General features: G+C 37.2%; 2 protein-coding genes across 2 annotated transcripts; both read right to left on the minus strand.

The window, feature by feature from the left end:
• Positions 1 to 4,188: 4,188 nt before the first annotated feature.
• On the minus strand, positions 4,189 to 4,887 carry LOC147400255 (uncharacterized). Its single transcript, XM_086444547.1, has one exon. The coding sequence runs from the start codon at positions 4,885 to 4,887 to the stop codon at positions 4,189 to 4,191; it is 699 nt and encodes a 232-aa protein (XP_086300673.1).
• Positions 4,888 to 13,278: 8,391 nt separating this feature from the next.
• On the minus strand, positions 13,279 to 28,759 carry LOC147400256 (indole-3-acetaldehyde oxidase-like). The gene is made up of 10 exons (XM_086445877.1): positions 28,541 to 28,759; positions 23,036 to 24,727; positions 22,348 to 22,607; positions 22,008 to 22,217; positions 21,484 to 21,702; positions 19,743 to 20,708; positions 19,386 to 19,481; positions 16,288 to 16,386; positions 15,245 to 15,434; positions 13,279 to 13,783 (listed from the first exon to the last, which is right to left on the minus strand). The coding sequence occupies exons 1-10, from the start codon at positions 28,683 to 28,685 to the stop codon at positions 13,545 to 13,547; spliced, it is 4,116 nt and encodes a 1,371-aa protein (XP_086302003.1). The 5' UTR covers positions 28,686 to 28,759; the 3' UTR covers positions 13,279 to 13,544.
• Between the last annotated feature and the right edge of the window lie 43,330 nt (positions 28,760 to 72,089).

Genomic DNA, 72,089 nt, shown 5'->3' on the forward strand with positions numbered 1-72,089 from the left:
GAGCTAAGCTCCCTTAGGGTTGGTATTGAGTCAGCTAGAACAGCTCAGGCCAAAGAAGATGAAGTTGAGACCAGGAGACTGCTGGGGCAACTGCAGACAAATACTCTCGGTTGGTAGAGGAAGTTTCAACTAAGGCCTATCACAAAGGCTTTGAGGTTGCACGGCTTTAGTATGAGAAGGAAGAAGACAAAGAGGATGAAGGTCCTACTGGTCCTACTATCAAAGAGATTTTTAGCTAGTCTAGAGACTATGGGTGAAGCCCACCCTTCCAGCTACATAAGGAGGAGAACCTCGTTGCTATCCTGGACCAAGTCCCTGGTGAACTTATGGAGGCTGAGCATACCATAGATTTGGACCAAGCCAAACCAACTAGTCCACCTGCTCAAGCCAGTGACCTACCTCCTAACCTGCCTCCTATCCCAATTATCGACGTCAATCAAGATGAGGTGGTCGAACCTTCGAATCCTACAGCTTAGACCAACCCTCCAAATCCTATTATTAAGCTTGACCCTTCAAGTCTTTTTGCTGAGATTGACCTTCCAAATCCTGTTGCTAAAATTTCATCTTCTGCCAACAAATGAAGACATGCTCTTTGATTTCAACTTGTACTCTATTTTTGCTATTATATTTTGTATTATCCTGTTCTTAGGATTTCTCTTGTATGTCTTTCTTGCTATTAATGAGCAAATTTTATTTTTACATCAACTATTGTTCTGTCTTCAATATGAACTTTACTTCTTCGTACTACTTACGCTACATATGTAATCTGCTAATCTGCTCTTTAAACTTATCTTGAATTTTAAGAACTCTTTACTTACGCTTATGTGCTACGTGTTCAACTGTTGTTCTGGAACTTTATGTTTTACTTGCACTTCTATGCTACGTGCTCAACTATTGTTCTTGAACTTTATGTTTTATTTGTGTTTCTGTGCTACTTATGCTTTATGTCTTGCTACCTCTTCCCCAGGTTCTACCTTAAGTAATTTTTACTTAGGTAGAACCTTTTCGAACCTTATGTACTTGGGGAGGTACTCTTAAGTTACTGTCCTTTAAGAAGGCTCTAACTCAGTGTTGTATAGCTTAATACGTGCAAGGCATAGTTGCATAATGCTCGTTTTCATCCCTAGAAAGGATATTCTAAGGTAAATTGCAGTCGTTCAGCACTTTTCTCTTTAAAAGATGGCTTCAAGGATCTACTTTTTACCTTAACATATCTCTGTGCTCTACTACTTAGGACAGAGTATGGCCATCCAACTCTTCAGTCTACTTGTTAAAGTAGAGGAGAGCTACGAGGACCGGACTCTTGGAAAAACCCAACTCAGTGTTATATTACTTGTACCAAAGTAGGGCCTCGACCAATTTCTTTCTCTACCAATTAAGGTAGAGAAGACCCACGTAGGCCTGGACCCAGTTAGGGTCCATCTTTAGTGCTATTGTACTTATGGTAAAATAGGATCCCAACCAGCTTCTTACTCTGCCAATTAAGGCAGAGAAGACCCACGTAGGCTCGGATCTAGGCGAGATCCGTCTTCAATACTCTTGGACTTGTAAAAGAGTAAGACCCTGACCAACTTCTTACCCTGCCAATTAAGGTAGAAAAGACCCATATAGGTCCGGACCCAAATGGGATTCACTTTTAGTGTTATGTTACTCGTGTCAGAGTTGAACCCCAACCAGCTTCTTACTCTGTTAATTAAGGCAGAGAAGACCCACGTAGGCCCAGATCTAGGTGGGATCCATCTTTAGTACTAAATTATTCTCGTCAGAGTAGGGCCTCGACCAACTTACCATGACAATTAAGGCAGGGAAGATCCACATAAGCCCGGATCCAAGTGGGATCCATCTTTAGTGCTAAGTTTGCCCGCTAGGTACTAGCGATCACGAAAGATTTATTTATTCATAGTATCTTTTCAGGTTACATGTATTCCACGATCTAGGTAACTCTTGACCGGTTATTGTAATCAAGTAATAGACTCCCTTCTGGCCTACTCTTGTTACCCTATATGGCCCTTCCCAGTTAGAACTCAACTTTCCACTATTTTGTTCTTCTATATTCTGGAATACTCTTCGGAGCATTAGGTCTCCTTCTTTGAACTGCATGCGGTGGACTCTCTTATTGAAGTAGTTTTGCAACCTCTTATAATAGCTCTCTAGCCTTATCAGCACTGCTTCTCACTTCTCTTATAGCAAATCTAATTCTATGATTATCTACTGGTTGTTCTGGTCGGTCTACACTACTCTTGATCTTATTATGGGGATGCTATTTTTTGTTGGTATCACTACCTCCATACCATACGCCATAGCGAATAGAGACATCCCTATGGAAGTTCTAGCAGTTGTCCTGTAGGACCATAGCACGCCATGTAAGACTGCTGTCCATTTTTCCTTTGCTTCTACTAGCCTCTTCTTTAATGTGTCTATCAAAACTTTGTTGGTAGCTTCAACCTATCCGTTGCGCTACGGATATTGAGGTGTGAAAAATAACTAAGTTATCCCATGCCCTCTATAAAAATCTTTGATCAGCTCTCCTGCAAATTGTCTCCCATTATCTAAGACTATTGTGCACGACAAACCAAATCGACAAATTATGTTTTCCCATAAGAACTTCTAAACTTCCTACTAACATATTTTGGCTAGAGGATGTATTTCCACCCACTTGGTAAAGTAATCTGTTGCTACCAACAAAAAAATTAGATTACTTGGAGCCTTAGGTAGCAAGCCTACTGGATCAATTCTCCATTGTGCAAACAACCAAGGGCTAATAAGGGTTTTGAGCTGCATTGCTAGCTATCGAATTATCCTCCCATGCCTTTCGTAAATGTCACAATACTTGACGAGCAGAGTTGCATATTTTTGCAAATGTGACCAGAAATACCCTTAGGAGAATACTTTATGGGCCAAAGACCTTACCCCTGAATGATTCCCATAATACCCTTCGTGAATCTATCTCAATACGTCATTTGCCTCTTCTAACGTTAGGCAACTAGGAGTAGCCCACCTATTGACTTCCTGTACAGTTTCTCATCCAAGATATTGTATCTCTCTACCCTACTCATTACGCATCTTACCTTCTTTGGATCGTCAGGCAACTCTCCTAGAAGGCGAACATCGGGTTTATCCACCCTTGATGTCCTACTACAACTATTATACTAACCAATTCCGGCTCATATACCGCAAGTCTTTCCTGGTATCCTAATGGAAGTTCTCTCATGTCTTATCCTGCCAATATTAAGGCTATGAAAGCTAAAGCGTCTGCATGCCTATTGTTTGTCAGTGGTATATGCTCTACTCTGACTTTCCCAACTCAAAGTATGGTAGACCTGATTTTTTCCAGGTAGAGTTGCATCTTGGGATCTTGTGCTTCAAACGAGCCATTGACATGGGTAACTACTAGTTGCGAATCACTGTTGATTGTTGCCTTAGTTACCCCCAGCCTGCCAATGAATTGAAGTCGAGCAGTATTGCTTCATATTCTGCTTCGTTATTCGATACTCTAAAGCCTAGTTTGACCGTCTTCTCTATCCTGGAATCATCAAGAGCGATCAGCACCATTCATATTCCTGATCCTTCTAGGTTTGAAGATCCATCCATGTATACTTTCCACTCTGGATGATTGTTCATTTCTTGCCTTTCTTCAATATGTTCCAGCTTTTCTACCAACAGATCTGCTTTTTCTTCTAATAGAAAATCTGCCACTGCTTGGCCTTTTAGTAAAATTTTGGGCTTATATTCAAGTCCAAATTCAACTAACTGTACAGTCCACTTTTCCATTCTTCCTGATCCCTCTATCTTTCCCAAGACATATTTCAAGGAGTACCCTGTAATGACTTGCACTCGATGCGCATGGAAGTACAGTGTTAGGAGCAACGCGGTGTAAACTAGAGCTAATCCCATCTTCTCAAATCTAGAATAACATGTCTCGGCATCGGTAAAGGTCTTGCTCAGGAAGTAGATAGGCTACTCTGAGCGTGCACCTAGAAATCGTTAAGTACAGTCCCAATTTCTCTCGAACTTCTGGTTTGGAGAGTATAAATCATCTGTCCAGATATTTCTTCAGCTCTGTAAAGGCTTGCTCACACTTCTCTATTCATTCGAACTTGGTGTTCTTCTGCTTTATTGTGTCCCCTCCCTCATTCGCTCTTTATCCTACTCGAACGATCACTTTCTGCTCTATTGTTGTAGTTGATGCTACTTGCTGGGCTTCATTACAATGTGTATTACTTTACTCTTCCAGATAGAATTTCGGGGATCATCTTCCAAGCGAATATATTTTTCTGCTCTTTCGAACAGCTCAATTAATGTTTCTAGTCTCTTCTTCACAAAAAACTTATACAACCTTGAGCCAGATGGCAAAAAAATTTTGAATACTACTACTGTCGTGCTCTCATCGTAGCTTTCTAGGGACATCACTTCTTTCCTAAATCTCCTTGTAAACTCTCTAAGGCTTTCCCCAGACTGTATCTTCATGTTAAGTAGAGTGTATACATCTTCGCCACCCTTTATGTTGCCAATGTACCGTGTTACAAAGGCAATACAAAGCTCCTCAAAAGAAGTTATTGACCCACATGCCAACTTGTGATACCATATTATTGCGTTCCCCTGCAGACTAGAAAGGAACAGCCTGCACATCAATCCTTCATTTCCTTCCCACAAAGCAAGCATCTGCTGGAAGTGAAATAGATGTTCCACTAGGTTTTTCGTCCTTGAGTAAAGGGTGAAGTATGGTGGCATAAACTTTTTCAAAATTTCTTCCGCCGAGATTTTAACTGTAAAGGTAGCCTTCTGAATTCTCCTAACAGCTTGCACTGCCGTTGTACCAATATCTACACTCATTGTTTCCTTTTCCTTCTGGATCATCTCTTTAATGTCCTCTCGAGTCAGACCCATTGGGGATTCTACTCGAGTAATTGCAATAGCAACTTCTGTCTTTCATTCTCTTGTTGAGATCAATGGTTGAACACTTCCTTCTTTATTCGAAGCGCAATCATCTCCAACAGAAGGCTAAAGATCTCTCAGTGGGATATCTTGTCTTACTAGCTGCTAGTTATCTAGACGCTAACTCAAGTTCTGATTATATTCGGCTAAGTCATCCATCTTCTTTGGTATCTCTTCTTACTGCTTCCTTATGGTTTATAATATTATTAAGAGTTGAGCATCAGTGACTGGTGCCATAGGTGAGGGTGCATTGACTTCGGTGGTTCTTGTGGATCTCACCATTATTTCGATTGAAATCAATATGTATTGGTTTCCCACATACGGCACCAGTTTTGTGTGGTCAAAATCCGATGAATGGTGCTGATGGACTCTACCTCATAGATCCGAAGTTGCTCCTATCACCTCCCTTTTTGCGCCAGTGTGGTACCTACCAAAATTACTCCAACGCTCAAGTTAGAGAAGTAAAGGAATAGTCTAAAGAACTGGTTCGACCTCTAATCCGCCCAAAGATCATTTATTTTGTGCTAATCGTGTTATTTATGGATCCTTGCTGCAAATCAGGGTTTCCTCCTCTCTCAGAGGATAATCCTAAGGATTCTACTGATTCTTTGGATCCATAAATGGAATGGGGATCTGCAGGATTGGATATACTATAATAGGGAGATCTCTTCCAAGATCTCAGAGCTTGATGTGAGCGTATTAGGATTATGGGTATTTTTTTACCAGGTCTACCCTGCTTGGCAGATCAAGTCTTATTCAATGTTGTGGTGACCTTCTAGCCAGGCTAGGAAGATTTTTGCTTTGACCTGCCCTGCTGCTAAGTAACGCCCATATGCTAATCTGCACATGGTACCATTTAATTGGCCTAGACATGTGTACGGCTTAGATAATTGCGCAATTATTTCCCTCTACAAATAGTATGTATATATGGGGAATGTTAATGTCCAAGACCTCATTGGGATGTTAGCATTCTCCACTATATTCACTATCTTATAATAATTATACCCATTTTGTCATTTTTAGTGAAAAAGACTAGAATATATTGATCTTTTACATAATAAATACTTGTTTTTTACATAATAAATGCTAAGGATATTTTATCTTTAAATTTATAAATGTTTTGACAATCAATGCCAACATAATAAATATATTTATTAACGGCATAATAAATTCACTTATGATGTAAAAGACTAACATCAGTCACTCAAGTAGAAGTTGGTGGCAAGGGGGATCATCCAATCCTTTAGGTGTTGCTTTTACAGTGATTCATTAGAAAATGAAGAGCATATCTTTCTTGAATGCGATTTCTCCTTCGGCATGTGGCAAAGCATTCTAAGGAGATCCAACATCAATCACTCGAATACAAGTTGATCTGTTGAAATGGAATGGATTTGCAATAACTTTAGGGGGAAGTCCCTAGGATCTTTAGTTAAAAAGTTGGCCTTTAATGCCTTCATTCATCACATGTGGGCTGAAAGATGTAGAAAGTTGTTCCAAAATAGCTACAAACCTCTAGACCTTCTGGAGGCTTTTATTGTTAGAGATGTTCAGCTAAGAATCTAGAGTCTCAAAGCCTACTCAGAAGACAACACTTCGACGAGGGAGTACATGGCTTCATGGAACCTCGATCCTAAGTTCAAAATTAGGCTCCCTCTGAGATGCATTTGGATCAAGCCCCTAGAGAATTTCCATGTTCTGAATTTTGATGGATCCCTCCGTGGCAACATTGGAGATGAGGGTACCAAAATCAGGGATAGTAGAGGGAGTATTATAAGGGCTTCGTAGAAATGCTCAAGGCAAATCTGTGTTTTTCCATGAGTTGCAAGTTATGCTGAAGGGGATGAAAATGGTTATCGATCTGAATACTCTTAAAGGCTAGAGTTGATTCAAAGGTGGCAATCGGCAATTGATTGTATCAATAGGGTGGTCAAAGTGCCTAGGAGAGAGGAGAGACTAATCAAGTCTATCAGGTATAGAGTTAGCCAATTCCACCAGGTAGTTTTCAGTTTTTGTTATAGAGAATGTAATCATGCTACTGAATTTTTAGCCTCCTACCTTTCTAGCTGAAGGAATATTGTCTTGGGGCCTTTGGACCTTCCAAGTAACCTGAGAAATATTGTTTGTAAGGATGCCTTTAGACACATATATACGAGAGATTGTAATGTCTTTTCTTCTGGTTGGGGGTCTACCAAACCCACCCAACCCCCCCCCCCCCCCCCTAATCTTCAAAAAGAAAAAAAAAAAAAAAAAACAAATACCTTTGAGTTAAAAAGGTATCCATAATCTAAGTTTAAAAAAATTAATCGATAATTACGCATCTGTGTGTGTGTTTTGGGTACAATTAAAAAGAGGTCTAAAAAACCTTTGGACAGCACGATGAAAGAAGGTAGAAACAATGCAATTAAGAGAAAATAGGAGATAGAATTGGTAGAAAGAAATGGAGTGACATTGGGCTAATGTAAGAGAGGGGCTGCTTTTGAGAAGGAGGGTGTATTAAGAGTCAAAATCTTAAATTTTTGTGTGTTAGAAGATAGTTCTCAAAATGTATCACTCTTAATTCAAAATCTTACGCATCTAACCCTTACGAGAAAATCTAGAGGTAACTCAGATTGTAACCCTAAGGAGCACCCAACTAGAATGAAATCTGGATCATGAGACCATATATCTCCTACACTCTTCCTAGGTCAAGAAACCATCCTGAAAGACCATGTAACTCAACCAAGCTTTGATCATTCTACCCATGAAGGTAGAGGGCTTAATTGGAACCCGTTACAAGTCTAAACGATTTACATAAATAATTCAGTTGGACATATCTTCGTGAGATACCTCAAATGAATACATAATAATAGTCGAACGGACTTCCAAATCAAAAGTTATGGCCCATCCAAGTACTCTACCCCTGTCTATGGTGTTTAAGGACTCGGTCAAACCATTAGAGTACTATTACACCTAGAGGTAAAAAAGGCTCGGTGAGGCTATCGGGTTGACTAAATATTTGCAAGCTACCCCAAATGCATATATAAGTCTAACGAACTCCTACATGAAAAGTTACACCTTATTTAAATTCAAGGTTACTTTGACATCCAAGCATATTGGCAAAACTTCTGCAAGCTGAGCTAATAGGCCCGGGGGCATGTATTATAACCCAACAAAACTAACTCCCCCCCACTGTTGGCTCCTCAATGGCAAGCAAACCTAGGAGTTCTCTACTACTTCATCTGAAAAATGGACTTTCCACACTCTCAAAACACTTTGAAAGAATTCACCACAAAATTTCCCTCTTATTTTGAGATATAAATCTCAAGGAATATGACTCTTACAAAACTTTATTAGGAATTCATATGCCCATGATTTGACATACAAAAAAAGGACATTGTGGGGGACACAAAACTCTACTCATCTTCCTCGGGATTCATCCCCCAAACCTAGCTCGTGATTCATCACTCATGGAGCCAAGCCCTCCACTTATGGTGGTGGACTCGGGGAAGCAAATTAAGTCCCCTATCCTTTACACATAAGCAAAGAGCTCCATTCCCTAGGACTCCCTACCATGCTATCAAGGGGGTCTCAATCAACCAATCCTTTCCCTCATAAACAGAGAGCTCCACCTTATGACTTCCTACTATGCCCAATTCAACCTTCTATCCAAATTAACTAAGACCACTACCATGGGAATCCCACAATATTGAGAGATCCAGCCCAAGAACTTTACGACCTTGCCAACATGGAACCAATCAAGCTCAATAATAGGAAAGCTATATGACGAGACATATGGACTCTACTGCACGGATCACTTAAGAAACTGAAAGTCGAAAGAGGTTTAAAATAAGTGTCAGGATCCAGAACGGTGTCCCATAATCATTCCTATAGAATAGGAATGGATTCTACGTGGCAAGATTTTGTTTGTGTTTAGAACACATTGGGCTCCTAAATAATCCATCCACACATCCCGATGTGTATTAAATCCAAACAAAACAAAACGTGCAACATAGATACCATTTGTTGTTATAGGAACAGGACATAATTTTGGATCTCACGACTCAAAAAATAAATGACAATAATAGTAAGTTACATGCCATCCCAAATGACAATGGGGTGTGGAGAATTTTTTAGGTTGCACACTCCTCGAGAACTGAGTCAGAATTAATGTCACCTTCCCCGGTGAACTATAGTAATTCCAGATGTCTTTTCTCGGGCCACTTAACCTGCACAGACATAGTATGATGCCAGCAAAAAATCCTTCGACGATGAAATTAGTAACTTGTAAGTTGCAAAGCAAAGAAAAGAAAGGATTGAAGAAAGTTCTGTGTTAAGGCTCTCAGATTTTGAGTCTTGGTCCCCAAATGGAGAAGCTCTTTTGTTTTATAGAGCTAGATCAATTGCATTAAGTGATGAACATTAAGTTTTAAGTTCTCCTCCAACTAGTCCATGATGCCTTGGTTTAATGGTATTAATGATCCATTACTCTTGGTACTTGTAACAGATGGTTGGAGTGGTTCTGATTACATAACTATACAACATGAGAGTGACTCAATTTCCCGAGTTGACTCAATCGAGTTATACTCTTGCAGTGTCATTAGTCTAAGTTTATGTGATCATACCAGAACTAAAGTGAATTGAGATGAAATTCCTTTAACTACATTAAATGTTGCATTTCGATGATCATTAGTTTAATGTAGACTCTTATTTGAGTAAACTTGGCCGATGTAACTCTTTGTGTGACCATGGATCGATGTTCTATTGATGTACTTAATTATTTGTCGAGTAATACCATAGGAGAGTGTGGTCAAAGACAAAGAAAGTTTGTGAGGAGAAGAGAAATAACTAGGGCTGGCAACAGGTCGGATTTGGGAAGGGTGAGGCTTCTATCGACTCCACACCCGAATTGAAACACAAACCCATAACCGGTTTTTTACCCAAATTTTAGGGTAATACCAAATCTGTATTTTTACCCCAAGTTTTAGGTGGATAGCCATACCCGCTACATGGGTCAGCCAAATTTTTATCCTCTTCTTGCATGAATTTTTTTACTTTAATAACAAAAATTATATAATAAAAAATTGTACAATATCATGTAATCCAAACACATAATTGAATAATCTTATGTGAGATGGGAGAGATTTTAAGATTAGAGAGGAAAATCCTAATTATTTACTTATATTTATATGTAAAATATGAAATTATAATTTTGCCCACAAGTAAACAGGTAATTGGATTGGATGTGACGGATATTCACACCCGACCTTATAAAACATTTGGATAAACGGGTATCAAGTTATATTACCCAAATTCTTAATCGGATAGAAAAACCTTGCCCAAATCCAATTTATTCAAGCTAGATAAGTTGGGTGAATGGGTATTATCCGACCCATTGGCAGCCCTAGAAGCAATTAAGGGAGGAGAAAGAGTAGGGGCCGAAACAATAGAGGAGAGGAATGCGGGAAGAGAGAGTGAGGGACAAGCTCTAGAGGAAAGAGAATACGGGGTGAGATTGGAATGGGTTTCAAGGAATTTTTTTCCATCTCTAAAGTCATTTGTTAATCCCTAGGAATGATGAAATTTAGTTCCTACATGGGGTATAGTTATGATTCAAGACTTAATGGTTTGAATACGTAACGGCCCAAACTACATTGTAAAACGAGAAGCCCCCTTTTTGGAGGGACCAAATTTTAAACTCTAATCATTTTATGCTATGCAACTTTATCTCTAATTTACTGATCAAACACAGCTTTGAATCTACTTTAACTTGACAATCTGAGTCCCTTTGGCAAGCAACACACCAATGTCTTAAACGATGACAGCCCACCGGTGTCTTATATGTGAAGCATAGTGTTAAGGTATACAATGATACCTTTAGAGAGGTTTAGATATGGTAGATTAGTTAGAGATTTGGATTGACTATGATTATCTTCTCTGTTAGAGTTTGTTATCAATTTCTATATAAATCCTATTAGGGTCATATAATAATCATCAAGAATAAATCAAATTTCAGTATTTCACATGGTATCAGAGTTAACCCATTGTTCTTCTAGTCAATATCTAAGATCTTGGTGTGCTTCGACGAGAGGCGCCGCCTCTACCAATCCCTCGTTCATTTTTGTGTTTTGCTTCACCAAACCCTCTATCCAACCATCACCGAGTTCAGTACCACCACCTTCCATGTTGCTGTGGTTTCACGCTAATATATAAATTCCTTTTATAGGAATTTCATCATACATCCCATTTGCATAGATTGCATTAACCAGATATTTACCCTCTTCTACACTACCATCGTCTCCATCACCACCACTACAACCAATAGAATCATCCACCATGCTCATCATAAATCGGGTCTATTCTTACACAAAAAGAAGAAGTTGCCTCCTCATGACTCAACTAGACCCTGCAGATCATCAATGAAATTGAATTTTCTACATTGCCTAAAGAATCCATGCTGGCGAACTAGATTTGATAATGCTTTGCTTCGCTATTGTTCAACTACTTCTATATAAAGATGAAGACTGTCTTGTTGGATATTTTAAAATGTAAATAACACGAAGAAATTAGAAGAATTTATCAGTGACTGAGGCACGGAGAAGCCGTTGTCCTTCAAATCAATTTCATCACCTTAGGATTGAATCCTTAGTACAGTCAGTATCAGGTGTAACCGTGCACTTGAAAATAGCAAATTTATAACGAACTTGATTAAACTTTATAAAGTGTATTAGAGAGATGAAGAGAGATTAGAAAGTTCTGTGTATCAATTAAACAATAGGGGACGATCTATATTTATAAGTAGTAGGCCCAACGGTTCACATTGTATGTGCACACACGCACTAAAGTTTTCCGACGGGTCGACCTCAAATACAATGAGTTGCAGTCCCACAATTCTTTGGGCCCCCATGTCGGCATGAAGCCCAATCTCTTTCTCTCACACTCTAGTAACAATGAGAGAGGGATCATAAATAAGTTGAAAACTATTCTTGTATTTATCCGATGTGAAACTAAAAATTTAAAGAGTTATTTTTACTACTCTTATAACAAAAATGTAAAAAGAGAATCTTCGACTTTCAACTTAAATCAAAAAAGGTAAAAACTCTTTTCAATTTATGTTTCACCAAATAAGAAAATTTCTACTATTTGCAAAAAAAACACTCAAAAGGGCTTGAATTCAAACCTTATCCTCAAAATATTTATAATAAAAAAAAAAAAATTATTAATTTTACAATACTTCTTTGTACTTTTTACTCTTTGGATTCTAAAGTTTAAGAAGAAAAAGAAGCACCAGAAAGAATCTCATTTCTAAGTGGTTGAGACTGATTCGGTACATCTCGCATGCACCAATTTCAAAAGCCCAAACTTCATATAACACAATCAACAATTTAAGCAACCAATCCACAACAATGCCGACGCCCCAGGTTAAGCCCAAACCCAACCCAAACACGGGAGGCACATTTTTCATGTGATCAAGCCCATTATCCATTTGTCGCAAGTAAAAAAATAAACAAAATTGCTTGTGGATAGAACCCAAAGCTGAGCCTCTGAATTCATAGACATCAAGCATAGGGACCAATTTCCAATTTGAAGCCCAATAAAGGTCATTGCCATGACTGAGCTCATAGAATCTACATTGAGCACATTTTCCTAGTCTGTTAGAGGTCACATTTCTGATTAAAATCCGATAGGTTTTAGTATTTCAAATGAGTTTGGGCTTAAGCAACTCAAATGAGTTGTCATTTACTCCTCATTTTTCACAATACATTGGGATACATCCTTGTTCTTGGCAGACACACTACATTTAGCAAATTAAAGTGGATTTTAATGGATAACTTTTTTATCAACAAGCATTTAGCAAATTAAGTGATTTTCGATGACTAACTTCTTCATCAACAAGCACTTGTTTGTAGGCGACTCTTCACAGACAATTGCACTTTTGGAGGCTATAAATTTCAACAAACTCGCAATGATCTTTGATCACCGTGAGTTTAAAAAGGGGACATTAAGAGTATTATATGTGAAGCATTTTAATAAGGTGTATTATGATACACCAAATCAAATTTATGGAGATTTAAAGAGATTTAGATAGGGTAAATTAATTATAAATTTAAATTGATTGTGCTTACCTTATTTGTTAGAATTTGTTATTAATTTCTATACAAACCCTATTAGGGTCATGTAATCATCATCAAGAATAAATCAAATTTCAGTGTTTCACAAAAATTACAGTTTGTCGAAGAAGACAACCATAGATCTTCAATCTTGCTAGAGAAGAAGTCATGTATGTAAACGAGTATGCAACCCCAAAAATTTGTCCATAGATACCTACACTACATGAAAATCTGTTGGACTAAGATTAAAAAAATATTTTAAAAAAAATTATTGGAAAAATAAGAGTTCTTTCTTTTCTCCATTCTCCTTTAATCATACAAGTATATCTGTTTGAAAAATCAAGTCTCTTCCCCTCTAGCAATTTAGTGCTAATGTGTTCACTATTTGTCACATAGATTTTTGGACATCAAGATGTAACTGATACCATCTTTTCATGTTTACACCCCATAAGAATACTGGATATTTATATGCATTATCCGATACTAGCCATTGGTTACAGTCTATAAGGACTCATAGATGAGCTAAATAACAGTTTCATTAATAGAAGCAAGTTTGCTTTGCAAGTAAATCTCCACAATGTTCAGCCCACAAAGCTCCTTGACCACAGGCATTGTTGCAGGGACATCTAATTGGAATGTTGAACAAGAAGACCCATCTGATCTACCACTCCAAGAAAGAAGCTGTTTTCTTGCTTCTTTAATGGCGTCTCTCGTTGCACAGTGAACTGAGACTGCCAGAAGTAATGGTGGCTCCCCTGAAGCTGCAAATAAAAGACAATTCACCCCCATTAACGTAATCAAGTAAGAACGCGTGCAGGAAGAAAACCCAACAAGAACTCTGAAGTCTAATAGCAAAATGATTGGATGGGGCTTGGACCCATAGCTCAGTTGGTTGACATGTTGTAATTCAACTTTGAGGTCTTGGGTTCAAGTACAACTTACCCATCATCATCATCTTTCAGGTGGGCTAAATGAATCTTTTTCCTCCAATCCACTCTGTATAAAGGTCTTCTATTATTGAAAGTGTTTCCATATCAAAGCTTTCACTATCTTAATCCATGTTCTTTTGGGTCTTCCTCTCACTCTATTAAAACCTTTAACTTTAATATTTCTTTTAACTGGGACTGTAATAAACCTTCATTGAACATGTCCAAACCATTTTAGTTAACCTTATCTTAGTTTGTCATCTATTGGAGCTACTCCTAAATTTTTTCGAACCTGTTCGTTACTATTTTTATCTTTCCTGGTCTTACCAGGCATTCATATCAACATCCTCAACTATGTTACTCTCAATTTATTTGTTTTTTTTTTATTTTTATAAGTAGTCTTACTCTCAATTTATTAACATGAAGCTTCTTGAATACCCAACATTTAGCTCCATAAAGAATGGCTAATATTACTACTGTCTTATAAAATTTCTATTTAATTTGATTGGTACACATAGACTATAGAGCATTCTAGAAGCACAACTCCACTTCAATAATCTAGCCTTGATCTGATTGAAAAAATCCTCCTCAACCTCTCCATTATGCGTAATAGGACCATGACCGCTCCAAGGTACCATACGACCATCAAGTTTTTTAATTGCCATTCCTCTTCTTAGGAGTAGAAAAATCTAAACTTCACGTATTTGATCTTGGTTCTACTTAAACTAAAGACCTTGGACTCCAATTTAACCATCCAAAAACAAATTGATTGGATAGCCTTAACCATCTGCTATATTGATTTCTTATTATCTAAATTGTTCATCGTTTATTTACCAAACTTTCTTAAATGGCGTGACAAACTGCTGATTGGAATATCAGATTAGGTCAATGTTTAGCCTAATCTCTAACATAGTAAGAGAACCATGAATCAGTGTAGTCAAATGCATAATTCATTTTTATTTTGAAGCATAGCATAACTGAAAACACTTGATGCTTTCTAAGCTTGCCAAAATGACTGCTTTTGTACTACCAACCATGGTTTAAAGCTCTGTACCATCTCAGAATTTCAAGATTGTTTCAGATTCTCTCAAATTATTTTGGAATGTCTTGGAATGCTCTGTCAAGACACTCAATTGATTTTTTTTCTAGATCAAGGCAAAGGAAAAGCACTTACCCATGTGAACCATAGGCATATATATGACCAACAAACATGTGGAGCACAAATCGTCCTTGTGCTCTACCTGACAGCTACTTTAGATTTCCCCTACAAATAAAAGAGGTGAATTGAGATGGAACCTTTGGAGGAGAGAACACGTTTTTGGTGATGACCACTGTTCAGTATCTCAACATTGAACTGCTTGGGGATGGTGTCGATGGTTGGGATCTTGTAAGTCCATGTTCCTTCTGTTATCATCAATCCATCTGAGTTTGATAGGTACTCTTCCAGCATGAAAAATCCGACTCCTTGAATAAAAGCACCTTCTATCTGTAAAGAAGAAACATTTATTTTAATAGGTATTCTTGGCATATTTCAAACGATGCAAAAAATCACAATCATCATAATGTAGGTAAAGTTCTGCCTAAGAAAAATAGGTGTCTAATCATGGAACTGTGTCGGAGTTACGACCTATCCTTCAAGGGATCCTACTTTCAAAATCTGCATTGAACAAAATAAGCCCAACTACAGGATCATAACGACTCTACAATTTTCTTCGGATTATTCTTTAAATTCTGATTATCAGTGTTAAATTCTGATTATCAGTGTTACCTTGACACATGGCACGTGTTTTAACAGTCAAGATTTCCAATACAGAAACCCTTTGAAAATTCCAATATTGTAGCAAGGCTTTACAAATATTAACTTCTGGTACAACAGATACTCGAAGTGGTGTTTTAGTGATTTGAGACAAGGAGGAAATTCAAATTGGATAAGTAACCAGGATACTAGAGTACATGAGACACACTCTTAATGCTAACTCAATTTGGAAAAAAAAATTGGCGGAAATGGTTCTACAAAATATGTATGCAGGTGCTCAGGCATGTCACGCTGTGCTGTGAAGTGTTGTGATGGTAGGCATGCAAAAAAATAGATAATGGAAAAGAATTAGATAGATTGAATGGCTAAATCATCCAATTGGATCAAATAAATTTTCTAGTGGGACCCATCGAATGATTGGTCTGACCCATTGTCACATATTGTCATCCTCTTTGAATTATGCACTACACAAACACAATCACGGGACAATTTCATATACGAGGCTTAAGAATGCTAACAAATAAAGAATTATAAAAACTTAAACCGGTAATGGAGTTGTAAATGAGATGGTAGTCGAGCCAACCTGTCCCAAATCCACAGCAGGGTTCAAGCTTTGTCCACAGTCATAGATAATATCTGTTTGCAAGATTGTGGTTGCACCAGTAAGAAGATCAATCTCCACCTATGGATGTTCAACATTAGGTTAGTATTTTCTGTAACTTAACACAATCATCATTTTTGGATGTCTTCAATGTTAATTCCATATTTTTTCAATCCCAAGACTAATGTTGAGTGTCGGATCGGTTTGCATTTGACGACGTATAAAGACTCCGGTAAAGCCGCTCAACCTCATGCACCTTGACAAAAAGTCCTAATGTATGTGCACAAAGCCTAAAAGGTAATGAGACCACATAAACCATTCCCTAACACTTAGATGATTGTTAGGCCAACCCATATTGTTTTGGTAAACCTTTCACTCATCGGATCTTTCGGGAACAAAAAATGGTCAAAAATGGGACATTAAAAATTTGACCACCCTAAGACTATCCTCCGCCCTTGGTGATTGTTTGGGGACCTTATATAGGCAAGATCTATTGCACCTCCAAACTGTTTTATCACCAGACTTCCCAATAACTCATTTTGGCCCGAAATGGCAAAAAGGGTATTTTGGTAATTTTACACCCTTAGGCCATGGCCCGTCCCTTGATGACAGTTTGGGGACCTTCTACTAAGTAAGATCTACAAGATCCCCAAACAGTTTGTCAATCGGAGCTTCCAAGAGAGTTATGGCCGAGAGTGGCATTTTGGTAATTTTCACGATGTCACGGGTGGAACTCCAGGTGGCTCCCGGCACTGCCGGCAGCAAGTACCCAACAGTCATATTTTCGACTGTTGAGCCTCCAGTGCTGCCGGTAATGACCGCCACCAATAGGTCCCGAAAAACCCTTAAATGCCTTTAAAACTCAACTCTTAAGTTCATTTGTGGGTTGGATCATTGGCTAGAGAAAATTGACTCTCCCTTCTCCCTTCTTAGAGAGCATTCTCTGCACCATTGGAGAATTATGTCTTAGTTGAATGCACTCTCAACCCAAGCAACCTCCATAAGAGTTCATCATTAGGTGAGCCTACCCTCAACCTATGTAGATCTCTCACTTGATCCCACTCCCACCATTAAATCATTTCCTTGCACACAGATTGGTACATTCATGGAGCAAGGAGCAAAGGAAGAAGAAGGAATGAGTGATCACAAGGATTCGACAAACTCGAAAGCTTAATTGGAAGATTCAACCGTCGAGACACACTTGTGAGCTCAAGGACACGAAGAACTCAAGATCGCCATTGGCAAACATTAAGAATTGAATGAATCCCTATTATTTTGATTTTTCATTTCCAAGTCTATGTATGAGGTTACTTGGTTCAGCCCTTAAAAATCAAGTTCTTCTTAGAATCGAGGATTCTTGACAAAAGTAGAGGTTCATGAGTTTCCAATGAACAAAACTCACAATTTCGAGAGGATGCATTCTCTCGATCTTAAGGTTTTAGAATTTAGCCTAGGTATAAAAATTCTATGTACAAGGTTCGAGGTGAACCATAAACCTCTTTAATAGTGAACACCAAATTCCTAAGTAGGAACCTTAGGAGTGGATGCAGGCACGTTGTCAAATCACTATAAAATGCTTGTCTCATATTTGTGAAAATGCCTCTATCAATTTATACTTAGATAAATGCATGTCATGAATGATTATTATGCTATATATGACATGCTATGAATGTTTAGACTCTAAGTAAATCTCAATTGCATTATAAACTAAAGATAAGTCGTGAGAATAGATGTAGGCATATTGCCGATCCATTAGATGTCTTATGTCTCGTGCATGTTTTCATAATTTCGCAATTTACACTTGAATGCTTTGAATGTCATAAGATGCCATGAATGCCAAATAGGTATATCTTATATGAATGGACCATTGAATAACAAGACGAAATGAACATTTAAATTCCAAGTGTATTTTCATTAAATGCAAATTAGAAACATAAGTGCAAAATCGAGCTAGGTGAATGACTTAGAACATAGTCAAATTAATCAATCTAAGTTAAAATTGGATAAATCGAAAGAAATTTTAATTATCCTATTCACCCCTCCTCTAGGACTAGACATGGTACGAAGCCCGAAATTTTCATCCAACACTTGAAATGTCTCTAGAAAATTAATTGATGAAAACATAATAAGCATAATATTAGAAATTAGCCTCAACTGTGAGGTACGGTTTCTAAACTCGGTTTCACATCTCGTCTCGTTCAGCCTTGATATTGAGTTAACTCGAACGATACGTCTCATCTCGTTCGGCATTGAGACAATGGTTTTCAACTATTTAAAAAATCTGAAAAATTCTAAAAAAATTTAGAAATGATTCCTATTAAAAAAAATGAAGTCAAAAAAATATATAATTAAAAAAAATCATAATATACCTATCAAAATAAATTAATTAAATATTTACATTGTTACATATGTTTCATTTTCATTGTTACATATGTTTCATCTTCTTCATCCAATTTCGTCTTGAATCGGATGAAGAAGATGAAGTTTTCACTCAAAACCTTTTTTTTTTTTGTTCACTTGGTTGAGAAGATGAAAACAAATCGATTTTGGTGAAAGAATATAGGGTTGAGAATGTTTAACTCATTTGTCTCGTTTAACTCGGATGAGATTTTGAAAATCTCGCCTGATACATATCGTTTGTCTCGCGATTTATTCATTGTTGTTAGGTATCGTTTGTCTCAGACGAGATTTTGACAAACGAGATTTTGCAAAATCTCGTCCGAGACAACTCGCTTATCTCACAATGAATGAACATCTCAAATAGGTTTGTGAGTTGGTCTCGTTCAGCCCTGATACCGAGTTAACTCGGGTGATACGTCTCGGTCTCAGACAAGTTTTAAAACCATGCTGTGAGGTCTTCCTTGGGTTTAGTCCCAACTTATCTTATTACTGGAAAAAAACAAAAAACAAAAAAAGATAAAATATTACTTCATATGATTTAGTATATCACTGAGCGTGTAAGCTGGTGATGATGCCAGCTTACCTACCAAAAAAACATGCATGTTACTTCATTATGTGTGTAACATTAAATACCAATAAATGTTGTTAAATTTCTTGAAAAATGTCGTCAAGAAACTCACTTCACTCACTGCAGCACCATAGTTTAGATACTTCATTGAAGTCAAGTCTGGAACATACACTGTACTAGCTGATAAGTTCAAAGCTTGAATATTTGCCTGAAAATAAAATGAGAGAACAGAATAAGCGAGTCATGGTTCCTCAATCCGGTTTTGTATAATCCATAATACCACAAGAAGCTGTAAAGCAACCAATAGATAGTGGATTTGATCTTAGTTTGTCCATCAACATTAAAAAAAATTTAAGAAGTAAAAATGTTTTAGCTCCACCAAATAAGATTAAAGTACCTTGGGACAAAAATCTCAATTGAAGCTAACCAATAAGTTGGGTACAAAATTACAATAAGTTCAACTAGTCACCTGGAGGATTAAACTATCCCACGAAACTGTACCCATCTGTCCATGTAACCTTTCTTTGAGTGGGATTAGTCTTTCAACCAAGGAATTACAGCAAAGCCGAACTGCTTCACAACTTGACTCTGAGGTGGTGCTCCCAGAAGTAAACCCACCTTGCACTAAGCTCAAGGTATCTGCCTGAATGACTCGTACCCTCTCCAAGAGATCTCCACTACTATCATTCTGTAAAGGTCTGAGAGCAAATGCTACCATTTGTTTCACCTTTGTCCAAAGCCCCTGACCCAACTCAATCCCTCCAACTTCAACCACAACTGATCCGTCATAGAGAATGCTCACTTTACCTGGGGTAGGTCTCACTATCACTTCATGTACGATGGGTACACGAGAAATTCCTCTTTTTGTCCATTTATTGCAACTATTAAACATTTTTATTACTTCAATTCTTTGGTGGAAGCTTGAAGACTTCGCCAACTTATCCAAAACAAGAGGTAGAGTATACTCAAGAGGCTCCCCAGAGCTACCTTCATAAAACAATTTCAGGCTCTCATACGTGTGAATATTCTTGTTCCTAATAGAATCAACTTCCATAGAAAGAAAAGATGCTACATGTTCAATCACAGCCTCAGAGATAAACGATGCTTGTACCTCTCCAGGCCCTCGCATGGCTGTCTTACTTGAATGGTTTGTCTTGCAGACCTTTATATCGAAAGACAAAGCTCCCCAATTGTACTTCTTTAGTGCTCCCAACATGTTGTGTGGCATGATTGGGCTTATATCTTCAGATATCCCTGCGTTGATTAATATTTCAAGGCGTAGGGCAGTGATCTTCCCATCAGATTTGAAACCCACACTGTAATTTATTTTCATTGGATGTCTTCCACCAGCCATTATCATATCAGTCTTGCGGTTGAGGTAAATTCGGACTGGACGGCGTAATTTGTATGCTGCCAGTGCACATGCTGTTGCAACCTAAAACCATACATTTATAAGTATTTTTATTGGGCAATTCATAATTTAAAAGGCATATATGGAGAATTGGTAATATTATAAATTACTAGAACTATTCATTGATTATTTGTTAGGTATTTATAATAGTTTCAGATCATAATATCCATTTTTTGATGTCCCATCATCATATTCTAGAATAGTTTACTTCATCCTGCATCACAATATTATTTCGGTTGCCTGCTATACCTTTTCTATCCAGCAAGTCGACACTCATATCCAACATGGATTACATGGCAATCTAATTTGAGAAAGTGTGAAATTGTGTTATATAGGCTTATACAAGGAAAAAAGAAAAAGGTATTCCCTCACATTATCTATAAAAATTCTGTTCTCTCATTCACTAATAGTAAAAGGAACTTCCTGCATAGGGAAGTTTGTTAGAACCCTGACAATGCCATTCCATGGTTAGAGGGATTCCAAGAACAAGGGTTTACCAAGCAATTTTCCTACCCTGACATCCATATTTCTTCATCGCTTATTTATGGAAAATTAGGGTCTACATCGATGGTTTCTGAGAATTTGGTTAACTATGAAAAATCACAGAACTCCTTTATCATCCGGAAAGCTCAAAATGGATGTCCTACCAATGATAGAACCTTCTTCGTTTTTTGAAGTGTAAATGCGTGTCCATACCCTGATCGTGCTTCTACCATACATGTGTACCATAAGGGACTCCCACAAAAAGGGAGAAGCTTTTGACATCGAAAGCTTATTACAAAAACAAATGGATACTCACAGGCAAAGATTTTAATGCTTTTCCACCGAACCCTCCTCCAACCCTTCTTGTAATCACACGGACATTATGATTGGGAACACCAAGGCATCTTGCTATAACGATCTGTGCATTCTCAGGGCACTGTGTTGAGCTATAAACAACCATGCAGTTACCTTCATCTGGTACAGCAAGAGCAGTTTGTGTCTCCATATAGAAAAAGTATTGAGACCCAAGTTTGATCTGGAAATTGTCATTACAAAAGAGTTTAATTGTACAAGTAAAGAACATGTGTTGACATTGGAAAACAAGATTGATTTGGAAACTTGACCACGAACTCTAGAAATTTGCCAATACAATACAACTTGATCTATGCTCATATCTTAAGGGGTGACTTTTTTACATTTTGTATATAATTAAAGAAACAGAAAAAAAAAAAAAAAGGAAGTTCTCAGTTAACTTGGATACAGTCCTCCATGAGGTCCAATCAAGTTTATATCTCTTATTGCTAGAAAAGGAAAACCAAAAGAAAATCATACGATAAGCACCTCTGCTGAGAAAATCTTGTGATGAGCTTCTTCCATTCCTTTCGAGAAATCTCCAACCTGTTTTGGACAAAAGAAGGGAGGAACCTCAAAGAAGCTGGATCTCTCAACAGCATCTTCCACTGATAAAATGGGTGGTTCAAGATTTTCAGTGTCATAATCAATCACTGCACAATTAGCTGCCATGTCTGCATGTTTTTGTGTATCTGCAACCTACAGCAACCGTTTCAGTAACTACAATAGCCTCCCATGGAGAACACATTCGAGATATAGCATAATAAAAGGGAAAAAAAAACGTATTTTGCAGAAATGTTCTTAAATTAGGATAAGAAATATGAATTACCACAAACCCAAGAGGCTGGCCGGCAAACCGAGTAAGATGATCAGCAAATAAAGGTTCAGAATCAAAGATAGTCTTACATCCTACATTCTCCCCACCTTCAGGGATGTCTTTAAATGAAATAACTTTAATAACTCCAAGTGGTAGTGATGGAGACATGAATCCAATATTCTTCACCCGTGCCAAGGGTCTTGTGCTACATATGAATGCTCCATAAAGGCAGTACTTTGGAGAAGGAATGTCATCCACAAAAACAGCCTCACCTATGTAATTTGGTGGAGTCAGATGTTGGGGGAATTATATACAATTTCTTTTGAAGAATACAAAATATATAAGTTAAATGAATATATAAAGCTAAAACTAAACAGAATGAGCAAACCAACAGAAATCTGACAAATAATTACTCCTGACCAATATTAATTAACAATAAATTTGAACCACAAAGTATGTAAAAGCCTTTCTGATGAAACAAAAAACTAATCAAGGATACATGTTAAAGAGTTCTGCAGTTTAAGATGTCAAGGTAAGTGCATCATACAAGAGTGTCTTTCCATGTAAGTATTTGTTGAGAATTCACAATTATCAGAAAGGTGGAAAAAACCCACAAGCAGAATGTCCACTTAACACTAAAAAGAGAAAGCAAAACAACACATTGCAGATAAAACAAAATACCAAATTCAATACAACGAACCAGAAGCTTGGATCTCGGCTCCAGATTTTTTAGTTGGCTCACCAACTGGAAGGTACTGCCTGCTAACTTCAACTACTTGCTTTGCAGATAAGAGCAAACCCAACTTTTTAGATTGATCAAACAAATTATAGTTATTGTGGGGTTTGGAACCCTTAATCTCCAAAGTATTAATATGTACAGTCAAGCCATCAGTGGGAACCAAATTATCAGCTTCAACCAGAGGACGAAGAAAATCAAAAAGGAAATCGACAGCCAAGCTTGATCTATAAGCAGGACTTGAAGTGCCCTCTTCTGGTATAACAGTTGCTCTAAGTAATTTAATAGCCTCAAATAGAACACCAATGCTAAGAGATTTTCCAGTTAAAAATTCCTCAACCTTTGTAGCCCTCATTGCATGTTTTGTCCCATAGGCACCGAAAACCAATTTAATATGTTCCACGACAGTAGCATATGAAGTTTTAAATGTAGAGAACTGTGCCAAAAAAGCAGCATTAAGGTAGGCCAAGGCATTCCCAAGGGGTCGTGGTGCCGCTCTATAGGTCTCAAAAATCAATCCCGGTTCATTCTTAGAGGATAAGAATTTTATTGTGTCCCAACATGGGATTATAATAGTTAGAAGTACAGTTTTCGCATCACATGGAGGCATCTCCAAGAAATCCTCCAATGTAAGCTGTTGTCTTTTGAGACCTGTCTGTATAACTATTGATGAACCTGCAGCAAGTAGGATAGTAGCAATATCTGAGGGAAACTGATTCCTTTGGGCCATTACCAAATTACCACCCAAACTTGCAGTATTCCGAATGAACTCTGATGCAACCTTATCCATATGATCTCCAATTTTCCTGAACACTACTGCAGATTCCAACCCGTCTTTTCTTTCCTTCAAAACTTGGATTGCTTTAGAGATAGTCACGGCTGCTCCAATTTCGATCCCTGTGTTATCCCTTTTGATCATTGAGAGATCTGGGATGTGTCTTAGATCAATGTACTTGTTATAGTGGTCAACCTCCTTATAATAGCCCGTACCCGTGTTACCAACTACTAATTTCACCCTCGCCCCATTTTCCGCTTCTATCGATTCCAATAGACTCTGAAGTTCTTCAACACTAACAGGGCTATACCAACAACACTCTTTGGAATCCATTATGGTTTTGGATTTAATTTCCCTTTTCAAAAAATCAGGAAATGTACAAATATCATTGCGAGGGTTATAAAAGGGTAGTTTACTTACTTCGACATCTTCACTCTCCTCCTTCTTCCAAAAGAAATTAAGACCTAGATCCTCCATATCGACATCTACTGCAAAGCTTTTGCATGCATCGGCAATGGGTCGGTAACCGGTGCATCGGCAGAGATTGCCTGCAATAGCTTTCTCAGCTTCTGCCATCGAAATCTTCGAAAACCCAGAAAGAGGATTTTCTCTTTGAGTCTTCTCAGCATTGACAAGAGCTGAAAAGAGAGACATGCACATTCCTGGAGTACAAAAACCACATTGAGAAGCATGGAAACCAGAGAATCTTTGGTGGATAGGGTGGAACCCATCTTTGGTATTTCCAAGGCCCTCCGTGGTTGTAACTGAACATCCATTTATGCTACAAAGAAGAGTCAAGCATGAACTCACTGTGAAGTCCTCAACTTGTTTGAGGATAGGATCATACTTGGAGAGAAGAACAACACAAGCTCCACAACCACCTGCATCAAAAAACCAAAATGTAAATTTGGATGCAAAACCAAATCCCCATTTGATCAAAATCCTTACAACTCATACCGAAATCCTTCTTTTTATTTTAACTATAGATACCCAGATAAGTCAAGCATACTCTTCAAAACCATCAAATTACACTAGAAACTGCTTCTTGAGGAAAAGAATCAAATTTTGTAATGGAATGTTGAAATTAGCCCTTTTTCAAATAAAGGGAAACAATCAAAATCAGAACAATCCCTTTTCGGAAAGAAAAGAAAAGAAGATAAAACTAAAAATCCTTCTCATCTCTACCTTTAAAAAAACATAGAAAGAACTGATGAAGGAGCATCTACATTTCCATGCACCTATTCTACACAACAATCTCTCAACTTGCATATCTAACTCCACCTAAGTAAGGCACTAGGCTTGCACTGCTGGTCCCAAGCCAGGATAAAGGATGGTTGAGTAAGGTTGACACTTCACGTTATTTCCATGCACCTATTCTACACAACAATCTCTCAACTTACATAGTCTAACTCCACCTAAGTAAGCACTAGCCTTGCACTGCTGGTCTCAAGCCAGGATAAAGGAGGGTTGAGTAAGGTTGACAGTCGATCTTATTTCAATGCACCTATTCTAAACAATAATCTCTCCAACTGCATGGTCTAACTCCACCTAAGTAAGCACTAGGTCTGCACAGCTGGTCCCAAGTCAGGATAAAGGAAGGTTGAGTAAGGTTGACAGTCAACGTTAAATTGATGTGAACCTTGCATGTATGATAAGCCTTTTGACTTTAATTCATGCTAAGACATTTTCCGGAAGTAGCATGCTGCATCATAACAAGAGAGTGTAAGAAACTGGCTCTGGCTTCCTCTTGAAACAAAACATTACACTAGGACACCTGATTGCAGCGAATAGTAAGTAAAGGTTCCTGAACTAGGCTAGATGAGTGCGGATAAATCAGTTAGACCAGGAAAAGTAAATTTATTTGGCCATTTGGATCTTGGGGTGTTTGATAGACAAGGCTGAGAGTTGGCTGATACAGTAAAAGAATTAAAGTTGTAAGTCTACAAGTATATAATATGCAAGCTCGAAAACTAGGGTGGTAGGAGAAGGGGGCACAAGAAATTATACAAAGGAGATGATAATACAAGAAATATGGTAGGTATAAAGGGAGGGAAAGGGGGTTAGGTAGACGGTGTTCGAAGAGCCACAGGAGTTAGTAATGAACTTATATCAACTAAAATAATCCTAGGAGAAGAGATAGCTAACATTCTTAAAACTTATGCACCTCAAGCAGGATTAAAAGATAATATTAATAGATGATATGGGTTGACTGTCTAAAGGCAATTTTTAAGGGAGGAATCATATTTACAAAAGAGGACTTAAATAGGCATGTAGGAAAGGTAGCAAGGAATACGAAAAAGGTTCTTGTGATGAAGGGTGTTGGAGGGTTATGATTGTTGAGTTTTCCATATGAATCTTGGTTCACAGAAATCAAAAGAAAAAAAAAATCAATCACAAAATAATGAAGTTCAAAAGATTATTAGAGAAAAGATACTATATTTCAAGAATCAACAATAAACTGAAGTGTAATTTTTTCGAAAAACATTAGAAAAAGAAGAATAAAGTAGTTACCAGGGCAAATATGGCATGTGATGATTTATATAATAGGTGAGCTACAAGAGGATCAAAAAGAGGAAAACTAGATACATAGATCAAGAGAAGATGAAAGATTTTTATTAAGGGATGAGGTAATTAAAGAAATGCTGATGGATTTTTTTTTCAAAACTTACTAAATGAAAATCATTGAAAGACCAAAACAAATTTAAACTGCCATAGGTTTAGGATTACAACAGAGAAAGAAGCTAAGTTATTTAATGACAATTTGGAGACTAAGAGAATGAAATCATAGCAGGAGAACTTACATAATACCTACTTATAAAAAGAAAGTAGATGTGCAAAACCAAACTCATTATCATGGGATTACAAGAAACAGAGATATCAAATAACTTTTTATCCGTGTTCGGAGAGCACTTGTAGTCTGCACGAGTGAATGGAACCCCCTTCATCAAGCAATAAAGATTAGGGGTGCACATTGGATTGGGTAAATCCAATAACCGACTAAAAAAAAATCCGATTGATTTGGTTCAGTTCCAGATTAGGGGTATAATAGAACCGAACCAATCCAAGAACCAAACCAATTTTTATATCTATTATAATATATTTATTTAAAAATAAAATCCTTTCTTAGTTTCATTCTTCTATTCTCTCTCTCAACTTTGTTAGTGTGTTAGAGGTAACTCATTAAAGTCTTCAACTTCATCTCCTCTGTTTTTTTTTTTTTTAACAAAAACTCATAAAAAATGTGCCCCTTTACTTTTAATCACAAAGCAAGAAGCCACATTTGGTTTCGACTTTGAACAAACAACAAACAACATTTGATTTTAAGAATGACTTTGATCTTCAATCATCCTTTCCAAGGTAAGTGTTAAATGATTTTTATTTTTAATGTGTTATGCGTGATGCTTTGTTTATGTTGAAATAATAAGTATGTTGATGCTTTGTTTATGTGTGTTATGTATTATGCGTTATGCGTGATGCTTTGTTTAATATTTATTTTGCTTAGTTTTATGTTTTAACTATTTTAATTTTAGTATTGAAAATAATAAGTATGAGAACCGAGAACCGATCCGAACCAAGGATAGTTTGGATTGGTTTGGTCCTATAGGGTAATTGGATTGGTTCAGTTCCAAATTTGTAGAACCGATCATATTTGATTCAGTTCCAATTTTGCCAAAATCCGAACCATGTGCACCCTTAATAAAGATGCAGTTCTTCCCTATGGATAGAAAGAAAGATGCAGGAAAGGAAAATGAAATATGAAATATGGTGAATACGCAACCGAACAACCACATGGGCTCTAACCTCGTCCGGTGCCTATGATTAGTCCCTAATTGTAGAGGGAGGAGTTTGAGAGTGAGTTAACCTACAGAGATTGATTGGTAACCGGAGGAAACCTATTAATGATTGCCCGAATCTCCAATTTTCCCTCCGGATGAATGGACATTTGGACTCCGAGAACCAAGGCGGAGCACGGCTTGCTTAGTCCGTGAACGAGCTCTAGACTAATTGATGAGAGTCCCCTCTCGGTAAGTCCCTCAGACCCCTTCAAATCCCGCCTTTCCTCTGGGGAGTGAAAGTTCCTAGTTCCACAAGATTCGACTGAAGTGATCAAGGCAGGGTTTTTTCGGGTGTGGAGTTTTCGTTGGGAAAAAGTAAAGGTTAGATGGAGGTCTCGGTCAAACAAAGACAAATTCAAAAATGGTTTATATTGTATAGTATAGAAGTCATGTCTGTCTACTACTGAAGTCAGTGCCCTTCTATATAAAAAAAAAAAAAGAAAGGAATGCTGATGATAAGCAAAGAATACACTTTGAGTGCTTAAAAAAGCCAGTTACTTTCTCTTGCAGACCCAGAGAAACAAACCCACACGACCAAATAAACAGAATTCAAACCGAAATCCAAATCCAAATCCAAATCAAACCCCACCAAAGATATTACAAAATAAAATTTGAAAAAAACAAAAAAATTAATAACAGAGGTTGATATGATACCTCAAAAAACAATCCAATAACATTAACAGAAACAGAATTAGAACTAAATAAGAAAAATAGAGAAAGAAATGAATCACAAAGAAGACCCAAGATAGAAACCCAATACCCGAAATCAATCAAACCCCAAAACCCAAAAATAAAAAATAAAAAATAAAAAAGAAAAACAAAATTACAAGTAAAATAAGCAGAGAAAGAACTGATGACCTTCTCCACAGCTAAGCTTGGTTCCTCTGTAAGGGGTCTGAGTGCGTAAGAATTCAAGCAAAGTAGTGGAAGGATCGACCTTCGAGAGCTCAAATCTCTCACCATTAACAGCAAAAACCAGTTCCTTCTCTTCTCTCCCCTCCATTTCTCATCGACAGTGACATTAACAGTAAAAAAGTTGGTTTCGTGGTTAGAACTAAAGATCATGGTTTTCCAAAAGAAAACGCCAAAGATTATAATAATAATAATAAAACAAAATTGGGAAATTTGAAACAGAGACGGGAGACCATATGATACCTGAAATGACACAAAGTATTTACTGCGATACACGAAAGATCCAACGAGTTGGTGTGTTGGACTCTTTTCCACACATAAATACGACACGTGGAATTCCTTTTCCAAGAAAGACTTGTCATCCAAAAGAATGTATTTTAGGTAATAGTCGTGCTTCACTTCAGTGTCTTTAAATTCCGCTCCATTTCACACTTTACTGATGTGGATGCTTTTCAATCGTATCTCGATGCACAGCTATGTTTCTGTATACACACATCTACGTCAGCAAAGTGTCGAACGGAATGAATTTCAAAGTTACCCACTGAAAATGCGTCAACTTTTTTTTTTTTTTTTTTTATGAATTAAAAATAAAATAAAAAGAGGTAAAAACTTACTAAGTACAGTATCCAAGGAAGTCAGTCCAGCCCAGTATTTTTCTTACCAATATTTTTGGTTGATTGTAAACGTGTGCCCTTACGTCATAAAGTGCATTTAATGCATCAACAAACTCTTTGCACAAGCTATTTTTTAGTGCCGTTCTCTTGTCTTAGAAAACGAAATTCAACTTTTTATTAATTTCTAAAATGTTCTCAATAAAGAGGGAATCATTCATGTCTTTTTCAACTTTAACTTAAATTTTCTATAAAGAATAATTTTTAGGAAAATACTGAACTGCACTGATGTAGAGGTGCATTCAAAGCCGTAGATTTTTTTAACTTGATTCTGGAGGAAAGAAATTCATGGTTATCTGTACATTGTCGCGTCAGCACTGTGTTGAATGCAGCACGATTCTATTTTTTAATACCAAAATGTTGGGCCTGTTTGGATACCAGGAGCAGAACTACTCTTCCAAAAAACAGAAGCTGAAGTACTCTATGGAGGAACTGGAAAAGTAATTATGTGCAGAAATGGCGTTTGGCAATCAACTCTATGAAGTACTGGCAGAAGTACTTTTGTGCTGGAAGTCTGTTTGGGAACCATACTGACTTCTCATGACTTCTAGAAAAAAGACCAGAATACCCTTATATTATACCAGTTACTGTTTTTTATCTTTTAGTGTCATAATATGCCTTCAAACTATACTGTTTTTGACATTTTAACTATAAATATTAATATAATATAATATAATAAATATTAATATAATATAATATAATATAATATAATATTTTAAATATTAAATATTAATATAATATGTTTAAATCCATTATACTTAAAATTTAAAAAAAAATTTGACTGACTGTTTTTGACATAATATGACATAATATTTTTAAAAAAAAATTGACAGACTGTCTTTTAGTGTCATAATATGCCTTCAAACTATATTGTTTTTTACATTTTAACTATAAATATTAATATAATATAATATAATAAATATTATTATAATATAATATAATAAATATTATTATAATATAATATAATATTTTAAATATTAAATATTAATATAATGTGTTTAAATCCATTATACTCAAAATTTAAAAAAAAAATTGACAGACTGTCTTTTAGTGTCATAATATGCCTTCAAACTATATTATTTTTGACATTTTAACTATAAATATTAATATAATATAATATAATAAATATTAATATAATATAATATAATAAATATTAAATATTAATATAATGTGTTTAACTATAAATATTAATATAATATAATATAATAAATATTAATATAATATAATATAATATTTTAAATATTAAATATTAATATAATGTGTTTAAATCCATTATACTCAAAATTTAAAAAAAATAATTTAATATTAATAAATGTTTCTTTTGTTTGATTTAAGGACAAATGAATTAGAAATATTTTCATAGAAAATTAATAAAGTTAGGGGTATTTTGGTAAAATGAACCGTTAGATTTTGACTCCCCGCAAGAAGAGTTTTGAGAAATAGGTTTTCTTGACTTCTTCATAAAGAGTAATTTCTTGCTCCTGCGCGGAGTAACTCTTCGAGAGAGTAGTTCATACAAACGCATCCAAACGACTTCTAACTCCCCGCAAGAGTCAGAAGTAGCCAAGGAGTCCTATCCAAACGCCTACTTAACAATCAACATTGGCTGACATGGCAGTGTGAAGTTTTTAGAGAATCATAAATTTAGTTCTTGGTATCTCAAGGAAAAAATACGAATCTCTTAGCATTACCGCATCACCACAATGTAACTGCATGTAGAGTACAAGGAGAGAATGACTTCAATACCTTTCACTTTGTTTAATACATCAAGGAAAATAAATATTTTTATTAATATCCAATATACACTTATCTTTGCGGTAAAATATTTAGAAATATAAGCATCTTCATTTTAAATTAACTAAAGTTTGCTCATGTTTATAACACACAGACATCTTCTTTAGAGTTAAAGGGGTAAACTAATAAATATAATAAATTTAAAGGAATATTATTTAAAAAAGGGATAAAGATGAAAGATGATAAAATTGAAGGGATATTATTGAAAAAGAGTGGAGAAAGAGAGAAAAGACAATAAAATTGAAGGGGATAAAGAGGAAATGCAATAAAGTGGGATACTGTGGACGCACTCCACTGTAGCTAGAATGAGATGTTTATACCCCCGCTGAGTCTTATTTTATAGATTTTCAAAATATTCTTGAAAGCCAAACATTCATTTAATTATAGGGATTCTAATTACCCCCCCCCCCTACCATGAACATTGACCTACCCCTAACTCTCCTCGAATTGTGTCTCCCCCTACCTCAAGCCATTCTCCTAGGGTCAGGGCGCAGAACAAGAAGCATCGCGTTCAAGACCCCCAAGAAGGATAAATCCCTGGGAATGTTGCTCCTACGGTTCCCCAGGAACGATTGAGCATTGTCGGGGCTGCCTTGCCAAAGCTAGTATCTGCTCAGGCTGAGCAGACCCAAGAAGTAGAGGTTCTGGAGGTCACCCCTCTGGGAAACTAGAAAAGTTTAGATGACGAAAGTTGCATTGGAGAGTGGAGTTTGCCCCCCAGGGAACTGATGGGGCTGAAGAAGGAAATCTAAGGGGGGGACTTTGATTAGAGTCTAGAAAGAGATTTCTAGACCCTTATGGCATAAGTTTTATAGACAAATTGCATACTAAATTTCTTCATTGAACATAATAAATTGGTAGTTCATATTTCTCATAACATTATCATAAACTACTGCTCAAACAAATTGACGTCGCTGCCAGGGACAATGGTGTAATCCAATATCTTTTATCCGAAAATTTGATATGTTTTTCTATCGATCAAAATTTTTATTTTTAAAAAATTCAAAAAAAAAAATACCGTTGAATTCCTGAAATCAGTACAAACAAAATCCTAAAATTTGAGCTAATTTCATTAGAATATTTCCATGGTGCCTTAGTCAACTAAGGTTCCGCAGTCAAACCTCGAGATTCACACTTCAAATTTTGTCAGAATCTTTCTTCCGACTTTTAGATTCTAATGAGCACATAAGTTTTCTAGAATTCTAATTTTGATTTTTCTTTTATTTTCAGTCGAAGGATTTAACGAAGAACAACATGGTTGAAAAGTGTTATTTTCATTCCTAACTTACCTATGGCTAAGGCAGAACATGCCAATGCCTTTAGGTCATATAACGCTTTTAGAAAATTCAGTCCAAATTCATATAGTCAAGCTTACCACCTTAATAATAGGTTTCATCCCAACTTTTTATATCGTCAGAATGAACTTATCCAACAGGGTAGTGCTCTTGATTTTCAAAAAGGTTATAACAAGCAGTTTCAATCTAATGCGAACATTTTACCTCATATTATTGATAAAAAGACGATTATCATTAACCCTATGACCAACTATTCTCCCCCAGTTGCACAAACAAATTATACATTAGAGACAATGATAGTAGATATGTTTAAGCAATTTCAGCATATAACCTAGAACCAAGCATAAGTAATTAACAATCTTGAGGTTCAGTTAAGCCAATTAGCTTTGTCTCTAAGAGAGAGAAATAAAGGGCAATTTCCAAGCCAAACCGTGCCCAACCCAAGAGAAACTATTCCAAAATGACAATATGATATAGCAAATCAACCTGGTCATTCTAATGACTCTATACAAGCAGTCCACACACAACATTTTGGTAGATTAATGGATAACCAAGTGCATATGCCTAATGAGATCCCAACACAAAGGAAAATCCAATTTTCACCTTCAACAGAGGAAAATGATCAACAAAAAGAAACTCATCCACAAATGGAAAAACAAATTGCAATTCTCAATGCCCTCTTTCCACATAGATTAGCAAATAATAATAAAAAATCAACTACAAAGGATTCTTGAAATCTTCAGGAATATCTAGATTAACATCCATTTTCTGGACGTTATCTGTCAAATCCCTTCATATGCTAAGTTTTTCAAGGATTTCACTATAGTAAAAAGAAAAACTCATGTGCCTAGAGAAGCTGTGATGATAGCCCAATCTTTTTGTCTAATTCAGTAGACAATTGTGTCTAAATTCTAGGGCCCAGGCTATCCTACAATCTCTGCATACATAAGGGAAATAATGATAAAACAAATGTCTGCTAGACCTAGAGGCCAGTTGAACCTTCTTCCTTTTTTATCTATAAACAACTAGATTTGGGGAAACTAAATCTACAGATTTCACTCTCAATTTAGTAGACAAATCGGTTAAAGTTTCCAAGAGAATAGTGGAGGATGTAATAATCAAAATGAAAGACTTCTATTTCCCAGCTGATTTTGTAATTCTTGACACTAAACTTGTCATGAACCCAGACAATCATATTCTGATTATCTTGGACCAATTGTTCTTAGCCACATCTGATATTGTTATTAGATGTTGGAACAAGAACATGACTTTAGACTTTGGAGACATGAAAGTAAAATTGAATGTCTTCCACAACAAATTCTAATCTATTGACAAAAATGATATGGAAGAGATCAATCAACACATTTAAGAAAACGAAGAACATAGACCCGCTAGAAGAGTACTTAAGCTAATTTTGGCCCCGATTCAATAAAGAACAATCCATGAGGGAGGTAAATACCCTCTTGGAATCCATTTCTAAGATGGATTTTTCAAATTGGCAACCTAAAGTATAAAGTCTCCCTACTTCCTCATTTCCACCTTCAGTTGGAGAGACTCCTAAACTTGAACTCAAATAGTTGCATGACACATTGAAATATGCATTCTTGGGGAAGGCCGAGACCTTCCCTATTATCATCTCACCTAACTTAGAAATATCACAAGAAGAGCAATACTAGATGTTCTACGTGAACATAAGAAAAATATTGGTTAGACCATAGCTGATATCAAGGGCATCAATCCCTCTATGGTTATACACAAAATACATCTCAAGGATAACTACAAACCATCGAGAGAACCACAAAAAAAATTGAATCCAATCATAGAAGAGATAATTCGAGGAGAAGTCCTCAAATTGCTAGATGTAGATATTATATACCCCATCTCAGATAGTAAATGAGTAAGTCCAGCTCAAATGATCCCAAAGAAATCTGATGTCATAGTTATGACCAACAAGGACAATGTACCGACTCGCATCCAAACTAGTTGGCAAGTTTGTATAGACTACATGAAGTTGAACTCAATGACATGAAAATATCACTTCCCCCTCATATTCATAAATCAAATGCTAAAAAGCCTGGTCGGACACGCCTACTACTACTTTTATGATGGATACTCGGGGTACAATCAAATCCCAATCGCCCTTGAAGATTAAGAAAAAACAACGCTCACATGCCCTTTTAGGCTTTTTTTGCCTATTGGCACATGCCTTTTGGACTTTGCAATGCTCTTACAACTTTTCAACGATGTATGTTGCATATTTTTTTCGATATGGTAAAAAATTTCTTAAAATTTTCATAGACAACTTTTTAGTCTTCGGATCTTGTTTTGATAATTGTCTGCATCACCTAAAGTTAGTCATAGCTAGATGCCGTGAAAAATATCTGGTGTTAAACTAGGCAAAGTGATTACGAGCACACCCCTAAAATTGTGAAGGAAGTCCATTCTTTCCTAAGGCACCACCCAGGATTTTATAAGCGCTTCATTAAGAATTTTAGAAAGATTTCCAAACCCCTGTGCGACTTATTATCTAAGGATGCCAACTTTGAACTCTTCACAACCTGCTTAAATACATTTGACAAACTCAAAATTGAGTTGACGTCAACACCATCATCCAACCACCCAGTTGGGATCTACTCCTTGAGATGATGTACAATGCTTCGGACTACGCAATATGTGATGTACTGGGGCAACGAGTTGACAAGCTCCCCTATGCCATTCAGTATGCTAGCAAAATGTAAAACGATGCCCAACTCAACTACTCCACAACTGAAAAAGAGCTACTAGCTATAGTCTTTACTCTAGATAAATTTCGCTCCTACTTAATAAGGTCCAAGGTAATAATCTTTACTAACCATGCAGCACTGAAATACTTTCTCTCTAAGAAGGATGCAAAAACAACGTTAATCTAATGGATTTTCTTATTACAAGAATTTGATCTCAAAATTTGATATAAGAAAGGATGCGAGAATGTGGTTGCCGACCACTCATCCAGGCTAGTAGTTGAAATAAGTTATGACTCCCTTCCCATCTCTAAAATTTTTTCAGATAAACAACTAATGTTTATCTCCAATTTGAATACACCATGGTACATTGAGATTATCAACTACCTGGTGACTAAGCAAACACCCACCTCATGGAAGAAACAAGAGAGGAATAGATTCCTTGCCCAAGCTAAATTGTTCTTTTGGGATGATCTGTACTTATTTAAGTACTACCCATATCAAATAATTCGTTGGTGTATTTCTGACCATGATTTTTGCATAAACTCAATTTTTGTCACAACCACGTATGTGGTGGTTACTTTGGACGCAAAAAACAACAACAAAAGTGTTGCAATGCAATTTCTACTGGCCAACATTTTTTCATGACGCCCACATCTTCATTAAATCATGTGAACAATGCCAACGTTTGGGTAAGATTAGTCGAAAGAATAAAATGCCCCAACAACCCATTCTAATAATCAAAATCTTTCATGTTTGGGGCATTGACTTCATGGGACCCTTCCCCATTTCACACGGGTTCCAATGTATCCTAGTCGTAGTCGACTACGTGTCCAAATAGGTAGAAGCAGCAGCGTGCCGGATCAATAACCGCAAAGTCGTTGTAAACTTTTTTTAAAAATACCGTATTTACTCGTTTTGGTATTCTAAGGACTATCATTAGTGATGGAGGTAAGCATTTCTACAATCAAAATTTTAAAAGTCTCATGCATAAATACTCTATTACTCAGAAGGTCGCCACTCTGTATTGTAAACACCTTATTTTCGCACTCGCCCAATTAATCAACTAGTCAACCCAATTGCGACGGTTACAAATAATGGATGAATATTTTAATATTTTTTATTGTTATTATATGTGTTTCTAAAATTCAAATGAGATATTTCAAACAAGCAAACTTTAGAAACTACGCTACGCTAGGAAAATATGACCCAAAAAATAGAAATCTTCATTCTTACGACAAAAAGAAGCTTTACAAGAAAAATCATAAAAAATAATCAAATTACCAAAATACCCCTAACATCAAAACATTCCTAAAGCCTACATTACGTTTAAAAAAATCCTTTCGAACACATAAAATAATAAATTAAAATCAAATAATTTTCACAAAATTTGATAAAATTACGAAAACGTCCTCATATAGTCCACGATCATTTCATGTTAAAATTCCATAAGTGACACAAATCGATACTCTCATTGAATTTCTTACAAAAAATTGACTTCAAAATGTCCAAAATATCGAAAAATAATATCTCAACGCAAAAGTCTTTTTTGACGGTAAAACGGTAATTTTTCAACTCTAAAATTCAAAAATTTGAAACTAATAATTAGAAAATTAATTAACGTAAAGTGAAATATTAATTACTTCCAATCCAATTCAATTTTAACAAGTGATTTAAAAATAATTTGCACGAGATGATTTATCTAAAATAAACTACTAAAATAGAATAAACTTAAGAATATGAGAGAAAAGTGTAGATCAATTGGATCCACAATCACAAGTTTTATCAGTGAATTATGATTTTCTATTTATCTCGGTCCATTAAACAAAACTAATGTTTATGGATCGGAAAATCAAGCAGTTATAATATAAACAAAATCAAAAGTATGAAATAATTTAGGCCGAGATTATTAGGTAAACATTAACTATTCTCTGTAGAGCATGGTTCTTCTTGAACTTATAAAAAAAAGACCATCAAAATTTTAAAAATAATTAATACTCAACCTAATAATAAATACCTACGCTATCACAATAAGACTATTAAATCATTATGAAAATCGTAAAACACTAACAAAACTTGCTCAGGCTTCCTCAACTGATCCACCAGAGATTTAGTCAATAGTCATCGCAAGAACAATAAAGTAAAAATAAAATAAAGAAAACATGAAGAGAAAAAAGAGATAAAAGAAAGAAGTTATCTTTATTGCTTGACTTTTGACTGGCAGAGCCTCCTTACAACTTTCATAAAACTCTGATAAAAAAAGAAAATAAACACTAATCTAATTCTCTAAAATCCAGCCTCTTCAACCCTTGATCTAGTCTTTTATTTATAGAGAGACCAGATTAGGATTTTCTATAGAAATTAGGGTTTCGAAGATATTCCGTATTTACAAAAAATACTAAAAAATAATCTACTGCGAATGGTATCCAGCAGCCAAGCTTCAGTACAAATCTCAAGGTTTGACTTTCTTAGTTGACCGTACCGCTGTAATTGACTATGACGCCCTCGTGAAGTTTTGTTCCATTGACTTGACTTTTAGTCCATGGTCTTCTTTTAGATCTTGGATCATAGTGGTAACTTCGATTTTTCCTGATTCGTCTTGAAACTTTGCAAATAATTCATGTTACACGTAAATAACATTAATTAATTCCGAATTACATAATTAAATAGAAAACACGAATTATTATGGACTAACAATGAACTTGTATGCAATTAGAGGGTTTAGTATATAATTCACTGATAAAGTTTATGTAATTAGGGCTCTAGAAACGACTTTCTAGACCCTGATCAGTAGGTAGAGTAGGACATTCAACTTTTATTTTAATTTTTCATAGATTTTACTTAGATTATGTTCATATTTTTCTCAAGTTATGCTTAGTTTAATTTTAATTTTTCTCAGGTTTCGCTCAGGTTTTATCTACATTTTACTCAGTTTTCAATATTAAGTTCATTATCCTCTTATCATGAATGCGTAGAAAGGAGGCATGCCTTTTTAAAATCATTATTACACTATTGCACACATGTGCACTCTAATTTATTCCCATTAGTCAAGGAGAAATTTTCAAAATTCAAGGATTTGACATTTTTTAGTCCAATGAGACCTTACCCTCAAAGATTTGGATGCTTCAACAAATTGTCGAATCAAACTATAAAATGAGTTATCAGTAGCTTTGGAATTTAGATGTCGTACTATCTACCGCAATAGATTGGTCATCTAGTTTGTTTACACCCTCTGCTAAAGAGAGACATTTATAGACAACCTATTTTTGCATTTGCCTAATTAGACAATTTATCTCTTGGTTGCGATGAATTCCTAATGATGAACGCAAAGAACTTGAAGGCTTGTGAGTATTGTCCCTAATTTATCCCGTTTCTAGTCTTTCCATTTCCATTACTCATTACGACTCAACATACAAATTTGTGCACGCTTAGAATCGCTATACCTTACATCCAATTTAGTATGCACGTACGCTTAGGTTCGTTACACATTTCGATAGCCTAAAGACATTACAACGTCAGGAAAATACGATCTTGAAACTTTGAAATAATCACGTTGGAACTAAAAGAAACCTCACGTCAAAATTCGTAAAAATTTACAAAAATCAACAAAATGACGTAAATACCCCTCAAAAATTTTGGACCTTCAAAATTTTTTGGAAGTATTTCTATTGCATTCAGAATATGATTTTGAGTCTAATGAGACCCAAATCGATAAACATAAAGAAGTTAATGAGAAATCATTGTAGACACCCAAATTTGAGCAGGCCCTTGACGCAAAATGCCCCAAAAATCGAAAAATTGGAATGGACTCCAAAGCCCAAACCTACAAAAATCCAATGCATTTTCTATTAATAAATGTCCAAGGCTACTCATGTGGCCCATGGACCCAAATACCTCACCACCCTCCTACATCCTTAAATTCAACCCAATATAAGTCCAAACCCATATTTATTCTACACTTCCCAACCCAACCTAAACCCATCACCTAAGCCCATTGGATCCCTACCCTAATCCAATCAACTCAACTAATTACTATTCCACCCAAGCCCAATCATTCTTCTTAAACCCAAGTCCATTATCATTTTTATTCAACCCGTTAACCAATTACCTTCCTAAGCCCAACCTACAAACCCTACCATTCCTTAACCCAATCCACAACTCATATCCCAATCCACAACTCGTTACCCAAGCCCAATTCACTACCCAAATCCAATCTAACCCAACATCAACATCAAACCAATCACCAATTCAACACCAAAAGATGACACATGTCATCATCACTTTCCACCTCCCTCATCTCATCACCTATCTTCATCACCTTTCTCTAAAAAATCAACCAACTCCATCACTTCCCTCCAAAAATCATCTCAACCCATAACCCTACCTTAACCTAACCTATTCCTCATTCTCCAACATCATCAACCATCAACATCACAATCCATACCCTACATACCCTAACCTATTCCCCATTCTCTAACACCATCAACCACCCACATCACAACTGAAAGCGCCCTCGATCCGCGGGGTGCGTGGATCCTCTTTTGACCTTTGAGGTTTGAGAGTCGCCACCTAGTTATTACGGTCTAGGAACCGATCAATGACTCAAAATGGATAAATCAACTAATTTACTAAAATATACTGAGTCCGGAGATCAAATTACGGAGTTGGAAGGTGTTAAGCACCAACCCCGCCCGGCCAAAGTCGGTCTCTACTGATTCCCAAATACATTACATCGCTAAAAGACCTAGATAAAAAAAATAAGAAATTATACTTTTTCGAACACAACTTTATCGTTCCCTCAGATCTGATAAAAACTGCTCTTTGTACCATACTCCTTGCTTCATTCTGTCTCCGGATCTGATTTCTGATCTCCAAGGCAAGGTATCTCTTTTTTTGTATCTGGATTCTTCGAATTTATTTTGGATTTTAGAGTGTTTTTGAAGGGCTTTTAGGTGTTTTTCAAGCTAAAATCGAAGTAGGGTTGTTAAGTAAGGAGTTGGGGTTCCAAATTTAGGGTTTATGGGAGGCCAGGGGGGCTTTTTGACCTACTTCTCTTAGGATTTATGATTTGATACGAAATAAGGGTGTGAGGACCCCTATTTATAGATTTTTTTTTAAGGATTGATTTAGATAGAATTAGTGTTTAATTAGAATTCTTTTAATTAGAGTTGTATTTTAGTTAGAATTATTTTAGGTAGAATTGTATTTTAATTAGAATTATTTTAGGTAGAGTTTATTTTAATTAGAATTATTTTAGGTAGAGTTATATTTTAGTTAGAACTCTATTAAATAGAGTTATTATTTAATTAGAACTCCATTAGGGTTTTGACTTTTGGTCTTATTTGATTGACTTTAAGGTTTTGACTTTAGTCTTAATTGATTGACTTTAAGATTTTGACTTTAGTCTTAATTAATTGACTTTAATTTTGACTTTAGTCTTACTTGATTGACTTTAATACCTTGAATTTAGTCTTGTTTGATTGACTTTAATTTTTTAGAGAACCCCCTTCTATTATATTTTTAATTCTTTGGACCCCCAAATGGAGGGGTCTTTAAAGAAATATGTTGCGAACCCTCAACAATTTTGCCTGAGAGCCTGATTGATCGATTTTTTTAGTTTAAATTAATTTTATTAATGTTTCTCTTTAATTATTTAATATTTTATTTATTAATTTTAAAATTTTTAATTATAAAAATTATGAAATTACTGTTTTGCCCCTAGAGAGGACTTTTCGCGTTTTAAGTCGATTTTTGATGTTCTAGGATGTTTTGGAATCGATTTTTTGTAAGTAATTCAATGAAAATATTGATTTGTGTCATTTATGAAATTTTGTGTAAAATGATTGTGAACTTTATGAGGGACATTTTTGTAATTTTGTCAAATTTCGTGAAAATTAGCGAAATAATTTATTTAGTTCCGATTTGTTGTTTTATGTGTTCGAAAGGATTTTTCTAAGCATAATGTAGGCTTTAGGGTTGTTTTGATGTTAGGGGTATTTTGGTAATTTGGTCTATTTTTAGTGATTTTTATCGTGAAGCTTCTTTTTGGTCTGCAAAATGATGATTTCTATATTTTTTGGGTCGTATTTTCCTAACGTAGCGTGGTTTCTAAGGTTTTGTCAATTCGAGATACCTCATCCAGATTTCTGAAACATATCTGGTAACAAAATAAAGCAATGGAATAAACATCCATCATTGGGAATCATTGCGATTGGGTTGACGAGTTGATTAATCAGGCGAGTGCAAAAATGAGATGTCTACGGATGCCCCTCTTTGGAGGAGGGTTGAAGCAAACTAGATAGCAAATCTATCTTGGTAGATAGTGCGATATCCGAATGCCAAAGCTAGTGACAGTTCATTTTGCAGCCTGATTTAGCAATTCGTCGGGGTGTTCGGATCCTTAAGGGTAAAGCTCTCCCCGAATTAAAAAAATATCAGGTCCTTGAGCGCGAGCTCTCACTGGCATTGTCTGAATTTTAGAAAATTCTCCTTGAGTGATGTAACAACTGTGCAAGTATGTGACTTAAAATCTAAGATAAATTTCAAAGAGTTTAAGTTGGAACTAAATAAAATCTGAGCATAAAATGAATATAAATCGAGCATAAACTGAGCATAAACTGAGCATAGACTGAGCATAACTGAGCATAATCTGAGCATAATTTGAACATAAACTGAGCATAATTCTGAGAAAACCTCGACGGCATATGAGCATAGCTCCGAGAAAACTCTCGGCGGTAACTAAGCATAATTCCGAGAAAGCCCTCGGCGGCATCTGAGCATAGTTCCGAGAAAACCCTCGGCGGCATCTGAATAAAATCCAAGATAACCCTTGGCGGCAACTGAGCAAAATCCAAGATAACCCTTGGCGGCGTCTAAGCAAATTCTAAGATAACCCTTGGCGGCAACTGAGCAAAATCCAAGATAACCCTTGGCGGCGTTTGAGCAAAATCCAAGATAACCCTTGGCGACAACTGAGCAAAATCCAAGAGAACTCTTGGCGGCGTCTGAGCAAAATCCAAGATAACCCTTGGTGGCAACTGAGCAAAATCCAAGATAACCCTGGCGACGTCTGAGCAAAATCTAAGATAACCCTTGGCGGCAACTGAGCAAAATCCAAGATAACCCTTGGCGGCAACTGAGCAAAATCCAAGATAACCTTTGGCGGTAACTGAGCAAAATCCAAGATAACCTTTGGCGGTAACTGAGTAAAATCCAAGATAACCCTTGGCGGCAACTGAGCAAAATCCAAGATAACCCTTGGCGATAATTGAGCAAAATCCAAGATAACCCTTGGCGGCATCTGAGCAAAATCCAAGATAACCCTTGGCGGCATCTGAGCAAAATCCAAGATCACCCTTGGCGGCATCTGAGAAAAATTCAAGAAAACCCTTGGCGGCAATTGAGAAAAATCCAAGATAACCTTTGGCGACAACTGAGCAAAATCCAAGATAACCCTTGGCGGCAACTGAGCAAAATTCAAGATAACCCTTGGCGGCATCTGAGCAAGATCCAAGATAACCCTTGGTGGCATCTAAGAAAAATTGGCAGAGGAATGAAGGAATTTTGGGAAAAAATGAATGTATTTGGAGAAGACTGATTAAAATGAATCAGGGAACGAATAAATCTGGAAGATAATGAATCTGGAGGAGAATGATCGAATCCAAGAATGAATGAATCAGAAAAAGAATCTGGGAGTGAAAGAATGCCATATCTCCTACTCTAGGTAAATGAGTTATTCTCTGGGCAAAAACCAAAATATGAGATCAAGAACGCTTTTGTTGGACCTTCAAGGGTTTTAGCAAAAAGTTTTATGAATTTAAAACCTGAGTTTTTTTTTCTTTTAAACCTCAAGGGTTTTAAAAAAAAACTATTATCAAGAGGGTAACCTTAAATTTGGAGTTCCCATTACCTTTTAGGATTAACATTGCTCAAAATAAAATGCCTCTAGTTTGACAATAAACATGGTATTGAAGATAATTGAACTCATCAGGCAAAAATTAAAAAAAATGCCCCTAGTATAAGGGGGAAACTACATACTTAGAGGAAAAAGAAAATGTCCCTTGCATGAAGGTTTGAAATATTTGATTACCACAAGCGCAATAAAGATCCAACTTTTAATTTGATTAATTTATTAAAGATTTTGAGTCAGGCTCAAGAGAACAAAAATATTTCCTTTTGAGACTTATCATAGAATTCATCCTTCTCTCCCTTGGTTCACTTGGGGAAGTAAGAATTTTCAGATCAATCGTAGACAAAATACTTGTGACTTCTGAGTCTATGTCTGATTTAAGCAAAGTATTGAACTTGATTATTCGGATTTCTGATGTTTCAGCTCGGACCGCTTTCAACTTTGGGATTTTCTTCTATTTTTTTTTGTTGCTCTAACTTTTGCCTAGATCGTCTTTTCAGGTTTTCAATCTAGCGAACTTGCTCTAGCTTTTGCCTAGATCGCTTTTTCAGGTTTTCGATCTAGTGAGCTCTTTCTTTTTCTTGGCTCTGATTGTTGCCAAAGTTGTCCTTTCAGATTTTCAACCTTGCGAGCTTGCCTTAATTTTTGCCTAAGTCGTCCTTTTCGGATTTTCAACTTAGCAGGCTTCATCATTTTTTTTTCTTATAGAATTACTATCTGATCATGTTTTGTATTTTCCCTAACTTTTCGCACGGTACTTAGGAGGACTTTTATAGGTAAGCTTAGGACTGGGTATAAAAAGAAAAGGATTTTGAGGCTCAAAAACCTGAATGCCCCTCGTGTGGCATTTCTTTTATTTTGCCTTAAATTTTCTTCCCCATTTTGAAGATATTTTTCTTTTCTTTTGAATTTTTTCTCGATTTTTTATTGTGTGGGGAAATAGATTTTTTTTTTTGATGTGGTTGTGGTCGGGCCTGAAATAACTTCTCAGGTTGCCTACATACCCCAGAATTTTGGGATCAGACTAAAACGTAGTTCGAATCTTCCCTCCCCTAGGTTAGGTGATCGGACTGAGAAAGAAAAAGGTATAATTTTTCTTTTTAAAAAGGCTGCAAAGAGGTTGAGAAAGGATATGTTGAACTAGGTAACTGGGTAATATGAGGATTGATTCGACCAAAGATGACCTCCTTAAATGTAGTACCGTTTGATTTGGTTGGTTCTGATAATTCGATTCCATCATGATCTTGAAGCCTGACAGCTTTTCCTAGTAGTATTTCCTTGACGATGAACGGACCTCCCCAATTCGATTTGAACTTCCCTCTGGGGTCAAAGATAGGTGATTGATTCTCTTTAAAATTTGATGGTTTTCCAAAGATAAATCTCTCTAATTAAGTTCAAACTTCCTCTTATGGTCGAGGAGGAGTGCTTAGTTTTCTTTGGAGTCTGATGGTTAAATCCTTAACTTGTAAGTAGCGAAATTTAACATTCTTGTCAAACGTGCGAGTTATTCTTCTTTGATAAATTTGCATCCTAAGTTGTTTTTCTTCAATCAAGTTTAGCTCTTCGTACACATAACGGACCCAATCTACCTCTGGCAACTGACTTTCCAACATGACCCTGAGAGATAGGATTTCCATTTTAACTAGCAAGACTGCTTCCATATCACATACTAGTGAGTAGGGAATAGCTCCAGTGGAATACTACATTGAAGTACGACACCCCCATAGTGTGAATGGTAGCTTTTCTGACCAATCTTGTTGCGATTAACACATTTTCACGATGATTATCTTTAGACTCTTATTGGTTGCTTCAACTGCTCCATTAATCTGAGGATGGTAGGAGGATGATTTGTGATGCCGGATCTCGAATTTTGAACACAGAGTGATAACCTCGACTTTGAAGTATGACCCATTATCAGATATCAATTCCAAAGGTACTCTGTATTGACTTATGATAGATACAGTGAGGAAAACATTGAAATGTTTTGTAACATCTTATTTGATCTCATTGGTGTTCTCATTTCATCGAGCGAGTATCTATTCCATGTCGGACAACACTCAAACTTACACCTAACACATCCTCATCGGATCACGCGAACAAGTCTTTTAAAATTTCTGAGTAAATTCATTATCCCTTCGTGTTCCTCTAGGGATAGGAGGGTTTCTATTTGAATCTCTTTAGGAATTATTTTCTGTTCCGAAGTCAATGATCTTTGTTTTCTCGATTAAACGTTGAGCCTGACTCTTATCTTCTTACTCAAGAAAGAAATCTATCCTTGAAGCCAGATTAGTAGTTAATTCCTTAATGCGCTCGAGGTATTCAGAAATTTCCTTTATCTAATCAAATTCAGATGGGGCGACAAATACCTCTATGACTCGACAAACTAACTCAACTCAACATGAACAGAGTAAACTCAATCTAAAGAAGACATGACATTAAAAAAATGAACTCAAGCTAATGACTTATGAAAACTCAAGATAAGTAACCACAACGGGCTTGATTACGATTGAGGATTGAGACATGACTTACAATCGACAGGACCTAGGCACTGTGATCTTCAGGGAACAACTGTGTAATTTTAAGAAATTTTGAGGTCATTTCTCACGATTCACTTGGCGTTGACATTTGTTCTAACTGACCGGACTTACAACCCTAGTTAGACGATAGACGATTGAGCTTAGGTAAAATGATAACCCTTAAACCTCATTGAAGGTGAATTTAACCAGTTTCAGTGTTACCCCCTTGACAACATCTTGAGATTTTATTGAATTCTGTGCACCAATCTATTAAACAATTCATCCATTCAATGATTATTCAGAAGGAAAATGATTTTATTGCACTCTTGAAAATTATTGAAAAATAATTTTTTTATTGAATAATAATTTTCATATTTCAATAATTTTTCATGCAAAAATAGATCTTTTGAAAATCATTTTTTCTTTGAAAAATATTTTTCTTTTTTTTTCTTTTTTTTTTAGAAAACATTTTCTTTTAGAAAACTTTTTTGGGAAAGCATTTCCTTTTGGAAAATCTTATTCTTCTGGAAAACATTTTACTTTTGGAAAGTATTTCTCTTCTGGAAAACATTTTTTCTAGAGAATAACACTTTTTTTGAAAAATATTTTTTTTTAAAGAATAGTTCTTTTGGAAAACACTTTTTCTAGAAAATACTTTTCCTTCGTAAACCATTTTTCTTCTTTGAAAATTTGATTTCTATTTCGATTTAAATGGCCCAGCCCATAATGATCGTTGGATCGAGATGGACTGGGTCAAGTTTAAAATGAATTTTTTATTAGGTGGGTGTACCCAGTGATATATTTCAAATCAGGTTAAGCAACAAAAAATTTATCCTTGAGGACAAACCTGCACATTCCTGATCTCATCATTCATATACATTCATCTCATCATTCACATGCATTCTGATCTCATCATTCATATACATTCATCTCATCATTCACATGCATTCATCATTCGCAATGTCCCATTCAATAAACAATCTGAGAACACCCACTATAAGTTCGAGTCGTGACCTACAGGGAAGGTTTCTAGACTCTAAGCTTACTACGTACAATGCATTTTTATCTGGCCACCCTTGCCCAAGCACACCTATATACCTTTCGATACGTGGTGACTTGGTTTGATATACCGTATAGGTGATAATCTAAAACCTCAACTCACTTCTCTGAAGCCAAAAACATCCAGTTCGATCTCCAATTGAGAGGTGGCGCACGATGCTGAGCAAGGGCCCACTTAAATACCTCTCGTCTAGAATAGACGTAGTCTATCCCCCTAGTACAGTAGGGTACAACGGGGCAAGATCTCGCTTAGGCACTGGTTTTGACCAAGAAGTGCAATTGATATACTTGGATTATCTTTTACATACCTATGGGTACGGGTCAAGAGTTGTAGCTTTCATAAATGGTTTGGCATCCCACGAGGGGACCGACTACGTACTAGTACTACGTTGGCAATCGGGACATGTGACTGTGTGGCTCACAATAGGTCAAAGGCTCAGGTCGCTCCAGCCTGGGTGCATCAATATACCTCTCAGAATCACCTGATCAGACGGTATTGATGCCCCAGTTTGATATACCCTAAGGTACGTGACTGAAGTTATGATTTTCATGAATGACGTCGCATCTCCGAAGAAATCGAGCCACGCACTAGTGTCACGTTGGCTATATGGGACGTGTAAGTGAGTAAAACAGTAAACGTGCATGTGGTGTGTGCAAAACAGAGTGGGGTGTGCCTGGGGCCTTTTTCAAACAACTGGGCCCATGGGCCTGATCATATCATCATACATTAGATTACATGAATATTTAATCAAGACAAAAACCATTCGAATCATTTAATCAAGATCAACACCATTCCAATCACATAATTAAAGATAAGCACATTAAGCATATACCAATGTTAGAAGCAAGCATTTAATCTAACATTATTTCTTTATGTGTTCCAATCAAGGGTTATTTTGGGTGGCCCAAAATAATTCAAAATTTCAATGCATATATTGTATTGAGGATAAATGGATAGTTGTTAGGATGGCAATTTTAACATCAAATGACCCCCTTTTTTTTTTTTTTTTAAAAGAAAATCCTAAAAAAAATAAAGAAGCCTATAAACAAATTAAACAAATTGATTTTTTTTTTATTTTTATTTTAAGAAACTCCTTTTATCATTATTATTATTATTGTCACGCCAATTTCTTTGTTTGCAATCAAATAACAAATACGGATGATTTGTTATGGGTTGATGTAACAATAAAAATAATATATATAAAAAGAGAATAGGAAAAAAAACCTTAACACGAGGGAGAGACTTGTATCCCCTACCACCATTGAGATAAAAACAAACGAGACACATTATCAGTATACCCATTATTTACTTACAGCACACCAATCCTTTTGAAAATTATTTCGTATAGATAGGTGCATTACAAGTACGGATTGGTGTGCTAATAACAACCCTCGAAGTACCCCAAAATCAATCTCTACTAAGCCACTACTAAGCCATAGAGAATACTCCAGCAAAACACATATGCAAGATTCCATAACATGTGAAATCACAATTAGAAAAAAAAAATTGAAAACGAATCAAATATGAAGTGGCCGGCTGCCCTATCCAATTATCAATTTCACCGAATTAGACTCAAATCAATTGGTTCGAAAATCAAGTCTGAACCGAGCAAGTCCCTTTAGGAATGTCAAACAAGTCACGACCAAATTTTTAAGAATTAATCTTAAATGTTCAATTGTGTCAACAACCTTGACTTCCTTCTATCCTTTCGAATTGAATAATCCGAAGTTTTGAAAAATTACTCAGATGATTTGATAAAAGAAATAAATTGAAACTCGTTTTTTTTTTTTTTGTATTTACTGAATTAAACAGTCGTTCAAAACGAAAAATAATACCCATAAGGAAGGAAAAAAAAATTTCAGATCAAATGTCTTAATCCTCTCCTCTTCTTTTCATTGTCAACGCATGAGATCATCGAACTCGATTACTACAGCAGGAGCTTGCACAATTTGCAGCGATAAATCTCAATTACAACCAGAAATTTCCCCAAAAAAAAAAACGATGGCCTCTTTTCAACATCAAAACAAAATCATTTAAAAAAAAAAAAAATTGAACGTCTACTATTACCACTCTGTTAGAGCTCAAAATCGATGCAGAAGCACTCATGGAACACATTCTCTTGGCCACGTTTCCGTTCACCCTTATTAATGACCATGATATTTCCCATGTTGGATCGAAATGCAGCGATGTTCATGGTTCAGATTCGAAACCCATACATCGGATTTTCACTAAGAGACCGAAACAAATTGAATGGATTCTTATTTCTCTAGTGGATAGGACGATTCTCATCTTTAAATCAAGAGAAAAACGATGATTTATGGAGTTCCAAATCGGTTTGGACTGATTTCCAATAGATCGAATAAAGAGAGACCGAATTAGTCTCTGTTAATAACGTTGAAACCAGATGCATTCTTTTGAGAAGATGATGTGGGGAGAGAAAACATCAAATTTTACTTATCACACTCCACTCACACCAGCACATCATTGATGTTAATGGGGTGTAAAAAACCAATTTCTCGGGGCACCCAACCATTCCAACACCTTGTGCTGTTGACAGAACCTAAAAGGAAACCTTTTTCTTTTTATAATTTTTTTTCTTTTCTTTTTGCTGTTAATGGACAGCACGGTTTGCCAAATATTTTTTTTTTTTAAAAAGTTGAACAACAAATCAAGCACACACTAAAAATTCTTTAAAAAAAAAAAACACAAATCTACCCATGCATTTGCAAAATTTATGGTCCAACTATCAGTATCCCATCCTCAATAAAATCATCCATATTGAAATATCGTATTATTTAGGATCCTTCCGAATGGCCCTTGATTAAATCATAAAGACTAATATGTTAGATCAAAGTACTCCGAGTAGAATCAAGTAATTAATGATGTACTAACAAAAATAAAAACAATAAAGAAATAATAAAAGGAAACTAACTAAGAATTAAATAAAATAAACTGAAATAAAAAACTAGGTCATTGGCAATGCTCCCATACTTGGGGTTTTTCAAGTCTGATCCTCAAGGTCCCCAGCGGAGTCGCCACTGAAAGCGCCCTCGATCCGCGGGGTGCATGGATCCACTTTTGACCTTTGAGGTTTGGGTGTCGCCACCTAGTTATTACGGTCTAGGAATCGATTAATGACTCAAAACGGATAAATCAACTAATCTACTAAAATATACTGAGTCCGGGGATCAAATTACGGAGTTGGAAGGTGTTAGGTACCAACCCCGCCCGGCCAAAGCTGGTATCTACTGATTCTCAAATAAATTACATCGCTAAAAGACCTAGATAAAAAAATAAGAAATTATACCTTTCCGAATACAACTTTATCGTTCCCTCAGATCTGATAGAAATTACTCCTTGTATCATACTCCTTGCTTCGTTCTGTCTCTGGATCTGATTTCTAATCTCCAAGGTAAGGTATCTCTCTTTTTGTATCTGGATTCTTCGAATTTATTATGGATTTTGGAGTGTTTTTGAAGGACTTTTAGGTATTTTTTGGGCTAAAATCGAAGTAGGGTTGTTAGGTAAGGAGTTGGGGCTCCAAATCTAAGGTTTATGGGAGGTTAGGGGGGCTTTTTGACCTACTTCTCTTAGGGTTTATGATTTCATACCAAAATAGGGTGTGAGGACCCCTATTTATAGATTTTTTTTAAGGGTTGATTTAGATAGAATTAGTGTTTAATTAAAATTCTTTTAGTTAGAGTTGTATTTTAGTTAGAATTGTTTTAGGTAGAGTTGTATTTTAATTAGAATTGTTTTAGGTAGAGTTTATTTTAATTAGAATTGTTTTAGGTAGAGTTATATTTTAGTTAGAACTCTATTAAATAAAATTATTATTTAATTAGAACTCTATTAGAGTTTTGACTTTTGGTCTTATTTGATTGACTTTAAGGTTTTGACTTTAGTCTTAATTGATTGACTTTAAGATTTTGACTTTAGTCTTTATTAATTGACTTTAATTTTGACTTTAGTCTTACTTGATTGACTTAAATACCTTGACTTTAGTCTTGCTTGATTGACTTTAATTTTTTGGAGAACCCCCTTCTATAACCTCTATAAAAATCCCTCAATTCTCCCTTACAACAACTAATGAAAAATCCAAAAAAAAAAAAATTCTCAAAAGGACTAAAAAGAAATCAATCTCTCAACATTTCTCTCCCAACTCATCCTACTACCTCCAACTCTCAACCTTCAATCAAACAAGTCAAGAAAAGAAAAGAAGATTCATCAAGGGGACATCTTTGAAGATAAAAGAAGATCAAGATAAGATCAAGGTGGGTTTGAAAAAGGAATACCCCTTCTAACCTACTCACCCCCCTTATCTACACATTTGCACACACCACAATGATTTAAATCACCAAAGGGCCCCTTCTTCAATAAGGGTGCCCTCAATGATTTGAACCAATATCGAAAGCCCCTCACACTTGAGGGCACATATCGAATATTTTTTATTTTATTTTTGATTTATTTTGAAAGACCGAATCTGAGGTTACCACCTATGGTGAATGGAGTAGGGTGCCTAACACCTTCCCTACTCCATAAATGGACCCCCTTACCTTGAATCAAAGGTTGGACCACGTGCATTATCCTACGAGAGTCATCAAACATTAAAAAATGATATGGTTTTTGAAAAATGTGACATCGGGTGACCATTCACACCTTTTTACCAAATTTGAATGGTGGCAACTACAAAATACCCCAAAGTGGAGGGATGTTTCAAAAATGATGAAAATCCTATGTCCACAGCTTGGCGACTCCACTAAGGAAGCATACTAGCGGGTCCGACCCTCTTCTTTGATTCGGTCATTGACAAAAAAATAGTTTGTTTTCCTTTCTTTTTTGTTTCTCTACTAACTTTTACTTTGTTTCTTTATTTTTTATTTTTTTGCAAGTTTTATATGGGAATGGTTGTAATATTTATTTACATATGCTTTTTGTTTTATTTTTATTTTGGGACAAAGAATGTAAGGATGGATACTTTTCAAAAAAAATGAACGCACATGCACATGCGATTCATAGCCCAATGCATAAGCCACCCCTCTCCTTTTTAAATTTCTAACCTCGGATGCCGGTACTCTCTAGTCCCCGAGATCGCTATTTTGGGTGGCAGGGAGGAGAATATCCACCCCATTCACCGACCTAAGACATGCATACTTCGGTGTACATCGATGTTTGAAGAATGGGTAGCCGAAAAACTACCTACAAACCGCATGCATCGAAGCGTAATTAATAGACAAAGGACACTAAGGCTTTCAAAATTAATTCCGTATCCATCCCATGCTCATATGTGATGTAATTTTTTTTAAAGCCCACGATGGAAAGTTGTATATTTGATAGGAGGTTTTCCCTTTTATGTGTTGTTTCATGTCCCTCTAGGTAAAGGGGGAAGTCGATTTTTTGTTTATGTTTGCATCATAAAAAAAAAGTGACATTTTTTGTGGCCCAAACCAAAAAATAGAGGCTATGTGCCTCAAAATCCAGAAATTCTGGGTTAAAATAGGATGAGGACCAAAAACAGAGCAAGTTCGGAGAGCCAGAAAAAGTTCTGGTCCGTGTTTGAAGCACAGACTTAAGAAAAAGGTTCTGGTCCGTGTTTGAAGCACGGACTCAAGAAAATGGTAAAGTCCGTGTTTGAAGTACGGACCAGTGTAAAAAAAAAAAAAAATTTAAGGTTCTGGTCCGTTTTTGAAGCACGGACCAACAAAAAAAATGTTAGGTCCGTACTTGAAAAACGGACAAAAAAAAAAAAAAATTTTACTCATTTTGTTCCTTATGTCAATCCTGACAACTTTTCTTCTTGGAGTTTTTTTTATTTTATTTTTAGTTTTAAAACTTGAAAATGGTTAAACGAATCACTTTACTGTAAAACTCAGGGCCTACCACTTAGAATCGATCCCACTCAAAATGGATTTCGCCCAACGTGGCTCACTATCGATCTTGGTCATAATCAAACCCATTGTCATCCTTCACTGAGTATTCACTTCAAAATGGGTCAACGACCCATATCTATGTCAATTGGGTCCACGACTCAGATCTATTTCAACTGGGTCCACGACCCAGATCCAATCAAACTGGGTCTACGACCCATGTCCATGTTAACTGGGTCTATGACCCAGATCCATTTCAACTGGGTCCACGACCCAAATCCAATCAAACTGGGTCCACGACCCATATCCATGTCAACTGGGTCCACGACCCAAATCCAGATCCGTTTCAAACTGGGTCCACGACCCAGATCCATTTCAAACTGGGACCACGACCTAGATCCACTTCAACTGGGTCCATAACCTAGATCCATTCAACTGGGTCCAACCCAGATCCATTTTGTTTAGGTCTCCGACCTAGATCCACTTCAACTGGGTCCACGACCCAGATCCATATCAACGGGGTCTACAACCCAGATCCGTTTCATTTGGGTCTAAGACCTTGATCCATACAGACCGGATCCGTATCCAATTTCAAACCTAGTTCATGATCTAACAGGGCTAACAACCGATCAATCAACTCAAATGAATTCAATCTTTTTCAAAAAAAAAAAAAGGATTTCAAAAAGCACCAATTGCAGTCCTTGATCAAAGTCGGTGCCTAGAAAGATCTTACCCTATTGATACGAGGGGGATAGACTACGTCTATTCAGGGAATAAGGTGATTTAAGAGTGCCATTGTGCGCCGCCTTTTCCTTGGAGACTGGCCTGGCAGGCGATGATTTCAGAGAACTGAATTAGAGACCACCAAAAACATGGGTTATTCCAACTCGATTTATCTCAGAAATTACTTTTTCAAAATATTTTCTCGACTCCGTGTCGAAGCTAGCCCCAGGCTGATGAAATTACTTTTTCAAAATATTTTTCCGACTCCGTGTCGATGCCAGTCCCGTGCTGATGAAATTACTTTTTCAAAATATTTTTTCGACCCCGTGTCAATACCAACTCCGTGCTGATGTAATTTCTTTTCAAAATATTTTACTGACTCCGTGTCGATGCCAGCTCCGTGCTGATGTAAGTTCTTTTTCAAAATGCTTTACCGACTCCGTGTCGATACCAGCTCCGTAGTGATAAAATTTCTTTCCAAAATGTTTTACCGACTTCGTGTCGATGCCAGCTCCGTGCTAATGAAACTTCTTTTCAAAACGTTCTACCAACTCCGTGTCGTTGCCAACTCCGTGCTGATGAAACTTCTTTTCAAAATGTTTTACCGACTCTGTGTCGATGCCAGCTCTGTGCTGATGAAACTTTCTTTCAAAATGTTTTACCGACTCCGTGTCGATGCCAGCTCCGTGCTGATGAAATTTCTTTTCAAAATGTTTTACCGACTCCGTGTCGATGCCAGCTCCGTGCTGATGAAACTTATTTATCGATTCCGTGTCAATGCCAGCTTCGTGCTGATGTAATTATTTTCTCTCAAACGACCCAGCTTCGCGCTGACGAACTACATTTTCAAGTTCACCTAACTAAATTTTCCTTTGAAGTACCATCCCTAATAATTTTCGGACTTAATAAAACATCATGCATTTTCCTTTTGGTAAGTAAGATAGTAACACTTGGTCTTCTATATCCATAGGTGGCTAAAAGAAAAAAGTACAAGCACCCTGAGAAGCCTCCATACTTTCTTCGATCATCTTCATCAACTATGAGTAACTCAGATGGCCCACAACCTAGTACAAGCGAACTGGCCGAAGCTAATGCAATGATAGCAAAGTTAATAGAAACAACGAAAAGACAGGAACAAATGTTGATGGCCATTTTGAGTAGTACCAACTTTTTACAAGTCGCCCAGCACCAGGTATCTGGGTCGAACCCCGAAATACCCGAGCAACCTTGACCAGATCAACAAACCACCCCACCTCCTACTGTGCCAATATATCAGGGTCCTCCGCTCTATATACCACAGAATCAACCACCTCCGGTGGTAATCCCAGATGATGAGTGTGACTTTAGGACTCCTGAAGCTAAGAGTGCAACCGATGACAAACTAGCCCGACAGATCGAATCTCTCTAAGAGGAAATGCGACGGATGAAGGGCATAAATACTCTGGGGGGGCAAGATTCAGGGACTTGTTATTCTATCCCAACGCACAGCTGTCGACTAAGTTTAAATGCTCGGAATTTGAGAAATATAATGGCATTTGGTGTCCTCTGTCGCACTTCAAATTGTATTGTGGGTCAATGTGCCAATATGGCGAGGATGACAGATTGCTAGTACAATTGTTCCAAAGAAGCCTAACAGGACCGGCCCTCAAGTGGTTCTCAGGATTGGACCATATACTCATCAAGAATTGGCAGGACTTAGCTGAAATGTTCTGGCACAATTATCTGTTCAATACAGATGTGGGTCTAGATCAAAATGAGATGGTTAAGATGACGAGGAAACACAAAGAAACAGTGAAAGAGTATGCCTAGAGATGGCGGGAGTCCGCTTCACAAGTACGGCCTGCGATGACTGAACAAGAGATGAACACTACGTTTATCTCGACACTGGGGCATGCCTTTTACACTCATCTGGTGGGACACACTACAGGCACTTTCTCAAATTTAGTTCAAGTAGTAGACCGGGTCGAGGACGGGATTCGAATTGGTCTAATATTCGACTTTACAGCCTTGAGTGTAACAGCGGGGACATCAGCACAGAAGAAATCAGTGCCTTTTGTTAAAAAGAAAGAGGAAACCCAAGTCAATAATGTACAACCAAGCCAACCTCTTGTTATTTAGACACCAGCTCAGCGGACACCAGTACCCCAGGCCTTTTAGGCGCCAGTACCTCGAGCTGCTTGGGCCCCAACACCGCACAATCCCTTCCGAACAGTTCTTCCACAAGCACAACCAATACCACTATATGAGTTACCTATGACACTATCTGAGTTACTGCCAATCTTGCTCAGGGGTGAGTATCTCGCAAAACGTCCGCCAAATCCTGAGGCTGTCAAAGGGCCAGGGTACAACCCCAATTTGTTCTGCGAATTTCATATGGGTGCACTAGGGCACTCTACAGATCAATGCTGGCAACTCAAACATCAAGTACATAACTTAATTGATAAGAAGGCTCTCATCCTGGATGGACCTGCCAACCCACCCCAACAATAGAACATCAATCAAAACCCCCTACCTACACACGGTGGAGAGGGAAGTGGGCACAGGGTGAATGTCATTCACAAGGAACTCGATTTTAATCCGTCTGTCTTGATAGCTCCTATTGGATCCAAAATCAGGGTCCATTTAACTCAAGGATCAGAAGCACTAACAGTCAGCACAGTCAACCATTATACAACAAACTCATCCCAAAATTCATTACCACCACTCAGATTGGCCGACCTCACCATCCATCCCATTCATCAAAATACTACTACCCGACCTCCTCTTGTTATATCCTACACACTACCAAATTCTCAAGGATCAACTCGACCCCCTCTTCATATACCATACACTTCATCTTCACGTCCATCGCTAGTCATTCCATACACTCTATCAACTCCTCACATAACTTCTCATACTACAATCACATCCAAATCATCACCAGCACCCCCTCATTCTTAGTGTAAAACCTGACCCACCTCCAATGACCATCCACTCACCTAAACCATTCCCCTATAGCTCCAACCAAGCGGTTCCTTGGAGCTATGAGACCACCATCACCACAACCTCAGGGGTTGAGACCATGAAGAAAGCGATGGTGGCTGACATTGGTCATATGACGAAGGTAGGGAGGTGCCAAAAGTTGCTAGAAAAAGGGGTAAGCGTTAGAGAAGAAACAAAAGAAGCAGTAAAAGAAACAGATAATGAGAAGAGGAGCAAAGAAAAATGGAAGGGCAAGATGAATGAGGATGACAAGACAGAAGAGAAAGCGAAAGTAACAAACAAAGAGGCTGCAGACTTCATTAAGCTTATTCACAAGAGTGAGCATAATATTGTGGACCAGCTAAACAAACAGCCAGCTCAAATCAGTATCTTGAGTCTAATGCAAAAGTCAGAGGAACACCAAGAGGCATTACTGAGGGTTTTGGAGAAATCGCATGTACCTGCAACTACCTCACCCACGCAACTAGAACAAACGGTTGGCCAAATAATGGCTCCCAATCCCATCATAGGCCCATGTACCTTTGAGGTAACATTTGAAGTCATGGAAATACCGACAACATTCAACTTACTATTGGGCAGGCCATGGATCCATATTGCCGGGGCACTACCATCTTCTCTACACCAAAGAGTCAAATTCATTATGGGACAGCAAATGATATTCGTCCTGACAGAAAATCTTATCCCGACTGGGAGAGCTCCGGATGTGCCATTCATCGACATTGAGATGACAAAGGATAAAGCGATGTACCACTCCTATCAATTTACTACAATCAATCATGCTGAGAAGGGGAAAGAGGAGGTGAAAGTAGAACTATCAAAGGCAAATTTGATGGTTGGATGAGTTTTGAAGAAGGTAGGTTACCGACTTAGAAAAGGGTTAGGACCAAAAGGGAAAGGGAAAGCTACACCAGTCGAAGCAAAAAAACACAATCCTTATTTCGGTATAGGGTTTAGGCCCACAAAAAATGATATAGCAGAAATGAATGAAAAGAAAAAAGAACTTCGACTAGCGAGAAAGCAAAATCGTGAACCAAATATTTGGAATCTGGGTAAGGTCCCTCATATCAGCATTAGCTTCTCAAAATCTCATGTCAAATCCGACAGTCTATCAGAACCACTGTCGACAAAGCCAGTAAGGAAGTTGAGAATGGTAAATTTCAAACCTGTGCACATCCAAGAAGACTCAGTCGTTGAGTCCCAATCATCCTTCGTAGAAGGCATTGATGTTTTATTCAATGGGGATTCCGACAAAAGTCTATCAGAAAAAACTCGAGAGCCTACAAAAGAGGAAGTAATTGAGAGTAAGGGAAAATAATCACCTTTCCCTACTGGTATTGACTGGGCATCAGTCATCATCCCACCAAGCTTGGGAGGGATTATACCCTAATTTGACAAAAATCAATCGGAGATCATGGTTATCTCCGAACCACCAACCAAATCACCCAACAAATCACTTTCACATCTCATCCGCCCCCTCAGAGCAGGAGAGATCTTGAACAATTGGGAGGAATTCCCTCTAACCCTTGAGGCTACCATAGCCTCTAAAAAAAATACCGTTAGGCAACATCAGTTTGCCCGAGGACCGTAATGAGCCCTCGTCCTCGGGAAAAGACTGTTTTGAGAGCTCCTTATCTTTGTTAATGCATGACTGCTCTTTTTATTTCAGGTGTCTGGAAGATATCGCTCAAAAATAAAAAATTCTTCAAAAATCAAAAAAATCAAAAAGTCGATAAAAAACAAAAAAATCAAAAAGCTTTCAAAATCTCAAAAAAAAAAGATATATTCCAAAAATCAAAAAAAGAGTTTTCTCAGGATTTAAGGGATTTGTTTCAATCGAATGGACCTTTGGACAGAACAGAATATGAAAGGGATGAGTATGACTTCGATCTTGAACTTGACTTCGATCTCGAACTTGACTTCGATCTCATGGGAATCGACGAAGAGTCTGAGGACGAAGTGGAATACCCTCCTAAAGAAATCAAGGAACTTCTAGAACGACATGAAAAAGGTGTTTAGCCAAACATTAATGATACAGACTCAGTTAATCTTAGCACTGAAGATGACCCACGTGTTGTGAAAATCGGAGCCTTGTTAATCCCTCAGCAGAATGAAGAAATGATTGAACTACTACGTAACTATCAAGACATCTTTGCCTGGTCCTACGAGATATGCCTGGTTTAGGCACGGATCTTGTTGTTCATAAGTTGCCGATCACTCCTGGGAGCAAGCAGATAAAATAAAAGTTAAGAAGACTCAAGCCAGAATGGACACTCAAAGTCAAAGACGAAGTGATAAAACAGTTCCAAGCAAGATTTCTCGCAGTCTCCACGTACCCCGAATGGCTAGCCAATGTCGTTTCGGTACCAAAGAAGGACGGGAAAGTACGAATGTGTTTTGACTACCGAGATTTGAACAAAGTCAGTCCTAAGGACGATTTTCTACTACCTCACATCGACACTCTAGTCGATAGCACAGTAGGGCATGGTATGTTTTCATTCATAGATGGTTTCTCCGGGTATAATCAGATAAAAATGGCAGAAGAAGACCAGGAGAAGACAGCATTCATTACACCCTGAGGCACTTTTCATTACAAAGTCATGCCATTCGGGCTTAAAAATGCAGGGGCAACCTATCAACGTGCAATGACAATTTTATTCCACGACATGATCCACAAGGAAATGGAAGTCTACGTAGATGACATGATCGCTAAATCAGGCATAGAAGAAGATCATCTGGTAAATCTTAAGAAACTGTTCGATAGGCTAAGGAAATAGCTTAAGGCTCAACCCAGCAAAGTGTGTATTCGGGGCAACATCGGGCAAGCTATTGGGCTTCATCGTCAGCAGAAGGGGCATTGAGATAGATCCAACAAAAACCAAGTCATCTTTGAAATGAAAGCACCGGTATCAGAAAATGATGTCTGAGCATTTTCTGGGTAGAATACAGTATATCAGCAAATTCATTGCGCAACTCACGCCTATTTGCGAACCAGTATTTAAGTTACTCAGAAAGAATGTGCCAAAAGCATGGAACCAGGATTATCAAGAAGCCTTCGACAAGATAAAGAAATATTTGCTCAATCCACCAGTCTTGGTTCCTCTTGTGCTAGGACGACCCTTATTGATGTATATCTTGGTGCAAGAAACGTCCATGGGCTGTGTATTGGGGAAACATGATGAGTCAGGTAGAAAAGAGCAAGCCATTTACTATCTTAGCAAGAAGTTCACTGATTATGAGGCAAAGTATTCGGCACTCGAGAAGACTTGTTGCGCATTGGTCTGGGCATGTCAATGATTACGCTACTACCTCCTCAGCTACTTGACTATGCTAATCGCTCGAATGGACCCTTTCAAGTACCTCTTCGAAAAGCCAGCGTTAACGGGTCGTATGGCAAAATGGCAATTACTGTTATCTGAGTTTGACATCACCTATGTCCTCAAAAGGCCATCAAGGGGCAAGCCATCACCGACCATTTAGCTGAGCATCCTTTGCCTGATTACGAACCACTGAAGACAAACTTTCCTAACGAAGTCATATTGCTCACTGAGATTGAGGACGATGACGAAGAACCAGGCTGGAAAATGTACTTTGACGAAGCAGCAAATCAAAAAGGAAACAGAATATGGACAGTCTTGATCAAACCAGATGGGTCCCACATGCTAATTACAATCAGACTGAAGTTCCAATATTCTAACAACGAGGCTGAATATGAAGCATGCATAGCAGGGTTGAAAGCAACACTGGATCTCGAGGTAGATGAGATAGATGTTTTCGGAGACTCAAGCCTAGTAGTCTATCAGACAACTGGAGAATGGAAGACCCGAGAGCAAGATTGATCCCTTACCATGAGTATCTCGAAGAGTTAAGCTCAAGCTTCAACAGAATTTCATTCACATATATGTCAAGAGCTAAGAATCAATTTGCTGATGCGCTAGCTACACTTGCTTCTATGATCAATATCTCGGAGGACTTAGGTATTGACCCTATTGAGATTGGACTTCAAGATGAGCCAGCTTACTGCCTACCCGTCGAAGTTGAAGAATCTGAAGAAAAGCCTTGGTACTCAGACATCAAAGCCTATATCGAAGATCGAACTCTCCCATCAGACACCACATCTAATGATCGAAGGACTATTCAGAAGTTAGCAGGTCAATTCTTCCTGAGCAATGGCATTCTGTACAAGAAATCACATCATGAAGTCTTACTCCAATGTGTGGCAGAAATAGAAGCAAAACGACTGATCTAAACCGTACATGGCGGAGTCTGCGGACCTCACATGAATGGTCACATGCTTGCTAAGAAGATCATGAAAATGGGATATTACTGGACAACAATGGAAAGTGATTGTTATCAACACGTCCGTAAATGCTATCTCTGCCAGATCTATGCCAACAAGATCAATGCGCCACCTTCAGAATTACACAATATGACGATTCCTTGGCCCTTCTCACTCTGGGGCATGGACGTCATTGGACAGATTTCGTCAAAAGCTTTAAATGGGCACCGCTTCATCCTAGTTGTTATCGATTACTTTACAAAATAGGTAGAAACAGCTTCTTATGCCAATGTCACAAAAAATAGCATTCTAAAGTTTGTCAAGAATAATATTATCTGCAGATATGGGCGTTCCAGCGGGTTAGTGACTGACAATGCCAAGAACTTCAAAAACAAGGATATGATCAAGATATGCGAAGACTTCCAGATCACTCATCACAACTCTGTACCTTACAGGCCCAAGATGAACGGAGCCGTTGAGGCTGCCAACAAGAACATCAAAAGAATCACTGAGAAAATGGCAGTTACTTACAAGGATTGGCACGACATGTTGCCTTTCGCCCTTCACGCTTATCAGACTTCATTTCGGACTTCAACTAGGGCAACTCCGTATTCATTGGTATATGAGATGTGTAGACACCCTAATTTGCACGAATCTGTTAGGAAAATCTGAATTTTCTCGAATTGATTCCGATTTAGAACTCAAGCTTTCCGATGGACCAACATTGCCACGTAGCATCATTCCCATGCATACATGCATACATGCATATTGTCATATAGTTTTGCATGCTCAACCTTGTCCCTAACCCACTCCAAATTAGTATTCATTCTCCATTAACCGACCCATCACCCATACCTCCACCATAGTCCACTCCCTAACTAAATCTAAGCCCAAAACAAAGTCCATCTTTTAACCTAAATTCAAGCCCATTCTCTAAGTCCTAAACCCAATGACATTCTAAAATCAATAACCCAAATTTATTACCTAGCCCAACCTAAGCCCAAAACCCAATGCCATTCTAAATCCATAACCTAAATCCATTTTCTAACCCAACCTAAGCCCAATACCAAGCCCATTCTTTCACACCCCCTCAAAAGATGACACATGTTGATCTCCCATAAGCCCTCAATACCCAATGCATCATCTAATTGGAGAGTCAACTCCTCCTTGTGAAAACTCAAGAATGCCCTTCTCAAAAGGTGTGGTTAAACCAAAAAGATACTTGGGTCTTTGGTAATAATCCATAAAAGTGAGAAAACTTCCCATTATGCCCTCAAAATGTGAGAATCTTCAAGTACATACATGGAGTTCTCCCATTGGTCAATTTCAAAATTATACTTCCACCATTGCTTTATTTGTTATTTACAAATGAACCAAGATCTACTTTTCACCTACCACTTCACCTTTACACATGTCATTCTCCTATTCATCCTCCCAAAAGTACTTTTGTTCTCCCATTGGCCCATTTCAAAATTATACTTCCACCCTTGCTTTATTTATTATTTACAAATGAACCAAAATCTACTTTTTACCTACCACTCCACCTTTATACATGTTACTCCCTTATTCACCCTCCCAAAAGTACTTTTGTTCTCTCACCTCTATTTACAAAAAAACCAAGGACCAAAGAATTCTTTTAGGATTTCTTCACAAATGTCATCTTTGCCCTCAAACAAATGAAAAATTCAAAAAGAAACAACCTAAATCTCATGTCCATTTTCTTTATTTTTAGGATTGGATCACTTTATCCTCAAAAGTTCTCCAAAAACTCTATAAATACCCTCATTTTCTAAGAACAATTCATGCTCTCAAGCCCCCCATCTCTCAACCTAAAACTCTACCAAAATTCCTACTCATTCTCTCATCTTCCAAAGCTCAACTCACTCAACCTTCAATCACCTCACTCAACTCTTAAGTTCACTTCTCAAGATCAAGTTCATTCAAAACCACCAAGGGACAAGGTGGGGTCAAGAAGTAGTTTATTTATTTTAAAGCTTGCATCTTCTTATTCTAACCCTCTATTCTAATTTTCTTTTAGAAACCCCTTAGGATGTAATGAATACCCTCTCCCATCCCCGGTAGATTCGACTAAGGTTCGATTGAAAAGATGGGGGTTGAAGCCTTTTTCACCTCAAAAATCATGCATCATATTGTACACAATGCACACACTCACTTATGTATGGCAATGATGAAGAAATGTGTCACCCTCTTGATGGGGTGAAACACTAAGTTTCTAGCCATGCATACATGCATCAAGGTTGTGGCTTCAAGGGAACTCCATCATGGAGTCTCTCTAAAAGCTCAAACATACATTCATATGCATACATTTAATGTGACTACATGGGTCATTCTTTTCCATAGAATGCCCTTAATGTCTTTTTGAAATCAAAATCCTTTAAAAAGGGGACATTTCATTCCAATGCACACACCACCCTCATCATGCATTCTCATGCATTTTAATATTTGTTTTCCTAAGTTTTACAAAATAAAATGGCCAAGCAAGGTAACCACCTTTGGTGGAGAGGATGGGGTGCCTAACACCTTCCCCATCCTCTAACCGGACCTCCCTACCTAGATCTTAGGTAGACTTTGCCTTTTCCAATACATGAGAGTCACTACAATATCATGGAAAAAATAGATTTCAAAAAATCAATTCGGGTGCCCATTCACACCCATTTCCAAAAAAGAATGGTGGCGACTCCAAACAAGGTAGCATTGAGGTTCATTGTGAACATTTCATGTCTACAACTTGGCGACTCCGTTGGGGAAGAGTGGGTCCAAACCGATTTTACTTGGCCATTTGTTGTTCTTTAAAAAATATCCAACTTTATTTCTTTTTCTTATTTTTGTTTCTAACATGTTTGTTTATTGATTGAGTCCATTGTCTTTATTGTTTTCCTTTCTTTGTGGGAGTGCATGTAATATTTATTTCTTTACTTGTTTTGATTCAAAGTTGCAAGGGTTGATACATATTTGTAATGCACTTGTGCACATTCGATTCATACCTCATTGCACAAACCACCTTCTCCTATTTTTAAATCTAACCCCAGATGCCGGTACTCTCAAGCCCCCTAGATCGTTCATTTGGGGAGGCGGGGAGGAGAACATCCACCTCAACCACCAACCTAAGAAGTGTACATTCCAATGTGCATGGAGGTTTGAAGATTGAGTAACCTCAAACCACCTATAGTCGCATGCATCAAAATACGATTAGAGACATAGGACACAAATGTTGAGATGTATCAACCCTTGGGTATCATGTAATTTTTTTTTTGCCCTTGAAGGCAAAGTTGTATAGATTTTAAGCTTTTCTTGTTTTTCTTTTTTCTCCTTTGTTTCCTTACATATCCCCCTAGGTAAAGGGGGAAATCTATATTCTTTTTTTTTTAATACTTTGCATCATAAAAAAAAAAAAAAAATTTTTTGCGAAAATTAAGGTTCTGATCCGTTTTTATGACTATAAACCAAAAGATAACTTTGCTCTAATTTTTACCTAAGAGAAATACAAATGGGGACTCCAGATCATAGCTTCCAATGAAAGACTGATTAAATATTTTTAACTAAGTGCTTAAAGATACAAGCTAAGATTTTGAGCAAAATACAACAAAGTCGCCAACTAAATATTTTTTAATTTTTTTTTATAAAGAAGAAAATAATAAGTGGAAATCCGACCCATACACCCCCAAACTTAAACATTATATTATCCTCAATATTTCAACATATACATGCAAAGGTAAAATTGAAATTGACAAAATGAAATGAAGTGGGTTAGATAGCACCTGAGAAATACCTTATAGTCCTGTTGATATTTAACACAATGTCCCTTGAAGTGCATGGATTGCCTCCCAGAAGCGCTAAGTTTAACGTCTTTAACTAGACGAAAACATAGTTAATTTTGATAGACGGGATCATCGAGAAAAAGAACTTCCTCCTGCGGAACATACTCGAGAAACGGTTTGAGACGTTGGCCACTCACTTTGAAAGTGGATCCGTCCTTAGGATTAAGGACTTCAACAATACCATGGGGGTAGACTGTTTGGATAATATTTGGGCCAGTCCATCGAGACTTAAGTTTTCCTGAAAAAAGGTGGAGTCTGTTATCATACAACAAAACTCTTCGATTAGGAATGAAATTCCTCCTGAATGTGTTTATCGTGAAAGAATTTGGTACTTTCTTTATACTTTTTGGCACAATCATACGAGTCATTTCTAATCTCTTCTAACTCGTCTAGTTGTAATTTTCACTTCTCACCGGATTTATCAAAATCAAAGTTGAGGCGTTTGATCGCCCAATATGCACGATGTTTTAGATCTATAGGGAGATGGCAGGCCTTGCCAAAAACTAACCGGTAGGGAGACATCCCTATGGGTGTTTTGAATGCAGTCCTATAGGCCCAGAGTGAATCACTCAATCTCAAAGACCAATCTTTCCTTGAAGGATTGACTATTTTTTCTAAGATAGTCTTTATTTCCCTGTTAGAAATCTCCACTTGCCCACTTGTTTGTGGGTAGTAAGGTGTGATAACCTTATGCGTTATGAGATATTTCTTCATCAACGCAGCAAAGATCTTGTTGAAAAAATGCGAGCCACCGTCACTTATGATAGCTCGCGGAGTATCGAATCTTGAAAATCATCTCCTTGATGAATTTTATCACAACCTTGTGAACGTTAGTTCTACATGCCACAGCTTCGACCCATTTTGACACATAGTCAACGGCAACTAGGGTGTATTGGTAATCCTGGGAGATAGGAAAGGGTCCCATGAAGTCTATACCCCATACGTCAAAAATTTCGATGATCAGGATAGGATTTTGAGGCATTTCATTTCTCTTAGAGATTTTTCCTAATCTCTGACATCTATCACAAGATATGCTAAACTCGTGGGCATCACGAAAGATACTAGGGCAAAAAAAACCGCATTGTAAGATTTTCATGGCGGTCTTCTTACTACTGAAGTGCCCTCCGTAGGCATGATTATGGCAAAATTCTAGGATACTGACTTGCTCACAGGTTGGAATACAACGTCTAATGATTTGATCGGGACGATACTTAAATAAGTATGGCTCATCCTAGAAATACCATTTTATTTTTGATAGAAGATGAAGTTTCTTTTGACTAGTCATTTCGACTGGGAATTGACCTGTAACTAGGTAGTTGACAATGTCTGCATACCATGGAGCATTGGCTTGAGAGATTTGCATAAGTTGCTCATCGAGAAAGGATTCAGAGATAGGTAAGGATTTCTCGGATGGCTTATTAACTATCCTAGACAAGTGATCAGCTACGACATTTTCTGCCCCTTTTTTGTCTCGGATCTTGAGAACAAACTCTTGTAGAAGTAGAATCCAACGGATTAACCTTACTTTAGCATCTTTCTTTGATAGAAGGTACTTCAATGCTGCGTGGTCTGTGTAGATCACGATTTTAGATCCTATAAGGTATGGGCGGAATTTTTCAACTGCATAGACTACTACTAGCATTTCTTTTTCTGTTGTAGAGTAGTTAAGCTGAGCATCGTTAATGATTTTACTAGCATATTGGATAATATGAGGTTGTTTTTCAATTCGCTGACCCAAAACAGCGCCTATTGCATAATCTGAAGTGTCGCACATAACTTTGAATGGAATGCTCCAATTTGGAGGTTGAATAATGGGTGTCGAGGTTAACTCGGACTTGAGCTTGTTGAACGCAGAGAGACATGACTCTGAAAAGTCGAAAGGAACATCCTTTCCCAATAGCTCACATAAAGGCTTCGAGATTTTCTCGAAATCTTTAATGAATCTACGATAAAAACCCGCATGTCCTAGGAATGACCTAATTTCTTTGACCGTTTTAGGAGGTGGTAATTTTTCAATTAGACCTACCTTTGCCTTATCTACCTCAATCCCCTTAGCAGAAACAATGTGTCCTAGCACAATCTCCAATGTTACCATGAAATGACATTTTTCCCAATTGAGGACTAGATTGACCTCTTTGCAACGTTCAAGGACCAAAGTCAAGTGATGGAGACATTCCTCAAAACTTAGTCCAAAAATTGAAAAATCGTCTATGAACACTTCGAGATATCTTTTTAGCATGTCGGAAAATATACTCATCATGCACTGTTGAAAAGTAGCGGGTACATTGCACAATCCAAAAGGCATGCGACAATACGCGAAAGTTCCAAAGGGACAGGTGAAAGTTATTTTCTCTTGATCGATTGGAGCAACATGTATCTGGTTGTACCCGGAATAACCATCTAAGAAGCAATAGTAAGAATGTCCTGCTAGACGCTCTAACATTTGATCAATGAAAGGTAAGGAGAAACGATCCTTAGGAGTCATCGAGTTGAGTTTCCTATAATCGATACACACTCTACATCTATTTTGGACTCGAGTGGGGATTAATTCGTTATCTTGGTTCACTACCACAGTGATACCAGATTTCTTAGGAACTACTTGTATAGGACTCACCCAACGACTGTTAGAGATAGGATAGATAATACCCGCATCTAGAAATTTCATCACTTCCATTCGAACCACGTCTTTCATGACAGGATTTAGCCGTCTCTAAGGTTCTAAGGAAGGTTTAACAAAATCCTCTAAACGAATGTGGTGCATCACCACAGATGGACTAATTCCCTTGATGTCAGCTATGCTCCAACCAATAGCTTCTTGATGTTCCCTTAATACTCCTAACAACTTTCCCTTGTACTTCATTGAGGTGAGAGGAAATGATCACGGGCAAGGTTTGATTCTTGCCAAGAAATGCATATCTCAAGGTCTCTAGAAGCGACTTGAGTTCTAATTTTGGAGGCTCGACATGAGAAGGAATAAGATTGGATATGCGCACAGGAAGACTTTCAGCTTTTGCGTGCCACCGCACAGAATCTAAGAATGGAACGGATTCAAGCAAAGCATTGACTTCGCTTATAGACTCTTCTACATCCAAGTCAAGGCCAAAGTGAGTCAAACATTTTGTTAGGGGATCATAGTACCCTAACTCTTGATACGTTTGACTGACTAGCGTATCTATCATGTTCACTTCCTTCATACCATCATCTACATCAATTCCTTGGAAATTGTGAAAGACGGTCAGTTTCACTTTCATATCCCCAAATGCTAAAGTCATAATTCTGTTTCTACAACGAATGACTGCGTCAGACGTGGCTAAGAATGGACGTCCTAAGATGATAGGAATATGACTGTTCAAATTGATGACTGGCTCTGTGTCTAAGACAACAAAGTCAACAGGAAAATAGAAATCTTTGACTTTAACTATCACGTCCTCAACTATACCCTTTGAAATTTTTATGGACCTATCAGCTAGACTCAACGTGATATCGGTGGGTTTCAAAACCCCCAAACCTAATTGTTTATAAATCGAATATGGTGAAAGGTTCACACTGGCCCTTAAGTCTAAGAGACATTTTTCGACCACTTGATTTCCAATATGAATAGAAATTATCGGACATCTAGGATCCTTAAATTTTGGTGCAATCGTTTGTTGGATGAACGACGAAGTTTGGGCTGCCATGATAGCTTCCCGAGGAAACGGTATTTTCCTTTTAGCTGTGGTCAAATCCTTTAGGAATTTCGCATAAGAAGGTATCTGCTTAATGGCATCTAGGAATGGGATATTGATATGTACATTTTGGAAGACTTCTAAGACACCCTCAAACTGCTTACCTTTTTTAGAATCTCTAAGACGATGGGGAAATGAAGCTTTTGGAATTGGCAAAATGATAGAAGGATTTTCCAAATCTTTTTCCTTCTCTATTGGAGACTCTATGGCTTCTTTTTGAACTTTGTCCTTTTCTAGGACTTTTTCTCCCGTGTCAATAGGTTGGACCTTGTTGTCCACCTTCTTTCACGAACGCAAGGTGTGGATAGCCTGGACTGAGTCTTGCGGAGCTCTAGAATGGCTTCCTACTTCATATTGACCTTTTGATCCGTTTGGAATCAAAGGTTGACCTCTAGGGTTAGGGATAGTCTGACTAGGAAATTGACCTTTCTCTCTCCCACTCAAGGAGAGAGCTAACTGTCCCAACTGAACTTCCATCTTAGCTATAGATTGCGCAGTGACCTGGTTAATCTGATTTTGATTTTTATGGATTTGCTGTTGAGTTTGGATGAACTGCTGTTGCTGCCTCATCAACTCGACAATCATAGATTCTAAGGACGACGGTTGTTGGGCAGGCTGCTGGTAATTGGTCATGGGATCTGGTATGATGGCTCTGCAATCTGTAGATTGTTGGGGTTGATAAGGGACTTGAGGAACAATAGCTTGGTTTGTGGAAGAACTAGATTGCCTAGGAAAACTCCTATTGTAACCTGAAGGACCACTAGATTGAATAGGTTCGTTCTGTCTGTATGGGAAATTAGGATAGAACCTATTATCTGGGTGATACGTTTGACTAAAAGAGTTTGGAGTTGGCTTCCTAAAGCACTATAGCCATTAATCGCATTTGCTTGTTCAGCTTTGATTTGAGGCAAGGTGGGATAACACTCAACCAAATGGTCATTGCCGTCGCATATGACACACAAAGAACTCGGTTCGACAGTCACTTGCGAAATTGTACGAGGGTCTAGGTGATGTTTGGATGTTGAGATGGTAAAGGCATCTAACTTCTTCGTGAGATTATTCATCCCACTCACTAGACTAGACATGACATTTTTGAGATCAAGGTCTGCCTTCATCTCATACATGCCTGTCTTCCTAACTGGATCGTCTCTATCAAAATCTTCCTGGTTAGTACTCCAATTTTGAGCACTCTCAACTAACTCTACGAGGAAATCGTACGCTTGGTTGGAAGTCTGGTTCATGAACTGACCCTTATGCATTGACTCGACTAAGGTACGTTGATTCATTGTTAATCCTCTATAAAAACTTTGCACCAACTGTGCTTTATTAATGCCATGGTGTGGGCACTTAACCAATAAATCATTGAATCTTTCCCAAGTTTGGGAAAATTCATCATCAGGATAGTGAAAGCGCCCTCGATCCGCGGGGTGCGCGGACCCGCTTTTGACTCTTGAAGTTTGGGAGTCGCCACCTAGTTATTGTGGTCTAGGAACCAAACTGACTCTAACATGGATAAAAAGAACTAATCTACCACAAAAAATCTGAATTCGGGGATCATGTTACGGGGTTGGAAGGTGTTAGGCACCAACCCCACCCGGTCAAAGCCGGTCTCTACTAACTTTCCAAATATATGACATTGCTAAAAACCTAGATAAAAATAAAAAAATTACATACCTTTCCGATAGCAAGGATTTTGTTCCCTCAGATCTGACAAAAAGAGCTCCTTGTACTGTACTCCCTTGCTTCGTTCTGTTTCCGGATTTGACTTCGGATCTCCTAGATCAAGGTATCTCCTTATTTTTGGATCTGAACTCTTCAAGTTTGTTGTGGATTTGGGGGTGTTTTTGGAGGGATTTTAGGTGTTTTCTAGACTAAAATTGAAGGAGGGATGTTAGGTAAAGAGTTGGGGCTCCAAAACTAGGGTTTATGGGGGGCTAGGGGAGCTTCTAAACCTACTTCTCTTAGGGTTTATGATTTGATACGAAAATAGGGTGTGAGCACCTCTATTTATAGAATTTTTTAAGGTTGATTTGGATAGAGTTAGTGTTTAATTAGAGAACTTTTAATTAGAGTTGTGTTTTAGTTAAAATTGTTTTAGGTAGAATTGTGTTTTAATTAGAATTATTTTAGGTAGAATTGTTTTTAAGTTAGAATTATTTTAGGTAGAATTGTTTTTAAGTTAGAACTCTATTAGATAGAGTTATTATTTAATTAGAATTCTATTATGACTTTTGGTCTTATTTGATTGGCTTTTAATGTTTTGACTTTAGTCTTAATTGATTGACTTTTAATATTTTGACTTCAGTCTTTGCTTAATTGGCTTTAATTTTGACTTTAGTCTCACTTGATTGACTTTAATACTTTGACTACAGTCTTGCTTGATTGACTTTAAATTTTGGAGAACCCCCCTATAAAATATCTTTAATTCTTTGGACCCCAAAATGGAGGGGTCCTTAAAGAAGTATCCCACGAACCCTCAACAATTTTACCCGAAAGTCTGATTGATCGATTTTTTTGGTTCAAAATTTTAAATTAATTTAATTAATGTTTCACTTTAATTATTTAATGTTTTATTTATTAATTTCGAATTTTTTAATTATGAAAATTGTGAAATTACCGTTTTGCCCCCGGAGAGGACTTTTCATGTTTTAAGTCGGTTTTTAATGTTCTAGGATGTTTTAGAATCGATTTTTCATAAGGAATTCAATGGAAATATTATTTTGTGTCATTTATGAAGTTTTTTGTGTGAAATGGTTGTGAATTTTATGAGGGGCATTTTCGTAATTTTGTCGAATTCTATTAAAATTGGTGAAATGATTTATTTGATTTCGATTTGTTATTTTATGTGTTCGAGAGAGTTTTCCTAAACGTAATGTAGGCTCTAGGGTTGTTTTGAGGTTAGAGGTATTTTGGTAATTTGATAATTTTTTAGTGATTTTTATCGTGAAGTTTCTTTTTGGTCTGCAAGATGATGATTTCTATGTTTCTGAGGTCATATTTTCCTAGCATAGCGTGGTTTCTAAGGTTTTGTTAATTCGAGATACCTCATCCGGATTTCTGAAACACATCTGGTAACAAAATAAAGCAATGGAATACACATCCATCATTGGGAATCATTGCAATCGGATTGACGAGTTGATTAATCAGGCGAGTGCAAAAATGGGGTGTCTACAGATGCCCCTCTTTGGCAGAGGGTTGAAGCAAACTAGATAGCAAATCTATTTTGGTAGATAGTGCGATATCTGAATGTCAAAGCTAGTGACAGTTCATTTTGCAGCCTGATTTAGCAATTCGTCGGGGTGTTCGGATCCTTGAGGGTAAAGCTCTCCCCGAATTAAAAGATTGTCAGGTCCTTGAGCGAGAGCTCTCACTGACAGTGTCAGATCCTTGAATTTTAGAGAATTCTCCCTGACTAAAAAGTGCAAGTGTGTGCACTGTGTGAAATTGAGTAAAATCTGAGTAAAACAAAACTTGAGAAAATTTGAATGATATTTGAGACAAATCTGAGCAAAAGTTGGGAGAAAGTTAAATGTCCTACTCTACCTACTCTAGGTGAAAGAGTAATAAATTTATATTTTTTTGAGAGTCTTATTCTACCTACTCAGAGTGAAAGAGTAATGCAAAAATTTTTTTTTTGGGAAGTTCTACTCTACCTACTTGGAGTGAAAGAGTAATGAACTATTTTTGTTTTTTTTTTTTTTGGAAGTTCTACTCTACCTACTCGGAGTGAAAGAGTAATGAACTAAGCTTTTTAGAAGTCCTACTCTACCTGCCCAGGGTGAAAGAGTAATGAACTAATTTTTTAGAAGTCCTACTCTACCTGCCCAGGGTGAAAGAGTAATGAACTAATTTTTTTTTGGAAAGTTCTACTCTACTCTACCTACTCAGAGTGAAAGAGTAATGAACTAAATTTTTTTTGGGAAGTTCTACTCTACCTACCCGGAGTGAAAGAGTAATGAACTAAGTTTTTTAGAAGTCCTACTCTACCTGCCGAGGGTGAAAGAGTAATGAACTAATTTTTTTGGAAAGTTCTACTCTACCTACTCGGAGTGAAAGAGTAATGAACTAATTTTTTAGGAGTCCTACTCTACCTGCCCAGGGTGAAAGAGTAATGAACT

Source organism: Akebia trifoliata, chromosome 6 (genome assembly GCF_017979445.1).
Source record: "Akebia trifoliata isolate Shusen 1 chromosome 6, ASM1797944v1, whole genome shotgun sequence".
Lineage (NCBI taxonomy): Eukaryota > Viridiplantae > Streptophyta > Magnoliopsida > Ranunculales > Lardizabalaceae > Akebia > Akebia trifoliata.

What these genes read in the sequence shown, in the direction of transcription:
- LOC147400255 (XM_086444547.1), bottom strand. Translation starts at nt 4,887, where the DNA reads ATGGGTCTGACTCGAGAGGACATTAAAGAGATGATCCAGAAGGAAAAG.
- LOC147400256 (XM_086445877.1), bottom strand. Translation starts at nt 28,685, where the DNA reads ATGGAGGGGAGAGAAGAGAAGGAACTGGTTTTTGCTGTTAATGGTGAG. An exon ending in GGGATAGTTTAATCCTCCAG is followed by an intron (nt 19,482 to 19,742) that starts GTGACTAGTTGA and finishes TTTTATTTTCAG; the next exon opens with GCAAATATTCAAGCTTTGAA. An exon ending in ACGTGTTCTCTCCTCCAAAG is followed by an intron (nt 13,784 to 15,244) that starts GTTCCATCTCAA and finishes TTTTATTTGCAG; the next exon opens with CTTCAGGGGAGCCACCATTA.